Raw genomic sequence first — 72,089 nt, forward strand, 5'->3', positions numbered from 1 at the left:
ACTTTTACATTACTACGGAAATTCTTTTAATTCCTTCATGAGTTACCGCTGAATTACCACGGCTCAGCCTTTGGAATTTACGGAACTATGATATTTATTACTGTTGTTAGAAAGTTTAATTTACTTTTCAGTCGTTTTATCGAAGAATAAAATTACGTGTTTTTTACTTATATTTTTATAATTGCGGTAATTGATATTTATGCGGATTGCAGATCAAGAGTTAAGTTAATCTTAGCTCGCATAGCTGACGTAGTTTTACTTAGTTGTGTGTAAACCGTTAACTATACGAGTTCAAATACTATGAAAAACTGCATCAGTCACACAGTCTGCAAATCCTGTCATGTATCAAATATCTGTATTACTATAGAAATCTGTCTATGGTTAACTGTTATCGAAAACAGTAAAGAAGGCTGATAAACGATATGATCTATCAAAAGTTGATACCTAACACACCCCGTCTTATGTATTATGCAGGTTATTATGGTACAAGTGCACGTCAAAAGCTCCTGTCAATAGCATTGGTTCTTAGATCAACAAAGGGCCACTCAGACAGGTAACACAGGTTTATGCGCCCCATCATAATGAAGACTTGTGTGGACAGAGCAATCCCGTCTGATATTGAGGCTTTAACTCATTTTGAATTAACCGACGAAGCGTATACTCCAGCTTTTGAAATGTGGTTAAATGAAATGGCATTAAAGGGCTTTCAAAAAAGAATTCAGACAATCCAGAAGTCTAGATGTTGTGGCAGTCATAAATGCGTTTGGCCATCTCTTAGCTAATCATCAGACTTAAATGCATTGATCGCCATCGCTGCACACTAGCTGATCGCGTGTGATCGCGTTGGTTTGGCTGAACCTTTAAAGATATAAATAATGAAAACTAAGATAAAGTAAAATTATCTCCGAAAAACAATAAAATGCCTAATGTGAACGTCTTGTTTATAAAATTCTAAAATACTTAAGATTATGCCATCAGCCTCCCAGATAAAAATAATGGTGTCATTTTATACACAAGCAAATTTACCTTCGCCGAGAACGCTTCCCGAACGCAGATTTATAACATAAACAGCAATTTAATTTTCCAAAGCCCTACAAAAGGAGTTGTTCAAAGTTACTGCTACAGTTTCTTGCGGTTTAATTACGGCCATCATAAATATTGTTGCTGCTAACCAGCTCGAAGTTGCGATCGTTAATCAATTCGCATACGCCTGGTGGCTGCATACATTGCACCGTTTGATTAGGAAGGAATAAATGATCACTCTATTCTGTAGGCCGGTATTACTTTGGAAGTATGCGCTGGAATGTCTTACAGTTTTCGCGGCTTGGTTTTAAAACTCTGGAGCTAATAGATGAAATTGTACGTTTTTTTAAAATTATTTATTGCTACAAAACTACTTGTATTTAAACTAATCTAATCATCTTTAAAATAATGAACGCCGTACACTGTGCTTGCGTTGACAAAATTGCGTACATTCAGGTTTACTTTTGTCCGTGTCAAGAAATAACTGTTAGGCTGAGTTGCACCACCTAACTTTGACGGCAACTAGGTGTAACCATAACCGGTGTTTTTTTATGGAGTTTGACAGATTTTTGACGTTTGTCACAGTTAAAGTCAGATGGTGCAACCCAGCCTTTGTGTAAACTCTCCTGAGTAAAATAATTATCTTAATTCGATAATTAGTTACATAAAAAGTGTTTTATTTTCAAATGACTATACTTACTTTTTTAATTTTATATAGTAGTATTAATAATACAGCCTCACTGTAACATGACGTCACTTGCCTTGCTGCAGCTGTCTGGAGCTTAGCTCTCAATCTGAGACAGACTAATCCACCAGATTGGATGCACGTTGCGTGATGGCGACCGATAACTTTATGACCGGCTTAAGCAAATACAAATCCCCTTTCGAAATGACGTAGCATATACGTACAACACATGATACATTTTATTGCATTTAGATAATAAGGACTAAACTGTGACATAGTTGTTAAGCTTCAACCACACCAACGCGTGCAGATCGCCATGCGGCGCGATCATAGGCCAATGACAGGTCGCGCGGACTGTCATGGGTCGCGCGGACTGTCATGGGTCGCGCGGTGTCATTGACCTTTGATCGCGCCGAATGGCGATCTGCACGCGTTGGTGTGGTTGAAGCATTAGAAATGCAATGTTCTAAAAATGATGTATAGTCTTTTGTACTGATGACATTTACGTATACTTATGAGCTGTCAATGAATAAAACTCAGTGACATAAACTTGTAATAATTCACAGCAATTTAAGTTTGCTTATTTGTGTCATGATTGAAATTATCTTTCCATTGTTCCAGATAAGGCACCATCAGAAGCGACGTTTCGGGGCGCCGAGTTCCTCTCGTACGACCTCACGCAGACCGGAGGGGAGCCCATCGTCAGCACCCAAGACGCCCTGACGCTGTATTTCAAGACTCGACAGCCTAACGGCCTGCTGTTCTATACAGGTTAGTTTCCTCTTAGTACGGTCTGTTTAGTCAGAATTCTTCTTACCTCGCGCAGATCAAGGTTGAGCCAATTGTTAGCACCCAAGATGCCTTGACGCTGTATTTCAAGACTCGACAGCCTAATGGCCTGCTGTACCTCTAGCATGAACAACTTTCGTCTTCGAATCGTTTGCGTACTCGATAAAATTCGATACTCAATCTTTGAATTAAACGATAACGTGACAATTTTGATTCACAAAATAAGTTTCGTGCAACCACATCTCATACTAAGTTCACTTTACGACACGTTCACAAGGGCGCTGTTGTTTTCTTACTAAATCTTTTGATGGCGATTCGAGTACGCAAATTTGAACGCGAGATTTGAACTCGAAAGTTTTTCGTGCTAGCCGTACTGTTCTATACAGGTTAGTTTCCTCTTAGTAAGGTCTCGTAATTTGAACAGAGTTCTTCTTACGATGTCACTCAGTTCAAGGGAGAGCCAATTGTAATCACCTAAGACGCACTAACACTGTACTTTTAGGCTGAGTTGCACTACCTAACTTTGACCGTAACTATAACGATAACCGGTGTTTTTTGTATGAAGTTTGACAGATTTTTAACGTTTGTCAAAGTTAAAGTAAGATGGTGCAACCCAGCCTAACTCTCGAAATTATATCGGACTACTGTCTTTACCGCTGACCGGTAAAGTAAATTTTCTCTTAGTAAGATTTTGGTACCTAATTTGCTAAGGATGTGTTGCAGCCTACTTTGATTGGCAGCGCAGCGCACTGGCCGCTGAGAATTATTTTTTATGAATATCGATCGTTTTTTGTTTTTTCTTGTTTAATGCACAAAATTATTTAGTATTTAACTAAAATGAAGATTGTATCTTACACACATCCTTAAGCCAGTTAAGACTGAATAGTTTATTAAATCCAGAACATTATGAATCTCGAATTCAGTTTTTATAAAGCTCTACACTCACATTTGCGTTACAACATCTTGTTTATGTTTATTTTGTGTGATCAAGTTATATTACTGCTTTGGTGGAGTCATTAACTCCAGATATTCTCAATGTTCCACAACTAAATCCAAATTCATTTCCAGGTCATGAAGCCGACTACCTCAACCTGGCAGTCCGGGATGGTGGCGTTTCTCTCACCATGGGACTCGGCAATGGCAAGCAAGAAATGCACATTAAACCGGCGAAAACCAGATTCGATGACCATCAGTGGCATAAGCTGACAGTCCATAGGAGAGTGCAAGAGGTATGTTAAAATTTTTAACTCTTTAACCGGGGACTGTATTCTTTCTCAGACTGTAACCAAACGCCATTTGAGCTCAGAACTTTCTCTGCTTAAGTTCAACAAACTGTAAGCACATAATTTAGGTACAATAAAACCAAAATCTTAGAAGTGCCAAAGTAAATAAAACACTTTAACTGTCTTAGAGAAAAATACGAGTATATTTTGTTGGTTTTGAACTTTATGCTATCTCAATAAAGTTCATTCGGTGGCCACTATTAGGTAAAGGTTCGTAAGGTAAAAATCGTAAGAGCTCTTAATTTTGGATATCTTCCAATAATAATAATAAAAAGGTTGGATTTTTTAGATTCATAGGTCCCGAGATCAATTTCTAGATGAGACACATCAATGAAAACCTTTTCCCTTTTATTACAAAAAAGTTAAACACGCGATGAAAACTAGTTATTTCCATAAATGTCAATTTAAACTAGTGATCAACGCGAGTTTAATTTTTTGAAAAACAAGTCTGTTTTTGTCTAATTGTGAATTGTGTCCTTGGATACGTAAACCCTGGGGGCATGCATTTCATTCATTTCTGATTGATTTGAATACTGAAAAGACGTGGGTACCTATTTTTTTAATGAAATTGGTTCATTAGTGTTATTAGTCCATTAGGACATACCAATTCATTCTGAGAACTAGAAATTCAAGGTCACAAATGCCATTAGTTGCGTAGGTGTATGAGTTTTCCTAATGACGCCATATTTCCACGTACAGCCTAGAATAGTAAACTTACTCGATGACCTAAGGGTTCCCAGAAACGTAATCTATGGCAATAATGACTTGTAGATCGATGGAACATGAATAAAGTACAAATTGTCGCATTAAAACCTTAATTGGTTCACTTATGGTTGACCTAGTTTGTTCCTTGTTTTGTTTCAAAAGTATTTGAATTTTTAATAACAAGTCGCTAATTGTGTGGAAAATGTGAAATACTACAATACATAGGTATATTGCACGCTTTACGATACATAAATGTGATTTTTCTTTGTAATAATATGTGGTGTGGCTATTTTTGTCTTGTTTTTAATGAACAAAAATCCTTTATTTCGTAACAAAATTTCACGTCAAAGCAAATGATATGAAACACAGAAAATACGGTTAATATCGCAAACCCATTTTACGTAAATACATCATTATAGTATCCAACACAATTACCAAAAAAGCGAATTTGGGTCCCACCCGAGGGTAATTTAAAAAACAAACATGTAAATTCAATGAATCCCCAACATGGCCATTATGTTGAGAGCTCTTTGTATTCGGAATAGAATTTCAGTTGAATCAAAATTAAGCTTTTCGGGGTGACCTTGAAGTTTGGGCAAATGAGGCTTTCGTGAGTTGGCATCTTTTGGCCAAACTTGGTTCTACCCTTCGAAGTGCTTGTATCAACCAGAATATTTGGGCAGAGACAAAGCCTACGGTTCCTATACAAGAACCTTCCATGGGTCCCTAAAGACTTTGATAAGCGTGGAAACATAAAATGTTCTTGATCCCTGCCCTGCCATTTTGTTAAAAGGATGGAGTATTAAACATAAATGAGCATTAACGTCTGGTTTTGCGGTTAATTTTGCATTTATGGCTTTAGCTCGTGTTTCTTTGCTAAGAAGATTTTGTGGAGAAGTGAAAGTTTTCTTACATGATTGCGTTTCTGCGCTGCTACCAAACTTACTTATTAATATGCTTTACCGTTCGTCAGTGCAGATAATAATAATGTACCTACTGTTAAAATGTAAATTACTTTACTAATAGGTAACTTAAGGTAATACTTATGTGAACATTACTAAAAATACGTCACAGTCTATCTACGTACGTAATTTCAAAAATAAGTTAATTTCCATGTAGGCGTTCGCTCAATTAGTTATGGTGGGTGAGCGATTGCAGCATGGGTCTGTAATTGCTCAATTTCGTGTGCGATAAATTTCACTCGAACCGCTCACCGGGTAAATAATTTGCGTATTAGTTCGCACCAGGTGAATCCAATTCCAGATCTCGTCTGTCTGGATTAATACCCGGATTAGGTTTATTTTTGGAATGTCTATTAACTAGGTAGTGATCAGAAAATTGAAATTCTATCTTATATCCATTCGTTGAAAATTAAGATTGAGATACAGGTCTAGTTAGACTATGGGAGTTAAATTCGCAACGAGTGTTATCTACTCGTACTAATATTATAAAGAGGTAAAGTTTGAGTGTTTGTATATTTGTTAAATTGTAAGGGGTAATATCGGGAATTCGGGATCTACTGAACCGATTTTTAAAATTCTTTCATCATATAGAAAGCTACATTATTGCTGAGTGTCATAGGTTATATAAAAAACCGAAAAATTCCACACGGGCGAAGCCGCGGGCGGAAAGCTAGTGTTAAATAAAATAGTAATATCATTTTAATTTGAGATAAATATGAACATTTTAGATAGGTAACAGTCATAACTGTTTACAATGAAGAGTTGTAAAATTTTACTACACATGTAGTCTTCAGGATTTTCGAATAAATAATTAATTTATTAAAAAAATAAAACCGACTTCAAATGCGTGAACACAAAAAAAAACTAAAAATTGAAAATATTGCGTATAAAAAAGTTCATCCCCAATATTCCACCCTTGGGGGTGAAATATTTTCTTCAAATTCGCATGAAACCACCCTTTTGATAATACCTATTCAACAAAAAAATAATCGTTCAAATTGATTTATAATCGGCGGAGATATTGCGTATAAAAAGTTCATCCCCAATTTTCCACCCTTGGGGGTTGTTTTTTCTATTAATAAATTTAAATGGGACCACCCTTGAGGTATTACCTATACGCAGAAAAAAGATTTGTTCAAATCGGTTCATAATTGGCGGAGTTATTGCGTAACAAACATAGAAAAAAAAAAACATACGGGTCGAATTGAGAACCTCCTCCTTTTTTTGAAGTCGGTTGAAAATCACCCTCTACGTGCCGAATGATGAATGAAACCTATAATTGAATCGGCGGATCGATCTCTTAACCCTAAGAGCACGTCAGGGCACGATGACAATATGCCCGTCAACGTCGGATTTATCCCAAACGCTGTCACTCTCCCGACGGCTATTGCTCCCGCATACATAGGTCCCGGAGGACTTTTTAATAAAAACATCCGATATTTATCCATTCGGATCGTCCTTGGCCCATCAGGGATGGAAAATACGAGCCTGGAAACGTTTAACAGGATTCCGGTCGTGTCGGTTGATAATGGTGGGCGAAAAAAAGAGCTCTTTTTATTTTATAAACGGGTTTTGTCACGTGAGAGTATTGCCAGGTTTTTTGTAATGTGTTTCGTATTTGCTTATTTTTTTCAGATTATACGCTCTCCCAATACCAAGATATGAATAGTCACTGTAATTGTATCTATCTGTCATATTACTATTTAAAAAATCAAAGTATGTCCACGATTCGACAAGTCAATTTACGATAAAATATTATGTTTGCTCAATTAAAATAACCCCAAATATGCAAACTTCAATGTAACAAATTCATTACCGCCATCAGTTTATTTTCGTCACGGATAATAGTTTTGATCCAAGAGCCTATTGTATTAATTATGCATGTAGGTCTTTGCGGTTGTGTCGCGGCCGTAAAGGGTTAACGCAGAGCCGCGGGTGCTCTATGGGTTTATGCTAAATGTGGGATAGTGAATGATGGGTTTAGGAATTATATACATTTGTTTTTAGATTGAAATGTGTCTTTGTTCACGGAGACTAAGAACTGTAGAGACTCTAAATACTAATTAATCAACAGTTCTTTTTTCTCATTATTTGCCTGAGATAGGCTGTCTTAACGATTTTTACTGAGCATTGAAGTTAAGTTTGTCTAGGACCTATTTATTGCATGTATTTTTGAAAGAAGAAATAAAAATGACTATAATTTGCTTAGTTAGAGATACCTATAATTTTAATTACTAACATTGTATTTATTTTGTTACAGATTACACCACTGACCAGCTTTTGCAGGGTGAGTAAAACATCTAGGTCGTAATAGCTCTATTATTTAGAGCATAAAAAACACTTTTGTATCACGAATTGAAGGTAGCAATAAATAAGCTTGTTTTCAGTTCTTTTTATGGGAGGTACCTGGATGCAAGCGGCGCAGGACCGGTCTTTGTGGAAATCCTTGGGGGAGGCCTTTGTCCAGCAGTGGACGTCTTTCGGCTGGAACGAACGAACGAACGAAATTGATCCACCCTCACTATTCCTTAGCAATCATATTGGTAAACTTACCATGATATTGCCTCTATTTTCTAATTCACCACTCGATAACATAAATAAAGCAATGCAAATAGGATTCTCAATTAAATTTCTCCAACGCCGATCTAGTTCTTTCACCGCGGAACATTCTGGAACTGAATGGCCGACAATGCTAACAATGGCCGGCGCGTGCCAAAGAACTGAAATAAAAAGAACTGGGTTTGTGCCTATTGCCCTTTGAATTTACTTGCGGTGAATATTGTGAGGTTGTGTTTTATTTTTTGAAACACAACTATGGATACCTGAAAGATTCAGCATTGATTCATTTCAGTAAGAATAACATGTTTTTGAGCTTATGAGTCTTAAGACTAACGTCTGAATACTTAATATTGTTTTTCTTGTATTTATCTGCTGATTATCATTTGGACATTTATTATTTCATTTGTTTACGTAAGAAAATTCCATGAAAACTCTTTTTGCCTTCAATATCCCATCGTTTTGCCGTTCATATATTATTTACGAAAATTCTATGAAAACTCCCTTTTAACTTCGATATCTCGCGTATAAAATTACGCCTACGCATTTTCAATGCAGAGCAAGATAACTTCGTAAGTCAATTATGAACATGTTTCTTTGATCACCTGAAAATCAACCCTTTGTTCGTTATCGCTACGTAAATCAATATAAAATTCCTCGTACCTCTGAAATTTCCTTTAATGTTACATTTTCTTTGCATGTACGAGTAATCTTGCAGTGTAATTTCATCTTTGTATTCTAGGAGTTAGAAATGAATATTCAACGGTGGGAATTTTATATTCGTATAACAGAACGACTGTATATGCATAATTCCGAGCAATTAACTAGCTTGTTTAATTGTTGGTGCTTTTGTCTAAGAACAACGGGAGGTCGGTGGTAATTGGATGGCCTTGGCCATGAAAAACGCAAGGAAATTTTAATTAGAAGAGAATCGGACTTTTATTTCGTTCAAGAAAACTTTAATTAGGGTCTTTAATGTGTCCTGTTGGTGTAATTAGAAAGTAGTTCTAGATTGAACGAGTGTACCTACCTAAGTACAACTAATTTAGTTTTAATTACCTAACAATGCAAAACTAATTATTTTACGTGTCTCTACATAATTTTCTAAAGATATGGAACACTTATACTAAAATTATTATTATAAATGCGAAAGTATACATGTATTTATTTTTCATGTCAAGATCACCGAACCGAAAGTTAGATTGACATAATCTAGGATAATTTGTCTCGAAAATAGAACTTAAAGGGAATGTGATATAGCGAATGATCATCATCATCAACAGCCCTTTACAGTCCACTGCTGGACTATGAGCCTCCTCCACTTTAGTGGAGGGTTTTGCCATAATCTTCACGCTTGGCAGGCGGGTTGGAGATCGCAGTTTAATGGATTGATGTTTTTTCAAAGGGCGCTGCTGCCCGTTCTCTGTTTGATGTGTAGTACCTAAGTCGCCTCTTACGACACACCCGTGGGAAGAGTAGGGGGTTGGTGACAAATGTATTCTACTCTGCCGTCACCACACGGCTAGCGAATGATAATTAAATTGAAAATTGTTTCTTATATTGGTGACAGGGAAAACATTTTAAGCTGTGCTTTTAGCAACAACATAGGCAAACGTTATTTTGAAACTAGCAAAAGCTAGTAAGAAGTCTTTAGAAATAACTGACGCTTTCCCTAATTGGTAGATTTCCTATTTCTATTCTTATTCATAAACATATTTATAAGGAATTTGTGTATTCTAGAACAAACAATAGTTAACTGGGAAGCTTATTCTATTTTCTATACGTCTTTAAAGTTCATTGTTTCCTAGCAAGTGCGCGTACGTTATTCCGGTTAGGATAAATTGTTTATCCAATATATTTTATGAGCAATAACTCGAGCGGAACAGTGTGGTGGTTTCATATGAAAAAACTTTGTCTGGAGATACAACTTGAAGGCTTCCAAGTTTTCGTGTTGATGGTGTATCACAACAAAGTGTTGGAATACATATTGTATTGGATGTTGTCTTGTTTTTGGATGTTATCGGTACTTAACAATTGTTCTTATTGAGAATCGTTTCGTGACAGAGTTACAAATAAACAAAGTATAGAGTGGTTAATATTGTTCTTAGAATCGTATTCAAATCGTTTTGTTCAAATGGAGGCCCTTTTCAGACCACTTGTACACGCCCCAGTCACAATAGAAATCGTCAAATTATGTTACGTATTATTCTACCATGTCCTTGCCTATTTTAGTTTCGTTAGGCAATCTAAAATGATTTATAGGTTGAAATGATTATGATTTCCCGGAAAATATTCCGTTTACTAACTATTACAGTTCTAATTACCTATGTCTTTCACTTTTGATACGTCATCTGATAAAGCCGGTAACACACTACGACTTTTTGGATCGATGCTATGGATGAAAATCGTTAATAGTGAATAGTTACAAAAACTAGTTTTGAGTTATGATTTTTTCTTTTGATACGTTATTTACGAGTAATAAAGCCGGTTACATACACACTACGACTTTTTGAATCGATAAAAAATCGTCAATAGAGTTCTTCCAAAAACTAGTTGAAACTAAGTATATTTGTTCTTCCTCCAGGTTTCAGCGATTGTAGACGACGTGTACTCCGAGCATTCCCACGTGGCTGGATCCTTCACCATGCTGGCCAGTTCTAGAGCCCATGTGGGGGGCTCCCTGAATGCCAGGGCTCTGCCTGGGGCGAGGGTCCATACCAACTTCATTGGCTGCTTGAAGAAGGTTAGTAAAGGGACATAAAGGTCCATCGTATCATGATCTATTCTTGACACTTATGTTCGTGGGAAAGGATCTACTAAAGGCGATCAATCATTTTAACCGACTTCAACAAAAGGAGGAGGCATTCAAAACGTTAGGCCATATTCTTATGTAATGGTTGAGACCTCGTTGCTTCATATTTTTATTTTTTATTTAGTCTCCCTCTGTAGAGGCCGCAGCCTGCCGCCTCCTTGGCCGCGCGACACTGGCCGTCAAGAAAACTACAATCTTTTTCGATACCTACACTCTTTTGTTTTTTTTCTCGTTTTCGACTCGCTTTTCACGAATGCATTTTCACGACTTGTTTTGTAAAAAGAGTATTGTTTAGGTGTTTATTATTATAATCATGTTTTTATTTCCACGAGTAGATTTGTAAAAGGAGTATTGTTAAGGTGTTTATTATTATAATCATATTTTTATTCCATTGTAAGTATCTCAACATTGTTGTTTACCACGAACATTGAAGTAATATTACTACGCATAGAACAGACATCGCGAACAAAATATGTACAGTGCGGGGTGCGGGGCGGGAATTTGACGGACAGCTGTCAGTCAAATCCATGACTATCAAGTTTCATAATTTATGGCGATAAAATCTGCACCAGAAAATGTCGTACTTCATTGATAGGATTGCACGAATAGTGACGTTCTTGCGGTTGCCTCATCATAGACATTGTGAAACGATTGTGAAAATAAACATATCGGCTAAATTGTGTTAAATTTTCATGGTGCTCAATAGCAAAAAGGTTCAGCTACTTGGGTGAATATCAACAAACTCGTTTTTTGCCTAATTCCGGTGGCGAATTTTAATTTCCACTTTCCAAAACTTTTTTGTGGCAGAAATAATAGTAAATAACTTGTATTATTCAATGATATGGTAGAGATCAAAATATTATTAATACTTCTCGAGATATGTCAATTTGAAATTATCAAGAGCCACCGAAATTGTATTTGAGCCACCGGAATTAAGAACCAATCCACCGAAATTTATTTATACAGCGGACTTCGCAATGTTACGGATGATTGTCTCAAATTACTTATTTATTTGTAATCAATTAAGTATTATTATACAGTAAAGATGTTTATAATTAAAAACAATATTCAGGCCTGTGTTGTGACCCTAAAAAAGTATCAAATCTTCCCACGTGAGTCGTAATAGCCGACTAAGGAATCAAAATACTGGAGGGTGGGCTGCAGCATCTTTCCGGGTATTATACTACCATACTGGAACTACCAACCAGCCTGCTAAGCATGGTGATAACGGCAAAATCCCTCCATAGAGAACAAATCCAAAACTTTCTGGCTCTAGCCGCCAACAGCCCCGTTATTCTAGAGTCATCACAAAGACATCATACATGACCCTCAAACCCAGAAACCAACTCTAGTCCCGGGAGGGCGACCAACTGCCCCAGGTTGGTGTTAGGTTTATCTTCCATAAGTAAAAATATTGGTCCAGGCTAGCCAAGTTTTCATGATGGTATCATACCTATCCTATACTCAGAATTACGCAACTAATTATTCGCTAAAGACCATGCGAACTGGAGATTAAGTATGAAGATATTTCTAGATCTATACCAGCTACTGAACTAACACATTACATATTTGTGACAGGGTAATTTAACGGAAAACTATGCAAACCTAGCGACAATGAGCTAGATGAAAGTAGTACAATTAAGAAACGGAGGACTAAATCCAGCCAGCCTCATAGAGAGAGAAGGCCTAGCAAAAGATGCCAGAACTGTAAAAGCGTACTGAGCTGCACCCTAATAGTACTGCAAAAATCAAAATGTAGTAATCATTTTTAGACGAACAGGCAATTTAATCACATTTGCATTCTCCGATCACCACACAGCTTATGACCGCAGTCTATGAAGGAACACTATCTGCGGTTGCGATCCTCATCAGTGAGGGACCGAGGAAAAAGAAGAAGTCATCACCGAAATAGAAGAATGCCGAATAAAAGATGCTCAAAAGCTGTCGACTGATGAAGCCTAAGCCACGACCAGTGCTAATCCAGCTCCAAAGCCCCACGAATTTTCATCTCGAGTGGGAGAATAGATTGCAACCTACGAGACTAGGGAAATTTTAGCTGTTTCAGGACTATTCTCATCTGTTTTTAAGATTCTGCTTAGTATCGATGTATAAATAGCTATCCAAGTCCTCACGCTGATACAAAGTGTATTATAGAGACGATTTTTTTGTAATAAATCGAAAGTATGTATTTGCGAGGACCAAATTGAATATACCAACATGAATAACGAGGATAGCAGAACCATTTTGGTAAATGCCTAAGCTGCTAGGAGAGATTAAGAAGCACTACTAGTAATTAGGCTGAAGATCGAGATTATTCCGACACTTTAGCGAAGATATCCTAGACTTTAGCTTGAGTGAGATTAGAATGCCCTATTAAAAACAACAAGGTATGTACCAGGAGATAATGAAATCACAACTGAGCTTATGAAATCAGATGGAATGCTAGTACTAAATTTCTCTTAAATACCACCATGTTTATTGGTCGATAAACCAAAAAATAAGACATGGTGGTGGTGCTAGAGACTGGAATGGAATGGACGTTGGCGATGGTCCAGAGTCAGGTGAGGCAGCTTTTTCCTGAAACATCCAGTCTCCCAGACAACCTCATTTTCGAAAAGACGTTTGTAATACTACGTACATATTTAATACTGCGTCAAATTATGCAGAAGACTGAGGACTATAATCAGTCATTATTATTGGCCTTTTTGTACCTTCTTCGATTCGGTCAAGACCTGGGCTGTGCTACAGTCTCTTTAATGGCGTCAAATTGACTGTCGATACATGCAACTTCTGAAGTATTTGTATGAAAACTTCATCATATCAGCCCTCCCCCAAGATCAGAACTCGAAACTTATCTGATTGCTCCGAGGGTTCAGAGTTGGAGACACCATAATCTCTTAAAGTCTTCACTACCTCCCACTTAGAGGTTTTCAAGCTTCTGAGCTAGACCGAGCTCAGTATCAAGATACGGCGAGTACATCACACAACTTCGATTCACTGACGATATTGTAGTTATGACTGAGACCTTAGTAGACCTAGGTACAATGCTCCAGAGCCAATAAGACCAATTCCGGCAATAGATTCGCCACCGGAGCCACCGAAATTGCGCCACCGGAATTTAAAAACTGTTACAAAATTCAAATTATAAAGAAAACTATAATTCTGATCAATAATTTCTGTATGCAGATACAACAAAACACCAAACTTTAATCATGTTAAAGAATCGTTTAGCATCTAAGTAAGTAGCTTTCACTCATACACTTGCCAGCGAAATTGAAAAATTTTGTATTCCTGTGCCGCTGATACTAATATTTACGGGTCTGCTGGAAAAACAATACCACAAGTCGCAAGTCTTTATAGCCCGATCAGGAGGACACAGTTGAGTGATGCAGGGAAGAAGAACTCTACGTCTCTCAAAGCTTCTTTGGAGAAGTAAGAGAGTGTCGAAATTGAGCCACTGTAATTGCTTTTTTTCGTGGGACAGTTTTGAAAGGCTATTTAAAACACTTAAAATATGAAATATCACATTTCTTTCATATCATTTGGAAGTCTTATTTAATGTATTTTATGGCTATACTATTTTTAAATTACTAGAATCCCCGAGAAAGAAGGAATAACACAATTTATGAGTAGAAATAGAGTTAGGACGCGCCACCGCTATTAGATTTTGGGTCTTTGAAAATTTTTTTAGTACATAAAATAACTACCTATTGTCCTGAAGACTTTGCTATGGTGTAAAACGCTGTATAAACTATATACAGAAAAAAAATCATCGCTCTAGTTACATTTCTCCCATCGATTCTCAGCTCCGCCGCGTAAAAAACGTGTTTGGGATATTCACCCACTTACATTATTTTCTTTAATTATATTGTGCGTTTCCTGTAATGTAATCTAAGCTCCCCTCCCTTAGACTAAAATTAGCCCTCCTAGACAAGTGACAAAACGTAGCAGTTGAAACATTCGAAATCACTTCGCTCTGCCGTTTTTTGGTGTTAGTTACTTCACTCTGTGATGCGATTTTAAAATTACAACTGGTGATTCCGAATTCACAACTGAGGGGACTGAGGTTAATCGTGTTACTTGTGCTACAAGTGCGTATGGGCTTCATACCGATGCTTAAAAGCCATTAATTATTTTTCTTCCCGATTAAAATCTAATGTAATCGATAATCGCCTTGAGAATCGTTAACTGGTATTTTCTAATTCGATAAAAAAATTACCCATCTCTAGTTTAAAACTGTTATCCAACAGCGCACGAAATATTATGAGTTATAGATAATGATACCATTACAGAGGCGACACTTCGTTTACGTTTAGTTTCTGCCTATTGAATTGGATACTGTAAGGAAACATCGTCATCATCATTTTAGCTACTGGACGTCCACTGCTGAACAAAGGCCTCCTCTAATGATTTCCACATCGCCCAGTTGATAGTGGCCTGCACCCAGCGTCTTCCTGCTATCTTCAGTCAGTCCATCTTGAGATTTTAGAAAAAATCCCACTCGTCACGGTAGGAACAAAGCTAGGGATGACCCACGCCTTCACTCCAGAACCAATAAATGAGGTAGAAGTTACGGGACTATTCCCACCTCTCCTTTTCACCGCTGCATCTCCTGTGTAGCTAGCACCTAGACTAGTTGATTTAAAGCCAAGGTATATCAGTTTTTAGGTAATGACTTAGTGCATCTAAAAATGTAAAACTTTCTAGTTTTTTGTAACATTGAAAAATCTAAAAAGAAGCATCATTTTTTTACCAAGTGTTTCTAAGAAATTTAAATGGAAGCTTTTGATGACAACGTATTGCTTACTTTTTCAGCTGTCGAACGAATCACTTTTATACTCATAGGTCCTGTACATTGGTAGATTTGGTAAATAAATGAATCCATCCGGACTCAAAAACTAAAAAAATTAAAATAGCTGTAATTTTTTAATACTGGATTTGTTGATTAAATTGATCATTATTACTGCGCCCTAACGGGTCGGACACTGGTGACCAGACACACTGTACAATTATTATAATTTTAGCCTATCTCGTGAGCTAGGTGTCAATAATTAGGGTGATTTACTAACTAACCAGTCGCATACGAACAACAGCAGTGAGATTCAAACAAGTTTGATCCATTATGCCGCACGACTATTGTGTGAGCCCACCCGTAACCAAAGCTTATTTAGCTTAACACAAGGGGCTGGACGGGACTATTAGTAATTTGTGCAATACAAAGTGCTTATAATCTTTAAAAAAATCTTTTTATTGCTGTATTTAACCTTCCTTTCGTATACTAATTTATGCGTCAGTGTCAAGTCTGCGATTTTTATTCTTTGAAATTTTCGTAAAATGGCTGCCGCCGCGGTGACGCCTTGTAATTAACAAATTAAAATTAAATTAGTGTTTTAAAGTGCATAAATGTACAACTTAATGGTAAAAAGTCATTCCTTGATTTTTACTTAATATGTATCTGGAGTTATTTGAACAGTATTTTCGTCTATAGGATGGCATATTTCAAAAAACAAAACTGCACTCAAGCGAGTTGTCACAGCAACCGCTGAGCACATACTAATTGAATTTCGGTCCGTGGACCTATTTACGTGCCAGAAACAGTCTAGTTGACATGTCTTCTCTAGTACGTAGTACATTATAACTCAATGACCACGAAGCACATATTATTTAGGTGCATCGAGCCTCTTCGCCCCCAAAGTATTGTTTTAATTTACTGTTGGTGAACCAAATAAAATAAGTAAAGCTTTTTTCACTTTCTTGAGGTCGTCATCCTACGTTCAGCAGTGAACCACCACAGACTGAAGTAATACTGACGTCACAACTGTCGTAAACAGGTGGAGTTCTCAGCGGACACTCTTCGGCTGAACCTCATTGACCTGGCCAGGACCGGCAGCAAGCTGATCACGGTCACCGGCCGCCTGGAGTACGCCTGCACCGCCTCGGATACGGCTGACCCTGTGACCTTCACTACCAGAGACGCACATTTGGTGAGTGATTTCTTAATAATTTTTTTTAATCAGAAAACCACAATAATGTGAAAATTTGTGCATTCTGCAGTTCGTGCAGAAGGAGTAATTTCCAATAACAATAATAATTATACACTTCTGTCACACTAATTCTTCACAAAGGAAACCACAGATTACATAATTTTATAAATTACATACCTATTTTTCCCAAGGCCCAAAAAATCATCCAACTTCGCCTTGCTCCTTGATAAGCTTATAAACTGTTGAAATTTTCAAGTACGAGTATTTACCTATGTATACGATGTGAACTCTAATATTATTCATATGATATTGAAGCTGGAAGATTATAATCAAGCTCATCGTATTAATTCTTGGTTAGGTAATTAACATTCCAATAAGATAAGAAAGTTTAACAAATATTGTACATTTTTCGCCTTACATTCTTTAAAATGGAAGTGCTTCGCTATTTTTAAATAAAACTTCAAGCTTCCTGGAGTTATTATTAAGATCTTCAATATAAGACGACTCTATTTTAAGACTTCAAGTTATTAAGTCGACTTAAACTTCGAGCGTTGGGAGTCAAACCTTCAAACTTTCGCCCGTTGTCTCAGCGAGGAGAACCAACAAAAGGTGACGGTTTTATAAAACTAAATGCCGAAGGACTGTTGCTTCTAACGCGGTTACTAAAAAACTTTATGGAACACAAAGGGACATGGATTTTCCTGAAAGTTGTCAGGAATATTAAAAGCAATTGTTTTGACCCACAAGTTTTGCTCAACCATTTTTTGCTACTGCTTTACAACTCTGAGTTTTTTGGAAACCACAATATTTCGCTTTAGGCATTTTATCCTAAAGGTGGGGTTTAGACTAAACAAACAGAGAGCTAGAATCAGAGTAGAGCATTCACTTGATCTTTTACTGCAAACTAAAGTTCGCTATCAGCGTTTACACCACGCGAATACCAACAAACCAAAGAACTAGGATTCTATAACATTAAGCTCTAGCCTCTAACACTCGTACGCCGCTCCCGTATTCACAAACATTACTATGAGGTCTCACAGTGCGCGTGGACGCACAGGATGACACACGAACCAATCACAGAGCTCTATTTAACGCTGTGCGTTCGATTTACTGCTTCACTTTAACTGTAATTAGAATCTTCGCAAAAAAAGGCAGAACAACGAAATAATGCTCTGTCTATGTTTACACACAACAAAGCTAAAGTGGGGATAGAATGATCATTCGCTGGTTTGATCTAAACCTACCTTTACACTTCATGTATCCCCAGCCTTATCCTCATTTGTGCGATGACAACTATCTGTAACGTTAATCGACCTCTAGAAAATGGTTCGCGTAAAGATTTAAATCAAGTAGTTTCTCTTTCAAAGGGAATCTCGGCGAATCGTTCGATTTCCGAGTCGAACCATCAATTGGAGACACTTTTCTTGAAGGACCCCGCTCCTTATTTTATTCGAGTCCGAGTGGTGCTTGATTACACTAGTTGGTTGGGATCTCATTGAAGTGATTGATTTGTGAGCACTGAGTTAGAGGTTTTTAAGATTCATTATGGGTGTGAACAGCAGTGGTAAGAGCTTATTGTCGTCTGACTGAACATAATACTGTTTGATTGTCTTCTACAATTGCATAGGTGGGTGCTTTAGAAAGAGCTTTTTAACTACCATTTCGACAAATAATTTTAGGTGGTGGATGAACTTAGGTGACATTAATTGAAATTGGAAAATAACTGAAAAATAAATTGTTTAAATTCTATTATTATTGTGTTTAGAGTCTGGAAATCGAGTTGCTAAAACAGCCTTTTGCACTGTGAAATTAAAGACACGCTCAAACGCTCAATAGCAGTCCAAAAGTAAAAAAAAAAGTTCTTACTTTTTCCAGTTCCACGGTCTTGGATAAGGAAAACCTTGTCACCGATTTGCAAATGCAACCCTTTTATAAAATCATTCAAATAAAAACTAAAAGCGGTCCGTCTACTATCCCGAGTCCAACAATAAAGTTCTCACACACTTCATTACCCCGCAATGGTGGTCGCGGGGCGTCGCAAAAACTAAGCACCAATTAAAAACAATGGAGCCGGTGAAAAATCGCCGTTGGTGATCTCACAGGCCCAGTTTATAGGCCGGGCTTAGGCGGAATGGGGCTTAGATGTTTTGGAAGACTTAAGGTTAAATACTGGGACACCTTACATAATTATTAGGTGTCTAGTTTGTTAGGAAACTGATGTAAAAGTTCTGGCGGCTGTGAATCAGCAGCGGATAACTTTTTAAGAGGTTATCAGTAGATAATTAAATTACACATCTAAAACCATTAAAAGTAGGTAGGTCCATCGTCCGCCTCTGCCAATGTACCAAACGAAAAACTAAACATGAAAAGACGCTCAAAACAGGGTTTAAACTGAAGCATAATATTTAAGCCTGTGGTTAATTGAATTTCAATAGATCTAGGTATACCTAATACATAATGACATTGTCTGCGAGCCGAAAATGTCCTTCTAACCTTAGTGTTTTCCTAAGGGAACATACTGAAGTATAAAGCTGCCCTGGTACTTTTATTAGTATGAGTATCTATCCTACTTATGTTTACTATGTCTATCCGTTAATCGCCATATTATTACGAGAACAAACTATTCAGTTTGGAACTATTGTATCGTGGATATTTGTACGGTTGAAGCAATTAATTTAATGCCTTTCGAAACAATATTTGTGTTTCAAAATCCACACCAATCTAACACTTAGTAAACCCCCTGCATCTCCTGAAAGCTCTTGAACCGGACACTCCAGACTCTCCGGACGAGTGTCCGAGCCGGACGTTGATTAAATTGGAACAGTGGTTATTCGATTCGAGTTGAGTGATTCGGTCTTTGAGACCACTTGAACCTGGAAGGTTTGCGAACGACTTTTGTAAAAAAGGATTTGGAGGATCATGTTATGTTTTAACAAGGATTCAATTATGTAGGTTTTCTATTTTTTCTTACAATAATTGCGTCGTGCACATAATAGGTAGCCCGTTTCAAGTAAATAATATAGTAGTACACAAAGAAGATTACATTAATTATAAAATGATAAAATTAATGATAGATATAATTTACTGAAACCTCACACGAACTTCTTGAGATAACTTGAAGAAGTGATGTTGAACTGCCTGAACTTATGAATGTTTATAAATTCTTAGTGATAAAAAATTACACATTACTATTGATCACACATTTTTTTTTAAAAATAAAACATAACTTCTAGCCATGATGCTTCACATTTAAGTCAAGAAGTTCATAATTTCATGATCAAAGCATTTTGAGGTTTTAAGGTAGAAATTGCTTGAATTCGTTTTGGTGAATTTAAAGGTTTCTCTTAATTGTAGAGTATTGAACCAAAAATTAAATTTTACTGAAAATAACCCTTTACATTCATTGTGAAAATTCATTATCGCTTTGACCAATTTCACTAACAAAATCTCCGTTTGTTACCCTAAATGCGACGCCATTTGTACATAATTCGTTCAACGGGCGTTGCTAGGGATGTGGTCGAAGTTTAGACTCAGACTTGGATGTTATTTATTTAGTAGTTCGTAGATAATATACCAAGTTCTATATACCTGAACAAAAAAGCGTGAGATCATGCTCCTTAGTGCTCCTTGAAGAGGCTTACGTCCAGTAAAGTACAATGTTATATTTAGGTTACTCATTAGACAACGTTTTGAAAAACACAAAATAACCAATGTAATAGCTGTATTTTAAGTATGAACAAATTATGTGGTCCACCCGCAGGGTAGACCGACGACCTCATAAAGGTAGCAGGAAGGCGCTGGATGTAGGCCGCTGCCAACCGACCATTGTGAAAATCATTGGGGGAGGCTTAGTTCAGCAGTGGACGTCTTATGGCTGAAATGATGACGATGAAATGCTGTGGTAATTAAACAATCATAATTTGTGTAGACTGCAAATGATAAATTGTTTAATAACCACTGGACGAAAGCCGTTTTACAGCTACTGCCAGCTATCTTGTTTGTAATTTCAGTCAGTTTTATAATTGGCAGAATGAGACTATATTATTGCAAAGTTTTAGTCGCGACAAGTTTTCAAACAGCCCTAGTTGTGTCCAAACAAGCCGGGAGAGACTACATCGCTCCACACAAGTGCAGTAATGTGTGGTCGCTTCAACTACTGAATTAAATCGCTTACAGCGCTTGTGTGAAGTACTGAATGCGGGCTTAGATAAAATTGGTAAAGCTTTACAGGTTTATTGTGTTACTTGTTATAATGTAAGGTTTATACATTACATTATGACAACAAGCGTGTCGTACGCGTTTGTGAAGTAAGTACCTGCTCACACTAAAATCTACACTATAGACCACTCACTGATTAATAATGAAATCTCAGAAACTATATAACCTACAAACTTGAGGCAGGTAGGTTCCTTATAGGGTGTAGAGGTCCGCTAAAAACGGATTTTACGAAACTCTACCTTTAAGGGGGTAAAACGGGGTCTACGCGTACGAAGTCGCGGGCGCCCGCTAGATAAAGAAGAAAGATTTGATTGTTTGTATTGAATAAGCTCCGAAACTACTCGACACTTTTACCTTTAGAATCTTACATTATTTGTGATGAACATAGGCAGTACGATGTTCGCTGGGGCATCTAGTATTTGCAATAGGTGCTCAGCACAAATAAAGTAAAAAATATTCGATGACTTGCGCGAATAAAATAAGCAGAATACGTTTAAAATTGAAACGATGACCACTGTAATCAGGTCAAGGTTTCGGTGCAGCAGCCTGGCACATGTTTGTTCTGTCGTTTCATACGTCAATCTGGAATTTATTTGTATTTTTATATTGGTAAGTTTAAATAGTGTTTTATTTTTGTATTTGATTTTAAAATGGTGACCGTGCGTGACACATTTCGATGTGCAGAAATTTTTTTTGTTAGCTTAACTAACCACAGTAAAATGTACTTCTGAATTATGTATTAAAATTGGCTCAAAAACCGAACTCCGACAAATGTTACTTCGACATTACGTTAAGGCGAATATCCTTTGTCTGAGTTGTGTCGAAGTAAAGTCATGTCGATATTCAGTAGTGTCGGAGTAACGTAACGTCGAAGTAACGTTTGACCGAGTTGACTTAGGTAGCCGCTACAAAAACATATCCCTCCTCGCAGGCGTAGTCGGGTAAAAAGGGTAAAAATTGTGTTTATGAACTTTATTGATATCGTTTATTTGGCGAAACCTTCAGATGCGTCCATACACCATACCACATCACACCATACCATACGCTACGCTAAATCACTTATCACTCCTTTTTATTCGCAATTTTTCTTCCTAAAAATCAGAACCCATTCCAAATGCATTCAGATTCGGAATAGCGTATTTTCCAGACCTTTATTGAGAGTAAACAACCATACCGGAAATTTGATGCTATTACTTTCGAGCGAGAAAATTACCCTTCCGAAATACCCCCTTTTACAGAAGCAGAAGTAGAAAAATGGCGCCCTCTCAAGTAGTGTTGCCAGGTGTAGAGGATTGCGCGGGATGTCCCGAAGTTTAGATTTAATTTATTTTGTACCAATTAACTGTTCAATCGTAAATTGTTATTTGATGTAGCCTTCTACAGTGTAATCAAAAACATATATTGAAGTTTTGGTTTAAATAAATTCTAAAAAACTTGTGCATTTGCACGTAAAATGTATCTCTGAAATATTTTTGTCCCAAAACATGACACAGTACCTGTCAGTATCTATTAAACCATATTCGTAACAAAATATGTTTACTTCTTTCTTATTTACTTGTTATCTATCTAAAGTAATATAGATTTCAGTACTGTTCTTAATGAGTTCTTCTACTGTAAAAAGTACCTAACTTAGTCCCGAATTCTAGAACTTAGGTCTGGCAACACTAGTCTCAAGGCGTTCGATGTTGCCATTAAGGTAAATTATTATAACTGGCTCTGATACGCACTAGCCGCGGGCGTAATGGAAATAACTGATTTTAATGCGAGATAAGGGAGCGGGCGGGAATGGAGGGTAGTTGGACAGGAATGAGTCGAATAAAGTGCGCGATTTTATCTGGGACTCTTTGTAGTTACGAATTGTTTTACTGCGGACATCTGTGCTGTTAGTGATGGTATAGAGCATATCACTTTTGCTTGAGCACGGTTTGAATTTTAATTGCGGTAATTTCTAAACAAAAATAACTTTACGTGAGAACTGACGCAACCTTTTAAAAGATTTGACGTATTTATTGTGATGTGTGTAGTTTAACAAAGCATACTTTTTATATCTTTTATATGTTGAGTGGTTTGTTACAACTGAGCTCACAATGCTTTCAGACTTTAGGAGACAACATTGGCTTCTGACTAACGTTTAACGTGCCTTTCAACATGGGACATAAATGTGTACCTACCTACATAATATTGAGATAATAATATCTTAGCAAAGGTAGAATTAAAACCTACATGTGTGTGTATATTCTGAAAGTCGAATCTAGCAAAAGAAAGTAAATTGCTGTGGATTTCATGATTTTTATTTAAACGTTATATTATCCCTCTTTCCCTTCCTTCACCGTGCTAACCCACATTAAATCAGCAATGAAAATAATTCAATATTCCTACACAATTTATGCAGCGCCAAATCTCAGACTAAATATTCCATAAACGTTATTATGTACCTATTTAGAAGCCCCATTCAAACGAGCATGAAATTTGAGACAGAAACTAACTGATTTAGCTGCAGTTTCACACTTAGATACTCAACTAGTTTCTAGTTCTAGTTAAGAACTAGTTCAAACTCACTAGAGAGGTCGCCACTATTGGAAGACTAGCGACGAACTTCGCAGTTTCGTATGCACTCATTATGCGTCTAACAAAATGCATAGAACTTTTCTTAAGTGTAACTTAACGCCAGGACAGGGTCCTCTTAAAACCTTTTAAGTTTTAAGACTTCGCTTTAGTTCAAATGAATATTCTTCCCAGTTTAATAATATCGACGGCAGAAAGCGGAAATGTCGTATCTCAAAAATTGGCTAAAATGACTTTTAATTGTATTGTATTAAGAAAAAAAAAGCCGCGTCGAATGGTGTATGTATCGTCTTTCTACGATGAAAAAAAATATAGATACGACATAGAATTTTTTCCAGTTTTTTTACAATTTACTTGACCAATTGCTGTAACTGGTCAAAAAAACGCAACTTTCGAAAATAAAATAGATACGACCACACTACTAGTATGTTAAACAGTTACAGCACTCTTTTTCTGAGTCAAACATTGATTTTTAAGGAGATACAGCATTTCAGCCGCCCTAAAATCTTACGATGTCGAACATACAGCAAATGAGCCGAACTGACGTGAGTACTTATAAAATAGTTACTGCATTTCAAACGTATCATCTAATAGCGAAAATCTTACTAACATCATTAGAATAGAGTCTTGTTTTGTGTACAGCAAGTAATACGTCACTCTAGCAAAACAAACCCCCTCCACCCGCTGCGTCATACGCCATTCTGATCGCGCGGCAGTTGTGCGTTAGCGCCGATAGTGAGAACGCAGAATTGTAAATTCTTAAAATAAATATTATTTTACATTTTTATTTGTTGTTTCGTTTCAGCCGAAAGACGTCCACTGCTGGACAAAGGCCTCCCCCAAGGATTTCCACAAAGACCGGTCCTGCGCCGCTCGCATCCAGGCCACGCATTTTGTCTTGTCCATGTTCATTTTAAGACCCACTTGTTGAGAGGCTCTACTGAGGCCATCGAGCATTGTGTTTAGGTCCTCCACGGTCTCAGCCATGACTACGATATCGTCCGCGAAACGAAGGTGGGTGATATACTCGCCGTTGATATTTATGCCGAATCCGCTCCAGTCCAGAAGCTTGAAAACATCTTCCAGGGCGGTGGTGAACAGTTTCGGAGATATGACATCTCCCTGTCTCACTCCTCGCTGCAACTGGATAAGTTTCGAGTTCTGATCCTGGAGGCGGACCGACATTGTAGCGTTTTCGTACAAGCCCTTCAGCACTTCGATGTATCTATAGTCAATTTGGCACCGTTGGAGAGACTGTAGCACTGCCCAGGTCAGTCGAAGGCTTTTTCATAGTCCACAAACGCCTAAGTGGCTGATTATAATCTGCCGTAGCGTATGTATGTGGTATATGGTACTAAAGCCTTTTCGGAAACCGGCTTGTTCGGGAGGCTGGAAGTCGTCGAGCCTGCGTGCGAGACGATTCGTGATGACTCTCGAAAACAGCTTGTAGACATGGCTCAGAAGTGAGATAGGTCTATAAATTTTTCAACAAGGTTTTGTCGCCTTTTTTGAAGAAAAGTTTCACCACACTTCTGTGCCATGCCGTAGGCGTTTTTCCCTCAAGTATGACGGAATCGAACAGCCTCTGAAGAGCCTTTAGTACCGGCGTTCCACCTGCTTTCAGAAGCTCAGCCGTGATTACATCATCACCCGGTGCCTTGTTGTTTTTCAGCAGTTTGAGAGCCATTCTAATCTCGTACAGACTGACGTCCGGGATATCTTCGGTGTAGTGTCGGGTGAATCTAGCTTTTGGGTCTTCAGCTAGATTTGGGAAGTACACTCGTGTATAATTGTCCATAGAACTTCTCAACTTCTTCCAATAACTCAGGCCCCGACGAGATGTCTCTGCCATCCTCGGTCTTCAGCTTGGTCAGTTGACTTTGGCCAACAGACAGATCCCTTGCGAACACTTTAGAGCCTTTGTTACGCTCAATCGCCTCCTTAATACGATCTGTATTAAATTGGCGTTGGTCGCGAGTCAAAGACTTGAAGATCTGTCTGTTAAGACGCCGATACTGAGCAGCATCTTTAGAGGACTGCAGAACCAAGTTTCGTCTCTCTTCTATAAGTTTATTGGTGAGGTCAGAGATCTTTTTGGTTTCTTTTGAACGACGGGTTTTAAAGAACTTAGACCCAGTCGTTTGGACAATTTCCACGAACCTGTCATTGTATTCGTCCACAATTTCGCAGTCTCCCAAGAATCCCAGGCATTCGAAACGATTTTGCAACTCGAGCTGAAAGCTTTCGGGGTTTTGGAGTTGGATGGGCGCTGGGCGGAGCGTAGACTTCATCAGTCGACGCCTCTCGAGCTTCACAACGGTAAAATGGGACCGGGAGCTATGTATGTATGGCTCTGGAAATATCCTCATATACATATAGTCTCCACTTCGTCGTCGGGGTGTTCCGTGGTCGGTGCGTATACCTGTATGACCTTCAGCGAATACCGTTTGGTGATTCTGAGTATAAGGTATGCTACCCTCGCCGAAATACTCTCGATCTGGACCACGTTGTTGACAAGGGACTTGTGGACGATAAACCCGACACCACCCTGGGACTGTTGGTCGCCCTCCCGGAAATAGAGCAGGTTTCCGGATTTCAGGATTATGGTGTCCTCCCCCTCTCTTCGGACTTCGCATAATCCTACGATATCCCACCGCAACCTGCTCAGTTCTTCCTCGAATTCGGCGAGCCTCACGTCAGGCCGCAGCGTGCGAGTGTTAATTGTTGCCAGGGCCAGAGGTCGTCGGGGTTGGTAGCCTGTCGGTACCCGGTGATTCTTAGCACCTCTCGCCCCAACGTTACCGTGACCGCTACCGTGGCCCGGGATAGTAGGGCCGCCGGGGACTAGGGGCCGTGTTTTTTTGTGTCTCTTCATGAGGGGATTTTGCCTTAATCGCCACGCTTGGCAGGCGGGTTAGCGATCGCAGTTTTTTTTTGTGAGGTTTCGCACGCAGACGCTGCTGCCCGTCCGGTGCTGCAGGGATTTTGTCGCCTATTACGACACGCCTCCTGTTGGCGGTGGGGAAGAGTATTCTTTATGGCCGTCCCCCCCACACGGCACTTGTTGTTTACGTATTTAAAAATAATAAATGGCAAACCTCAGGACAAAGTATAAGTAAGTGATTGTTGCAAGCAATAAAGAGAAAGTATAGCAGACTGATTTATGTAACTAATGAACAAAGAAGGAAAAGTAACATGATGATTATTTTTATTTAGTTTAAAAACTAATACTGAATTTAGCAGATTGATTGTTGAAACTAATGAAGAAGAAAAACTATGGCAGGCTGATTGTTAAACTTTTAAAGAGAAAGTGTATGCTTCTTAAAATTAATGAAGAAGAGAGATAAACTAATAAAGAAGAATATTTTTGTCGGACTGATTATTATAATTAAAAAACAGACTAATTTTTTTGTGCCATTACATTCTTAAAATTTAAATAAAACAGTTAAGAAAAAGATACAGTATTTTATTGTTTTCACATCTCTGACTCTTATTGTAGATAAAACATTTCAAATGTAGAAAGTTATTTCATTATAAGGTCCATACAGCTAAATAGCCCTGTACAGTTTATCGTTTCTTTGAGATACAGCAGATCCGCTGCCTGGGAATTGAAGTCAACTTAAATAAGCCATACATTTTACCTTCCTGATACAACATTTCTGCAGCACGACATTAAAAAATCAATTGCTGTAACTAGTCAAAAGTCAATGAAGTAGTAACTCTAGATTATTCCAATCACCTTTATTAAATAAAGTTTAATTAGTAGACAAAACATGTAAAATTTCAGCTTTCTAACTTTCTTAATTTAAGATTTATGAATTTTTGAAATAGTTTTTTTGCTCTGGTGTAAAATCGGACTTTTTGAGATACGACAAAATCGCTTTCTGCCGTCGATATGGTAAAATGAATATTTAAATACTCCTGAAAATAGGGTTACAAGGTGAAGCTAAAAGTTTCTTTCCTTTACAGCATTTTTTTTATTTATAATTAACCATTTTGTTAATTGACTACAAGTGTTACAGTTTGGCTCTACATATGATTACGTTTAATTTCTAATTGCATTTTACTGTTTTGACTTTATTTAATGTTTACAACCTTATTGAAAGTTCAAAGTTTGATTTCAACGAAAGGCAATTAAATAAGCGACAGACTACTACACGTATAAATAAGACTGTTGTTTTGTCTGTTGCTACGACACTGTACTACCGGTGTACTTTTTTAAACACTAACCCCCTTATTAATAAATTAAATTTTCATTTAGTATAGAAATGTCATTTTAATCCAGTGTTCATCCCGGGTGTAACTTCAATATCACTACATACATAGTATAAAACAAAGCCGCTTTCCGCTGTCTGTCCCTACGTATGTTTAGATCTTTAAAACTACGCTATGGATTTTGATGCGGTTTTTTTAATTGATAGAGTGATTCAAGCGGAAGTTTTATATGTATACTTAGCACCCGTGCGAAGCCGCGGCGGGTCACTAGTTTTATTAATAAGAGGGTAAAGTTACTATGTATAAACAAGATTGATTTCGCTTCGGCAATTAATTCCCATCTCCATCACAAAGGATCGTTGTATGCATAATTCCATGGTGATCGATTTGATAGTTCAGCCGTGAAAAGGGATATTTAAGTTAAATATAGATAGTATATTGGGAACTGCGTGGGCCGTGTTGTTGCGTATGTTATTAAGTATTATCAACACACAATACATTCGGAAAGCAAATATTATGAAATGGTAATGGTGTTTTGAGGCTATTTAGTTTCCCTAATATCTTTGTAATTATTGGTTTGTGTACGTGGTTCCTATTTACTACAACTACGGAAGAAATTACTAAAGATTCAAACATTGTTTTTATAGCTGATAAATTATATTTTGTATTAATTTTTAAATAAGCAGCCTTAACCAAATGCCTTTTTAGCCATTCTTGGTAGAGTATTAAATCTTAAAATGATTTATCAATTGTTATGTAAAAGTACAGAGTTTTGTCTACTTTGGTAAAATGTATATCAAAATAAGAACTTATACCTATTATGAACTAAAGAATCTGTATGATATTTTATATTATTATTAGATTATGTCTTAGCTTTTAATAAATTATTTTCACGTGCTATTAAAATTGGTTTTCATTACAAAGTAACAAAATTAAGTTTACGGAGCCCTGTGTTTGCTTTATCTACATTAAAATGCTCTTTCCCCCATTCTTTCATCGCTCGTCACATTCTTTAAAATATCCCATGGTTTAAAAACACCCGCAAATTCCCCTACATTCCAAAATCCCGTGGGATCAGGTTAGCAAAGCCTGCTTTCAAAGGATTTGCTGCGTGCTCTATTATTTAGGCTACAATTTTGCAGCGAGTGCAGTGTGAATGGGAATTTCAATTTTTGAGGCCTTCGTTATTTTATTCTATTTATTTTCTATGATTAATGGGTTTGCAGTGTTTTTGTTTTGTTATAATGGAATAAAAACTGATTGATTGTTTTGTTTTGTTAGAATTGCTGTGGATGGAATACAAAAATGAACCACAATATAGAGAAAGTTCAGAGTACTATTTAAAATGTAGTTACACCTACTGTAGCTCACCTAATCTTCAAACATCTGTTATTTTCTTCAAATTAATTTACGTAAACAGTTATATTTTCCCTCTAGAGTTGACCTTTACTAGTAGAATTTTAATCGGCGGTCAAGCTACAAATCTTGTCTACACAGGGAATTACAGCAGTGGGAATGAGATTGAGAGTAGTCCTGTTTTACTTCCCGGTTTGGGTCACCGTATTTATGTATCGATGCGGCGTATCTATTTATGCTTAAATACCATAATTATCGGCAGCGCAAGATCGCTCATTATGGAAAACCTTGGGGGAGGCCTTTGTCCAGCAGTAGACGTCATTTGGCTGAAACGAACGAACCATAGTTATCATCATCTTGTAGCTGGACACAGGCCTCTTTTAATAAGTAGCTTAAACTTTCTTATGACTCAAAAGAAGGTAGGTAGAATGACTTTATACTATCTGTAGGATATACTTTATATGAATGCACGATTCGCGAAAACATTAAGGCTGGGTTGCACCATCTTACTTTGACTTTAACAAACGTCAAAAATCTGCTAAACTCCATACAAAATACACCGGTTATCGTCATAGTCACGGTTAAAGTTAGGTAGTGCAACTCAGCCTAAAAAATGGAAAAGTAATCATCTCATTTTGTATTAACAAATCAGTCTAGGAAATTCAGAGAGAATTCTTAAATAATTCAAGGCAACCCTACAATTGTAATTGAGAAAGAAATAAAGCTCACATCACATGTTGCGTGTATTTTTAACCCACACTCTGCAGACGTGGGCAAAACTAACCCTACCCTCAAGGCCGCTACCGAGGTCGTGTCGACCTACATGTAAGTTTCTGAACGATTCCAATTGTGGCAATCTTTAGCGTTGACATTCGAATGAAGGACGGGCTCTAATTGAAAAAAAAATGAAAGTTTTTTAAGGTTTGTAATACATAGTTCACGTAAGTGCACTGACGTGGGGTTGACATTTCAATGGAAGGTCGATGGGTTTAAAAATAAAATATGTAAATTAAAGTACAAATTCTACGAAATTTAAGTATTTTTGGGTTCAACTTGAACAATTCGAGGCATTTGCAATCTGTAAAGGACGTAAAATGAAAAACAATTTAATATCTAGTCACACATTTGTAAAACACTCTTTTGATATTATTTAAAATTGAACATAATATTTAGCTCTTAATTTTACTCAAACAGGGTGAAATTTAACTCATATATTTTGGGGAATTAGGAACTATGTATCATGAGTATAGAGTCGTAGTTTTATACCTATGTACGATTGGGTATCAACGATTTAAATTTCGGTGTTTCCGAACTTCATAAAGCTTTATAGGGGGTGTTTTTATTGTTTAACCATATACCTAAGCTTGTAGGATTGCTAGAAAACTAGAATTTCCAATAAAATTAGAAAGCACCTGCGATCGCGGGCCAATAATATCGATTAGACCGTTTCGTCGGCGGCCATTGCCATTAATAATTCATAAATGATTCAAGCGCGTCGTTTTGTACTGTTCTAATTAGATTTGGACCGCAATTATGGTTTGATTTTGGTGAATATCAAGTTATATTTGTTTGTAACGATTGAATGCTATTACTAAATGGAATATTGATGTTTCATTTGCAGATATTAATGAAGTAGGAATTATTAATACTTAGCTACGATCTCCCTTACCATTAGTTTACGTTATAGTCTTTTTCACCTAAGATGATCCGTATGACGTTTCGAGTTTGAAAGATTTAGAGATGTCACATAACTAAACCATAGCGATTTATCTATCGATTTTATTCGAAGAGTTAGTAAAACCTACTTTTAGAGAAATATTTTGTATAGGTGTTAGGTATTTAACAAAAAAACATGTTTTTTTTAATTACAAATATTATTGTAATTTTTTTTTATTGATAATATTCAAATTTCATGGTTCGTGTTCAAAAAAACGATTCCTAAAAAGTACTGGTTCTGTTTCTTTAAATTAAAAACTATTAATTTATTTTCAATGCGTTCATTAAAGTCAATAATCGAAAAATGTAGTTGATTTTTGTGACGTTTTTAATAACTAAGTATTCACTGCAATCGATTAATGAACCGCGGAAATAATCGATTTTATTATACAAGAAATACCCCAGCACTAAATCTATTCCGTTTCACACATTGCGTACATTAAATAAAAAATATTTTTACAACGTATTTAATTAAAATATAATCAATAGACTCAGATTTTACTATATATTTCATGACAAGTAGTTAACTTTTTTTTATTACATTGCTAATAAAATACAAATATTTTTTCAAAAATATTCTGCATATGTAGTATGCGTAATATGGATAACCTTGAAGTGTCATACGGATCATCTTACGTGAAAAAGACTATAGGTGTGCTCGCTAGCGACTGCGTAAAAAAATGACATTACATGTATGACATATTGTGCAGCGCCCCTAGCGGCTACTTTCAAAAAATAAAATCTTCATAGACTTTTTTGACGTACTCGCTAGCGAGCACACCTAACGTAAACTCATGGTAAGCACACTCTGTACTAACCTTACTCTAGTAAAGTGAAAGCTTATAAAAGTTATTAGTTTTTAAAGTCATTTATCGTTGGTCATTTATCGATAATTTCATTTGCCTTCCATCAATTTAGTTAATTGTGTTTATTTTTGTGAGAATTCTAAACTAGCTTTTGCTTGCGGCTTCGCCCGCGCGAAATTTTATCTATCGCGCGCGTCCCTGTTTCAAAAACCGGGTAAAACTATCCTATGTCCTTTCCCGGGATTCAAACTATCTCTTTTCCAAATTTCATCATAATCCGTTCGGTGGCTTAAACGTGAAAGTCACATTGGTGACTCAAGTGCTTAGCGAAGTTACAAACATTTTTATGTACTAAACTAAAATAAACATTTTATCCTCCACAGATCCTACCAAAATGGGAAGCAGTGAAGACTGGGACCATATCGTTCAAGTTCAGAACGAACGAACCGAACGGTCTCATACTCTTCAATATGGGCGCTAAACCACCAAGGGTAGGTTGCACGGTAAGGGGTGGAGCTTTTGGGGTTGATAGATCACCTTCCGAACTACCATGATCATCGCCATCAACTCCATCGTCATCCAGACCATCATCTATGGGGATTACATCAAATTTCAAGTCTGCTTCTATTTTTTTCTTAGTAGTAGGTAATGCTTTAAAATACTTTAGCCTTTCAATGACTCTTCTAGATCAATAAACATTGTTTGCAATTAGTCGTCCAATTTACTAATTAATCGATACGAAGTTCTGTTTCACTGGAAGTAGTAATAAAATATTTCGATCGCCTGAAGACGATACATTTATTAGAAAATATTAATATTCACGAGTTCCATTAAAGTGATTACTGGCATTTGTGTTGCCTTTGGAGTTTTCTGAGAAAACTATATCGATTCATAAATAAATCGTTGCGGAAATCGCATAGATATCCTTGAGTTGAAAGCAACAACTTGTTCAATTTCATAAAACAAATTAAATTCACGCAGTATGGCATCAAGCAAATTATTATTAATACCGCGTCGTGATACAATGTAATCCCCATAAAATCTCAATGGATAAGCGAGACCACAGATTTAATTATTTAAAATGAATTTCGTAACAGCGACTTAATAAATTCCTTTTCCTCTTGGAATGAAACAACCGTTTAATAAAATTTCGGTTAACCCTGAGCGAAATTTAATTTTGCCCAACTTGATGTAGTATCCATTGAGCTGCATGGTAGGTCGAAGTAAATTACGAAGTATTTTTTATCAGAACTGGAGACACGAATAGGAGAATTTGTGTACGGTACCTTATAAAGTTTCACCCACTTGGAGTCGTCGACTGTTTTATTGTTTGTCTTTTGGTGTGCACCTAGATGTCGAAGCACAGTGTATTGTGGCTGTCGGTCTATATCACAGATGTACTGTCTAAACCACTATGCACCTCATTTATTATGGAACGTTGATCAGCGCACTAATCAAATTAATCATGATTTGGGTCAATTAGTATTGATATGGACGTATGTTTAACTGTTGTTACGAGTAAATATGATTATTTGATATCAAATTTAACGAATTTGATCACTGTTCCATGATATAGGGGAATGATGTTGTCACTGACAGACATTTTGCATGCACGTCTTTAACTACACTATGCGTGGAATTACACCCTAAAACTGTCAGTGACAAACATTGGGATTTCTTTAGTATTGCATTGACTGTGACCCTATGGACTTTGCACTTGCCCTATAGATTAGGCTAAGCAAAATTAAAGATATAATAATACCTACACAAATTCGCACCATTAAAATACACCAGCTATTTATTGATTTGATTCTACATTTTCACTGATACCTTTAGTATTACCTAACCAATACTAGACATAGCTTCAATTTTCACTTTAATTTTGGATACAGATGATAAAATAAATATTGATGAACATCTTTGGAAATCTTTCCTCAATTTTAAGAATAAAGTTAAAGATTTTACTGTAGCGATTTAAATCAATAGCTTCAGTACCTACGTAATTGTTAGTCCGTTTTATTTCTTTCATTTGGTCGTATATTGCGACTACAAGCAAGGTGTTTATTGTTTAAATACACGTTGTTGTTTACTTTATTTCAATGCCTCAAGTTATTTGTGTTAGAATCATCGTCAGGTCATATAGTTTCCACAACATAAGGAATCTAATTTACCAGAGGCACAAAGAGGAATTATCCTGCACTCCCCACGCTAGTCGCGTTGAAGAGGCCTGATGTTAGCATATTAATGACATCCATTGGAAGAATGGGAGTGGTTCTTACCTATAATACTGACTATTCTATTTGAGCTATCATCTGTATCCAATGAGGGCTATCGTTTTTATACTTAACAGTTGGCACCCCTGGCGATTGACAGGACCTTACTCTACAGTGGCGCCATCTTGATGAGTGCAAATGCGATAGTCCTCCTACCACTTTCGCGCTCACCAGTTGGTGCCACTGTCTTCGCTACTAGCAAGTGACAGGACCTTACTCTACAGTGGCGCTAACTGGTGAGCGCTAAAACGATAGCCCTCATTGCATTCCCTATAAACAATATCTGGGCTTATTCGTAAACCCGATTCCCCGATTCGGAGTTTGGCATTTTCAATGGTCGTGCCACAGGCCATTTGCATGTCTAAATCTAACGGTTACTATTCCGCCGGTTTCGCGAATAGTTTGCATGCATTACGTTCAGTCTGACTAGTTTTTATTTTGCCGTTTTTGCCAGTCGCTATTGATTTCTGTGTTCGTTGCCGGAATATTTATTTTATTGCCTGAACTCGTTTAGTGTTCGGCAGAATACGATTGGGTTTAATGGAATTAAGATTACGAACGTCTTGGGAATGAATTTAATGTGCCTGTATGTACTTAGGAGCAGTAATATTCGAAATATGTGATAGTATACTCATTATTATGCCATTGAAATTTAAGTTAAGTTTCTTAGGGCCCTCACCCACGGCGACTTTTCGTTGTGCGTTTCGTCACTACTACCGCGCGTTGTCGTATTTGCAACTACAGAAGTGATGCCAACGCGCTACTAACGTGCTACAGCTGCGCGACTGCATCGCTACAAAAAGTTGCCGTGGACGAGGGCCCTTATATCTTATCTCAATGGCCTAATAATGATACGATATTATTAAGTAACCGACATAGCTCGCAGAATTGCTAAAATCAAGTGGCAGTGGGCGGGGCACATAGCTCGTAGAGACGATGGCCGTTGGGGCAGGAAAGTTCTCGAGTGGCGACCACGGGCTGGAAGACGTAGCGTGGGCAGGCCTCCTACTAGGTGGACCGACGATCTGGTAAAGGTCGCGGGAAGAGCCTGGATGCGGGCAGCGCAGGACCGTTCATTGTGGAAAACCTTGGGGGAGGCCTTTGTCCAGCAGTGGACGTCATTTGGCTGAAAAGAAAGAAGAAAGAAAGATTATTAAGTTACAGATTCAAAATTAAGATAGTGAACTTACATTTAAAAGTTCATAGTTTTAGTTGGCACATAATTTCCAAAATATTATTGTATAATGTGGGAGAGCTAAGAAAAACAAAGGATTCTTCAAAAGGAGAGCGAAGTTTACTTTGTTAATACAATTCTCTGCTGTTGCTCAACGAACTGTTGCTGCCTTGTTTTATTAATTAATGAAAATCGCACTGCTCTCTTGTTATTGCTGAGGTTTATTTGCTTTAGTTCTTGTATGCATGCACCAAGTTATTTTACTATTTTATAAAAGTTGCATGCACTTATTCACTTTAAACTATAGAAAACTTCACAGAATATTTTTATTATATTTAAATTAAGTACTGTATTGTGGATATAAATGTATAAATTTTTCAGTTTTCTTGCTGATTCTACTCTGTAAATACCTATGTGATGTAACAACAATTTATTACTGAAACGCTTTTATTTGGTTTTCAATGAATATTTATAGTTAAAAATGTAAAACAGTGAAATTGAAAACCTCCTCCGACTTTTTGAAGTCGATTATTTGAACCAAAAAAGCATCAAAATCAACATAACCCGTCAATGCCTACCATTTGATTCCAGGCCGACCTCTTTGCTGTGGAGATGCTAAACGGTTACATCTACGTCCACGTGGACTTGGGATCTGGAGGAGTGAGGGTCAGAGCCTCCCGGAGGAGAGTGGACGACTCCCATTGGCACGAGTTTCTGTTGAGGCGCAGCGGGAGAGACGGGAGAGTGACTGTCGATGGGGCTAATGCGGAATTCAAAACTCCTGGTGAGTTGGTTGACAAAATAAACATTTTGAGACTTGGAATCCGGAGGGGTGAGGGTCAGGGCCTCCCGGAGGAGGGTAGACGACTCCCATTGGCACGAGTTTCTGTTGAGGCGCAGCGGGAGAGACGGGAGAGTGACTGTGGGTGGAGTTAATGCGGAATTTAAGACTCCTGGTAAGTTTTACACAAATAGGTAGTTGAACATTTTTGAAATATTTGGGATCTAGGAGTGAGTGTCAGGGTCTCGAGGAAGGAGGATAGTGGACGACTCCCATTGGTACGAGTTTCTGTTGAGGCGCAGCGGGAGAGACGGGAGAGTGACTGTCGATGGGGCCAATGCGGAATTCAAGACTCCTGGTGAGTTGGTTGACAAAATAAACATTTTGAGACTTGGGATCCGGAGGAATGAGGGTCAGGGCATCCAGGAGGAGAGCGGACGACTCCCATTGGCACGAGTTTCTGTTGAGGCGCAGCGGGAGAGACGGGAGGGTGACTGTGGATGGAGCTAATACGGAATTCAAAACTCCTGGTGAGTTATTGACAAATTAATAAAAATTTTGAGACTTTAGATCCGGACGAGTGAGGGTCAGGGCCTCACGGAGGAGAGTGGACGACTCACACTGGCACGAGTTTCTGCTGAGGCGGAGCGGGAGAGACGGGAGAGTGACTGTGGATGGGGCTAATGCGGAATTCAAGACTCCTGGTAAGTTTGTTTAAAAAGTTTTCTTTTAAAGACTTGGGATCCGGAGGAGTGAGTGCCAGGGCCTCCAGGAGGAGGGTAGACGTCTCACACTGGCACGAGTTTCTGTTGAGGCGCAGCGGGAGAGACGGAAGGGTGACTGTGGATGGGGCTAATGCGGAATTCAAAACTCCTGGTGAGTTGGTTGACAAAATAAACATTTTGAGACTTGGGATCCGGAGGGGTGAGGGTCAGGGCCTCACGGAGGAGAGTGGACGACTCCCATTGGTACGAGTTTCTGTTGAGGCGGAGTGTGAGAGACGGGAGAGTGTCTGTGGATGGGGCTAATGCGGAATTTAAAACTCCTGGTGAGTTGGTTGACAAAATAAACATTTTGAGGCTTGGGATCCGGAGGGGTGAGGGTCAGGGCCTCACGGAGGAGGGTAGACGACTCGCACTGGCACGAGTTTCTGTTGAGGCGCAGCGGGAGAGACGGGAGAGTGACTGTCGATGGAGCCAATGCGGAATTCAAGACTCCCGGTGAGTTGGTTGACAAATTAATAAACATTTTGAGACTTGGGATCTGGAGGAGTGAGGGTCAGGGCCTCCAGGAGGAGAGTGGATGACTCCCATTCGCACGAGTTTCTGTTGAGGCGGAGCGGGAGAGACGGGAGAGTGACTGTCGATGGGGCTAACGCGGAATTTAAGACCCCTGGTAAGTTTTTTTGAAAAGTTTTCTTTTAAAGACTTGGGATCCGGAGGGATGAGGGTCAGGGCCTCCCGGAGGAGAGTGGACGACTCACACTGGCACGAGTTTCTGTTGAGGCGCAGTGGAAAAGACGGGAGAGTGACTGTGGATGGGGCTAACGCGGAATTTAAGACCCCTGGTAAGTTTTACACAAATAGTTGAAAATTTTCGATAGACGAGTGTAAAAGGCAGGGTCCTTCAGAAGGAGAGTGGACGACTCCCACTGGCTAGAGTTACTGTTTCTGTTGAGACGGAGTGGGAAAGACCCGACAGTGACTAGATTAATGTAACAAAAACTCAACCTTTTTCACATCTGTTAGATTCTGTTCAGCACGTTTTTTATTCTTTCCAAAGTTAAACTTGCAGAGACCTTCTTCTCATCAGTGTTCTTTTGGTATACACTGCAGGAGCACGACCTTATCTAATTTACCAGAGCCAAATGGAGTATTTAGTCTCAAAATCAAAATCAAAATCAAAAATTATTTATTCAGTTTAGACCACAAGACAGTGGCACTTATGAACGTCAATAGAAAATAATAAAAAAAGAAAAGGTAGCCCTTATGGGGCACTTTACATGTCTCCTTATCTTTTGGGCCCTACCAGCGCTTCGAGACAAACATATGGCAAGTGCTGAGAAGAAACGCCGGAACAAACTCAGTCACCACTTATTGCCAGGAATTATCTAACGGTAAGAATAGTCAAATTTAAGTACATCAAATATGTGCAGACTGAACTGACCACGCATCCTTGTCATCAATATAGTCTCGAACCTTGTAGTACCCTTTGGACATAAGGGTATTTTTTATATGTATCTTAAATTTGTTTATTGGCAATTCGACAAGGTTGTGTGGTATTTTGTTAAATATGGTAATACATTTCCCCAAGAATGAATTACCTATCTTATGCAACCTAAATGATGGAACAGCAAGTTTATTCTTATGTCTCGTGTTAAATGAGTGGACGTCACTTTTCTTAGTAAATAAATGTATATGTTTACGGACATACATAATGTTATCAAATATGTATTGTGATGCCACAGTCAATATATTGATTTCTTTAAAAACTTCTCTAAGCGAGTCACGTGGTTTAAGACCGTATATTGCCCGAACAGCTCTTTTCTGTAAAATGAAAATTGATTCTATGTCTGCTGCTGAGCCCCACAGTAAAAGACCATAAGACATAATACTATGAAAATAACTAAAATATACAAGCCTTGCTGTTTCAACATCAGTCAAGTTTCTGATCTTTCTCACCGCAAAGGCAGCTGAACTAAGTCTTCCCGCCAAGGCAGCAATATGGGGGCCCCATTGTAATTTACAGTCTAGGGTAATACCTAGAAAGACAGTAGAGTTTATCAGTTCAATGCGTTCATTATTTACTGTAATATTAGTATTAACTTGTTTGACATTAGGCATAGTGAATTTTAAACATTTAGTTTTTTTTGCGTTTAATAGCAAACTACAGTCTCCACGCTGGCTAGACGGGTTGGGCCCTCCCCAACCCATGGGGCTAATGCCTCAATACTAAGGCAAACTTAATAGTTTGCCTCATGTACCAATTTGTATGTACCACGGGCTGGAAGACGTAGCGTGGGCAGGCCTCTTACTAGGTGGACCGACGATCTGGTAAAGGTCGTGGGAAGAGCCTGGATGCGGGCAGCGCAGGGCCGTTCATTATGGAAAACCTTGGGGGAGACCTTTGTCCAGCAGTGGACGTCATTTGGCTGAAACGAACGAAGGAACCAATTTGTACGTAGTACTTATTATTATTCTGTGATAATACCAATATTTTTTGCCAATAATCAAAAATGCCCATTTCCAATTTCCAGGGGAGTCAAACCAGCTCGAACTCGACGGGCCTCTCTACGTCGGAGGTCTGGGCTCGGAATACTCGGCCTCCAGGACTCCTGCGGCACTCTGGACGGCCGCTCTGAGGCAGGGCTTCGTGGGCTGCATACGAGACCTGGTGCTGAACGGGAAGCCGCAAGACTTGACGGCTTATGCGAGGCAGCAGGATTCCGGTGAGTGTGAATTATGCTCATTTTTTTGTTTCGAGTACAATGCTGGTTACTGATTTTAAATTACAACAATGATATAAGGTCCTTCGGTTTGAGGAATGTATGTACCTGACTTTTAAACAATGCACCGGTAGCACACCGCTGCTGTGAAACCATGACAGCAAAACGATTTCAGTGTATTGAAAGAATGCGCTACGTTGCTAATGTGGAAAAGGGCGATGGAGGCGTTGGTCTCTTAGAGTAGAAGACTCTAACCAATGTATGTCATATTGGCCTTAATGGTCTCTATGTATTTATTAGAAGTTTCATTTTCCAATAAAATGTAGGTACCTAAGTAGTCTTACATGCCGGTGACTTTGAATCAAACTTAACAATAGAGTAACATCCTAAAAGCTCTGTCTAAATGTTTCCAGCGTCAGTCCGTCCAGCGTGTCACGTGCTGATGAAGCAGTGCGTGAGCTCCCCGTGCCAGCACGGCGGCGTGTGTTCGGAGGGCTGGAACCGACCGCTGTGCGACTGCTCTGCTACCAACTACGGGGGACCCACTTGTGGGCGAGGTGGGTGGAAGATACTGTTTGTGGTTATACTCGTATTTATCAATTAATTGTATTGTACGAGTAGCTTTTTATCAAAGTGAATGATCTTGATAGTTTGTAGAAAAAATTCTGTTAAAACTGGAGCAGATGGTATAAAATGGTACCTTGAAAATATATTCGGTTTAGAAAGTCTTGGACTTGGGGGATTCTAGAAAATGGGGATATTGCCATTGATACCGAACTAAGGCTGGGTTGCTTGCTTGCAACATCTTACTTTAACTTTGCCAAAGTCAAAAATCTGTAAAATTCCATACAAAAAACACCAGTTATCGTTACGGTCAAAGTTAGGTGGTGCAACACAGCCTAAGGGCCGAGTTCACCGAGTTTTAAAACGGCTGTTTAACACTTAAACTACTGATCAAGTCATTTTTAATGTTCACCACACGTTAACCAGTGTTTATAGCCCTTAAACAGCCGATCATTATAACCGAGGTCCAAAGCATCGTTTAACCGTCGTTTAGTACCATTTGTTGGACACATGGCATTTTTCTATGAGTTTGGCTGCAACAGATGCATCATTGTTTCGAATTTCGCTGGTTTTGAGAATAGATAAACAAACATGCAGTAAATGTTCAATGCATTAATTGATAACTATCAAGATCACTACAAGCCTTCTTGAAAATCTTGAAATTCTTAAAGATAAGAGTCCAGACCAAGGCGACCTAGAGGCTAGATGACAAAATTTCAATTATTTGTTCGCCAGACAGATAATTAGAAAATATTGAACTCAAAAATATTACCTTATCTCTTTTTTTTTCACAGTGCTACATCGAGTTGAAATGGCGCGTTACGTCACGCCTATGTAGATTTTTTACTCAACAATGACGTCACGCGACATTTCATCTCAATATAATACTGTAATTATTCAATTATGAAAAAAATACGCGTCCAATTTTTTTTTATTATCTGTCTGACGGACTAAATAGAATTTCGATTTCATTACCCAGTTCACAACCCAGTTATCATCCCAATTCACAGCAAACAAACATAACATCAACACCCTCTATGATCAACACGGTAAATAAAATTAGCACGAGTGACATTTGACAGTAACAGCGCCGTGACTGCTATGCTACTAAATGTAAATGTCACCAAAACTCGTGTTGACTAAATATAACGACGTGACTTCGCTATTGAGTAAACTTATAGCATTCATTCATTCACTCCTGAACGGATGGTGATTCCCCGATTTACTAATCACGGTTAAAATATTCGTGGTGAACAGCGAATAGTTAACCGGCTGCGTAACCAACGTTTAAAAATTAATCGGCCGATTACTCAAACATTGGTTAAATGATAGTTGGTGAACTCGGCCCTTAGAAAGTCAAACAAAAGAAGAGATCCATGTATTCTATGAAATAAGGGACATAGAAGAATATCTTTTTGACATTAACCATTGTGATACAGTGCGCCTACATGCTACATGTTTTAATTGTAATCATATTCCTTTCAGAAACCGCAACAATCCACCTGAACGGCAGCCAGCACCTCACAGCGTCTTTAGGCCCTGAACACGTGACGCAGACCGAAGAGCTGATGCTGCGCTTCAGGACCACCCGAGCTGGTCTGCTCCTGAGGACAGCTTCGGAACACTCCGCCGATAGGATCGAGCTGGCTGTGGCGGCGGGGAGGGTCAGAGCCAGTGTGCGGTTAGGGGATCGGGAAAAGGTGAGGTGTTATCCAACCAACTAGTCAGCGTGGGGACTGTAGGCAAAATACACCACAAAATTTTTATCACCGAAAAAAAAATCTGGGTAATGAGTTATTGATACTGATCCTATTTATGGAAAAAAAAAGTCAAATAAAGTTACTCAAAATTTCCTCCCAAAATCGGTAATTTATGGACACACGCGTCGCTACGCTAGCACTATTTACGTAAGATAATGTAATACTTATTAGAACTTAACATGGTCTAAGTTAGCTACGTATGTAATAATAACACTGGAAGCGTGGTCGAGGCGTGAGCGAGACAGATAGATCGGGGCAAAATGCGAGCGCATACGACTATTCTAGCGAGCAGCGGAGTGACCCAGCTGTGACGCGTAAAATACAGACTAAAGAAAATTTAATAACAAAATTAACTTTATGAAAAACATTTCTTTTTCTTTTGCTTTAAATTTTTCACACGTTTCTACATAACCTGTTAAAAAAATTTCGGTGATAAAAATGTAGTGGTGTATAAGCTCAAATTGCCTTTGGTAAATTAGAGAGGGTAGATCTATGCAGTGAAGACTTAATGAGTTGATGAAGATACATTTTTGAAAGGTAAAAAAAATAACCAGAGATAATTTTGATCACTTCAAAGTTAAGATCCTTTTCTACAAATTACGGCAGGGTCTGAAACGCTGTATTTACGTAGTTTCGGGTTTACTTAGTCTTGTCACCGTCGTATACTTATTTACTATCTCGCTTTGAGTGAGAAGGATGGCAACATTCGAAACTACTTTAATTTTGTCAGAGTAACCGCTCAGTAAAGGGAGCAATTTGAAATTATGTAGGTTGGCAAAGTAATATAAAAGAGGGGCATGGAAATTAGGGAAATAGTAGTATGTAAAGGAAAAGAAAGAGTACAACGTCTCCAATGCGCTATTTAAATTTGATACCTAGAACGATGTTTGTTTGAATTTTCTATTAAGTTTTTCCTAATTCCTTTTAGAATCTCCTAGCTGGCTCCAACGTGGCGGACGACAACTGGCATACGGTTAGGTTTTCCCGTCGGGCCTCGAACTTGAAACTTCAGGTGGACGGGGCGCAGCCAGTCCGCGGTATGTTATGTACGTATGCACGGGACAGCACCCGCACAGTTTTATTTTTACCCTAAAGTAGTGGATTATAAGGTTGGTTTTGGTTTAGCTCCACAGTTTTTTGAGGATTTAAGGAGTTTAGGATTTTGATGCTTTATGAATTCGGAGCTAAATCAAATGTAGAATAAGTCCCAGGAAGAATTCACTTTGATTGTCCAACCTTTTTTGTCAAAATTCTGGAAAATAAAGTGGATTCTTATCAAAACCCTTTCAACAATGATGTTGAGAAGTTTTTAGCTTGGTGTTAGATGTCCTCTTAGTGTAGTAGTATAGTCGCTTAGTTTACGTTCGATTTAATAGCTGGCACTTTGGCTCCACCTTTTAGTTGAATGCCCTTATTTCTTACTTCGTTTATTGGTTTCTTTCTCCTGTAGTCTCCTGTGTGTATGTGCTAATGAACTTTATGGTGCTTATTTTTGAAATTGCCAAAATTTTTTAATGATAATTATTTCAATCATTTAATTGTTCGAAACAAAAAGGCGATTTCATTGATAAACCACCAACTATTTAACTACTAACTTATTCTGTTCATAATCAACTTACGAACAGCGTGAGTCAATGCAGGTAACAATGTTGGATTACTGAGTGTAGTTGGTTGAAATAGGCGTAGGTGTAAAAGCAATAGTCAATCTCACTGCTAAGGGAGACTTTCGAACACAACTTCTTCTTGTTAGAAAGCTAGGCTGTATGAGCCTTTACACTAGCATCTGTCAAGCTTAAGTCTACCAATGTAATGAAAGCGCTATAACTGTTTCTTGAGATGAGAATTTCTGTGTAAATAACTTAACGAATGGCTGCTAAAATAATCTATGAATGAGTTTACTTTGCTAATTATTCTTTTTATTTAAAGTCAATGTTGTGGATAGGTGTGATGCGTCTTAATTTACCCGATACTTAATGAAATGGATTTGTTTTTCAGCTGAAACGATTTTAGGAAAAGCATCTACTTTAGAGATATCCACGTTGCATTTAGGAGGATTATTTCACCCGGAGGAAGAAATTCAGATGACCTCCACATTGCCCAACTTCGTGGGATATCTGCAAAAGTTTGTTTTCAACGGAATAAAATACATTGATATGGCAAAGACGCTTGGAATTGGTAGTGGAGATGAGAACAACAACATCTATGACACATCCAACATAATTTTCACTGGAACATTCATGAAGCCAGACTCTTTGAACGTTTATAAATCTGTGACCTTCAAATCGAAACATACGTATGTAGGCCTTCCTTTACTGAAGGCTTATGGGAACACGTATTTAGACTTTTACTTCCGAACCACTGAAATGGACGGACTATTGTTCTACAATGGAGGGAAAAAGCAAGATTTTATAGCCATAGAGCTGGTCAACGGACACATTCACTGTGTGTTTAACCTTGGAGATGGCGTTGTAACTATGAAGGATAAACTGAAGAATTTCTTGAACGACAACAGATGGCACACGGTATCTGTAAGAAGACCTACGCCAAAAATACACACGTTACAAGTTGATGATGACTTGGAAATGCACACTACAAGTAAGTTTTATGTTATTGGGTAACGTTTTTGTCCAAGCAGTGAAGTGTGGCTAAAATTTTAATATCTTTTTCAGGTTCAAATTTAATGCTTGAGTTGGATAGCGTTCTGTTTGTTGGTGGTGTGCCTAAGGATATGTATTCATCACTGCCAGTTGGGGTTCTGTCCAGACAAGGTTTTGAAGGGTGCATGTCTAGTTTAGATCTACCAGGAGAGTCTCCTTCTTTGATGGACGATGCTGTTGTTCCGAGTTCTTCATTAGGTTCGGGGTGTGAAGGTATAAAAATCAACCTTATGTCAATGGAAATGAGTAGAATTTCAAGTAGCAGATTTTTGATTTAAAATTGTTTTAGGTCCCACAAAATGTACACATAATGCTTGTGCTAACAAAGGAGTCTGCGTTCAGCAGTGGAATACATACGTTTGTGACTGTGATCTGACGTCATTTACTGGACCTACCTGTTATGATGGTAAGCCCACAATATACACATACGAAAACAATACACAGAATATCTTCAAGAACTAAGTTAATTTAATACTTTTTGCTTTCAGAATCGATTGCCTATGAATTTGGCCCAGGTCGAGGTATCATTACATACTCGTTCCCGTCATCTTCTGTAGCTGATACGGAAACTGATAAGGTGGCTCTTGGTTTCGTCACAAGCAAGGCTGATGCTGTGCTTCTGAGGATCGAGTCGTCAAACACTCAGGACTACATGCAAATGGAGATCGTGAGTGTACTCGTGTTTCGTTTACCTTGACGATGTGCGATTAAATTCAATGCTGTCGATGAACAGTACTACTACTCGTATATTATCATAACAACTTTTGCTTTTGATTGTATTCAAGTTCTTCATTTAGTTACTTAGGGTCACCATGGAACCATTTATCTTACGTTTTTGTTGTATAAGCATTTCAAACATTTCAGGAGTTTTTTTCTCTGGATATTTTTAATCTTAGAGATATTTTCTATGTTCTCAGATCCGAGGAAACCTTTTCATGGTATACAACGTGGGCGGTGGTGACCACCCGCTTGGTGATGAGGCGGCCAGGGTTGACGATGGAGCGTATCACGTCGCTCGCTTCACGAGGAACGGCAGCCGATCTGCTTTGCAGCTGGATAACTACGCCGTCAATATTCGACATCCACAAGGTTGGTTTACCTTTATTCGTTTTAGAACAGTTACTAGCCATAGTTAATTGACACGTCAGTTCAGGATCAGGTGTTTCGTAAATCTTTAGGAAAGGCCTTTGTCCAGCTGTGGACGTCTTTTAAAGTAGAGATGGTAGAGATGATATTTGCGTTACTTTTTGCTTTGGTTAACAAATACGTGTCTTTTTGGTTAACAAACATCCGTATGGATCACGATTGAGGCCAGGCTTTATGCTTTAGGTAAGCAGCGGTATAAACTGTCTGAGAAGTTAATATCTCGATCATTTTCTATTACAGGAGGTCAACAATCCACAATCTTCAACAGCATGTCTACCATCACGGTGGGCGGTGGCGCAGGCGGGTCTCGCACCTTTAGTGGCGTCATAGCTGGGCTGGTGGTGGATGGAGTCAGGGTGTTAGAATTGGCTGCCGCAGGGGACCCTTCGGTGTCTGTAAGAGGAGATGCTAGAAGAGCGCATACGCCGCTGGACAGGGACATCAATAGGATGCAACAGGTGATTATGCTGATTCTTCATAGTAGTCTGCTGGTCAGGGATAGTGGCGTCATAGCTGGGCTGGTGGTGGATGGAGTCAGGGTGTTAGAATTGGCTGCCGCAGGGGACCCTTCGGTGTCTGTGAGAGGAGACGCGAGAAGAGCACACACGCCACTTGACAGAGACATCAATAGGATGCAACAGGTGATTATGCTGATTCTTCATAGTAGTCTGCTGGTCAGAGTTAGTGGCGTCATAGCTGGGCTGGTGGTGGATGGAGTTAGGGTGTTAGAACTGGCGGCTGCAGGGGACCCTTCGGTGTCTGTTAGAGGAGACGCGAGAAGAGCACACACTCCGTTGGACAGAGACATCAATAGGATGCAACAGGTGATTATGCTGATTCTTCATAGTAGTCTGCTGGTCAGAAATAGCGGCGTTATAGCTGGGCTGGTGGTGGATGGAGTCAGGGTGTTAGAATTGGCTGCCGCAGGGGACCCTTCGGTGTCTGTGAGAGGAGACGCTAGAAGAGCTCACACGCCGCTGGACAGAGACATCAATAGGATGCAACAGGTGATTATGCTGATTCTTCATAGTAGTCTACTGGTCAGAGATAGTGGCGTCATAGCTGGGCTGGTGGTGGATGGAGTCATAGTGTTAGAATTGGCTGCTGCAGGGGACCCTTCAGTGTCTGTGAGAGGGGACGCGAGAAGAGCATATACACCACTTGACAGAGACATCAATAGGATGCAACAGGTGATTATGCTGATTCTTCATAGTAGTCTGCTGGTCAGAAATAGCGGCGTCATAGCTGGGCTGGTGGTGGATGGAGTCAGGGTGTTAGAACTGGCTGCCGCAGGGGACCCTTCGGTGTCTGTGAGAGGGGACGCGAGAAGAGCGCACACGCCGCTGGACAGAGACATCAATAGGATGCAACAGGTGATTATGCTGATTCTTCATAGTAGTCTGCTGGTCAGAGATAGTGGCGTCATAGCAGGGCTGGTGGTGGATGGAGTCAGGGTGTTAGAATTGGATGCCGCAGGGGACCCTTCGGTGTCTGTGAGAGGAGATGCTAGGAGAGCGCATACGCCGCTGGACAGGGACATCAATAGGATGCAACAGGTGATTATGCTGATTCTTCATAGTAGTCTGCTGGTCAGAGATAGTGGCGTCATAGCTGGGCTGGTGGTGGATGGAGTCAGGGTGTTAGAATTTTCTGCCGCAGGGGACCCTTCAGTGTCTGTGAGAGGGGACGCGAGAAGAGCACACACGCCGCTTGGACAGAGACATCAATAGGATGCAACAGGTGATTATGCTGATTCTTCATCGTTCTCACAATAAGCTAGCCATAGACATTGGTGGTGGATAGTGTTAGGGTGCTGGAACTAGCTGCTACGGGGGATCCATAAGTATCGATGGAAGGAGAGCACACGCCGCTTGACAGAGACATCAATAGGATGGAACAGGTGATAAATCATCACCTGTTCCAATCTATCTGGTGCTCAGTTGGTCTCTAAATACGACCCTGGTGATTATAAGACTAGCTGAATAAGTACCCTGAGCTGCTGAATGGTGTGAAGATGCAGTGTTGATATTTGGGACCATGATTGTGCGCATGAAGTACATAATGATACTGTTAGATAAATATAATAATACGACGCAAAATAAAATTTATGTCCTGTTGTGTATCGTTGCAGTTTTGAGCTAATGATCCAAACATTTTTACATGACCAAAACTTTTATGTCCAGCAGTAGACTGACGAGTTCTAACTAATAATTTTTCCGTTCTAGACGCCCCCATCAGGCTACGGTGGCCCTGGTGTGATGGACGAGCTGGTCTACTCCGGGGCAGGGTCGGGGTGCCGCGACGACGACGAGGACGCGTGCGTGCTGCCCGACGCCGGCTCCGGGGACGACCTCATCACGCCGGTGTACGTGCCGTCCACCAGGCGGCCGCCGGCCAGGGTCTACAAGGCCAAGGTGAGTGGCCGGCCAGTGATAACTTATGGCTCGGAAACGTGGCCTCTCACTATAGGCCTCAAAGTTGCACAGCGTGCTATGGAGAGGGCTCTGTTTGGTGTTTCTTTGCGAGATCGAATCAGAAATGAGGAGATCCGTAAACGAACCATAGTCGCTGACATAGCCCGACGGATTAACAAGCTAAAGTGGTCTATAAGGCCAAGGTAAGTGGCTGAGTCACGAGGCCAACGCCACTACACAGACGCCACCATCAAGCTACGGTGGCCCTGTTTTTTTTTGACGGGACGCGCTCTGGTAGCTTGAGGAGCTTTTCCAGCTTCACCGGGCAGAGTGGCGAGTACAGAAGGTACTCTAGCCGTTTGGTGATCGTCGGTGCGCGTGCCGACGAGGCCGAGTGTGGCATAAGGCGCCCGATCAGTGGCGAACCCAACTAGAGGGTTGCCCACCGCGGTGTTGGACCAAAGTCCAGCCTACGGCGGGCTCACTCTAGTGGGCCCGATCGAGGGGTCTACGGACCACAGTAGGCTCGGACCTCGGCTCAGGCCGTGTCCGGGGGACGGATTGAAGGTGGCCCCGGTGTGATAGACGAGCTGGTGTACTCCGGGGCAGGGTCGGGGTGCCGCGACGACGACGAGGACGCGTGCGTGCTGCCCGACGCCGGCTCCGGGGACGACCTCATCACGCCGGTGTACGTGCCGTCCACCAGGCGGCCGCCGGCCAGGGTCTATAAGGCCAAGGTAAGTGACTGAGTGGCCAGTGATAACTTATGACTCGGAAACGTGGCCTCTCACTATAGACCTTATACAGAGGCTCAAAGTTGCACAGCGTGCTATGGAGAGGGCTATGCTTGGTGTTTCTTTGCGAGATCGAATCAGAAATGAGGAGATCCGTAAACGAACTAAAGTCGCTGACATAGCCCGACGGATTAGCAAGCTGAAGTGGCAATGGGTAGGGCACATAGTACGCAGAACTGACGGCCGATGGGGCAGCAAGGTTCTGGAATGGAGGCAGCGTACTGGAAAACGCAGCGTGAGACGTCCACCTACGAGGTGGACCGACGACGTCGTAAAGGTAGCAGGGAAGCGCTGGACGCAGGCCGCTACCAATCGATCAACGTGGAAAGCATTAGGGGAGGCATATGTTCAGCAGTAGTCGTCCTGTGGCTGAGCTTGCGAAGTGACTAAGCCACGAGGCCAACGCCACTACACATTCTCACAGACTGCGGACCTTTGATGTGCAAGCAGAGCTTACACCTGAGCAAACACATCCTCAGCCCACAAAATGTAAAACATATCGCCCCCCAAAAGATACTGCACTACCTAATGAACTGAATGCACGAACTGTTAGGAAAATAGCCGCGATCACAATAGAACTGTACCAGTCGCAGTGATACTAGGACTTATTGAACTAGAATAGCCGCTTAAAACAAATAGAAAAGTGACTGAGGGAAAAATTGTAATCTTGACAAATTTAATTATGTGAAAGTAGACAGCACACCAGGTTATTTATTGTTTGTTTCCAAATTACATCTGTTTAGATTATAAAACATCCAAAAAAGAAGCATCTGCATAATAAGAATGAGCTCCAAAAGAATTTATAACTAGAATAATAAAGAAGTTATGTTAAGAAGAGATTAACAAGCGATGACAATAACTTTCAAAAATACTCTTAAAATGTCTTGAAATGAGTTCTGTTTTCGCTACAGGGTGATACAAGCGGTAAACTGATGAAGCCTTGTGATGACGAAGATTGTGCGGAGGGTTCTGGGGCGAGCGTGGACGAAGTGACAGAACCTGAACATCCAGCTACCACGTAAGTCGCAACGCAACTACGTTAATTTGATCTCTACAACTTTTCAGTTGCCCTTCAGGCAGGTGGGAATTCCATGATTCGCAATATATTGCCTGATAATATTTCAAAAGGCTCCTAGTTAGTATGTCCTACTGACTAAACTTAAGGCATTGGAACTTAATCAGTAGCCTATTCTGTTGAAATTAACTATCTAACTACCTTAGATAGTGCATTTTCAAGTGCAACAGGTGCTTCAAGGATAGCGTGATAATGAGTATGTTACAAGTGATGAAAGTGGCAGAGTTAGAACAAGAATAAAAATAAGATGTCCAGCCGTTGATAAATTCACATTTTTGTTTAGAGCTCACTCTGTAGATGTCTCAACTAGAATTGTCTCTAAAGTTAATTAAAATTCCAATATTCCAGATCCGGAGCCAGCAGTACCCACAGCATGACGTCACCGACGGCTTCAATATCCTCAACCGAACACGTGGACAAGTCTCTCGAGGGCTCCACCGACGGGTCGACCGATTCTGGTCCCAGTACTAAGGCCGATATCCAGACAACGCTACCTGACCATGACAATATGCATGCGGGTACTGTGGATACTGCCACCACGCCTGAGAGGAAGACCACGCCTACTGATGGTGAGGATTGTTCTCGAGTCAAATATTTATCTTAGTTCATTGCATTCTAAAGCCCGGTCTCTGAGCACGTAGAATTTCGTCCAATGACCCCAAGCTATCCATCTTCATCATTCTAGCTTGGAGTCAATGGACAAAATTCTACGTGCTCAACGACCAGACTAATCTAGTGGGTGGAATTGTAATAACAGTCAATTTATGACGTTGTAAAAGTTCACTTCTAATGGCAGAGGCATATCATTTGTTTCGTCTATGGAAAGGAGAAAACTTAGTAGACTTAATTTGACTTATGAATGTGACAAGCAAAGAGAATGCACGTTGCATTGCATGTCTACCCTCATGCCTGCCCTCATTTTAATGTTTTTAAAAGACTGAAAAAATCGATGCAATAATTGACACTGAAATATACTCTGAAAGTTCTTTATTGCTATTATAACTAACTTTTCAATAATCCTTAATCCAACATTTCAGAACACACACACTCCAGCGGTCATTACACCCCCACAATGATCGGCAAACACACCCCTGACGAGACAACGCACACGACTGAAGAAGACAACCACATACCAGACTACGAGGACCGGCGAGGGAACGAGATAGAAACACGGACACCGCCTTACGAGATAGGGATAGGAATGGGAGAGCAGGAGAGGCTCCCAGGCAGGGGCCATCAGGATTATAATGGATATGATAAGACCACGAAGTGGTACCAGCCGAAGTCGACGGACAATAGGGTCGTCCCGCCCGAGTCGGAGTTCTTCGCGACTATTGTCGGTGAGTTGTTTTGATTGAAGATGCTTAATATTCAGATACTGATTATTTAAAGATACCCTATTAATATTCTAAGAATAGATCTTGCTGTGACTAAATGTGCAATGACATAATAGTGACTGAGTTTCTTGCGCTGCTTCTTCTCAGCACTGGCCCATTTATTGTCCTGAAGCAGTGGGAGGGTTAATACTTGGACGTGTAAAAGTGCTTTTTTAAGTCTATTAATTTACAGAAATAAATTAGTTTTATGAGTTTTATTACCATTAGGGCTCTTTCCATGAAGACATCATGTTTTTGCAGGATCCTGTTTGGTAGGATACGTGATACTATTAACATTCACATGAACCTCTCGTATGCAGTGTGTCACAAAAAACCGATCTGAGGGCTGAGTGTGAGTTTACATCAAACGTTAGTAACAAATTTTAGTTCTTGATAATTTCCGCTAGGGGCGCTGTACAATCCGTCATACATTTAACCTTTAACCGACGACGTGCGGTCTGTGGGACCGCTATACTGTTTACTCAAAAAGTAATATTTTTTTGTATAAAAGTATATTGGTTTTATATTTTTTGAGAACATTATAGTATTACAAATAAACATACGTATAATTTGCGAGGAATCAATGTATATTTTTTATTTTAATATGGCTTAAACTTTTTTGACCCTTAATTTCATTGAAATTACACTAGAGCTCAATAATACCTATATAACTTGTAAATTTTAATCAAAGCAAGTAAAACTATCATCATCATCATCATCATCATTTCAGCCACAGGACGTCCACTGCTGAACATAGGCCTCCCCCAATGCTTTCCATGTTGATCGATTGGTAGCGGCCTGCGTCCAGCGCTTCCCTGCTACCTTTACGATGTCGTCGGTCCACCTTGTAGGTGGACGTCCCACGCTGCGTTTTCCGGTACGCGGCCTCCATTCCAGAACCTTTCTGCCCCATCGGCCGTCAGTTCTGCGTACTATGTGCCCTGCCCATTGCCACTTCAGTTTGCTAATCCGTCGGGCTATGTCAGCGACTTTGGTTCGTTTACGGATCTCCTCATCGAGGTGCTGAAGTGCTTGTACAAAAACGCCACCATGTCGGTCCGAGTACAGGAGCAGAGCACGAGGGCGATTCCACTGCAGCGAGGCGTTAGGCAGGGAGATGGTATATCTCCGAAACTGTTCACCGCTGCATTGGAAGTAAAACTATACTCCTTCCTAAATATAGTGAACATAATGAATAAAATAAAAATAAATGACACGTAAATTACATGCACAAAAAAAAATTGACGTAGGGTAAACATCAGGCAAAATCAGGACATTTTTTTTACCGCATGACAAGCATTTTCGGAATGCATAGGTAACACCTGTAAGATAATTTCGTTTTCAATTTAGGTGGACTAAAATGTACGTCTTTTTTGCAGCTGGTGCAATGATATCAGCCTGATTTGGCATGTCAGAGCCTAGAATACATGTCACTGTTTGCTTTACCACCCGTTTCGCGGTATTTATTTACAGACTACCATCTTTTACATAATATTATGTTCAAATATCAATATATCATTAGGAAATGTCTTTTCCTAGGTTGTGGTGGCCCAGGATCCATCATTTTTACGAAAAATTTGTCGTCTAAAATAAAAACGCCAATTTCAGTATGGTACAAAAATGTCACGTAGTCTGCGACGTGCGGTCCCACAGACCGCTGTTGAACTTTAAATCGAATTATCTTATTAAAACTGCCCTCGTCGATGTAACCACTACCTGTAATGGCGTTTGGGCAACTAAACTCGAAGGTACTGAGACGCTTGGGACACGGGAGTAAGTAGAACATTGCAATCCAGAAATTTCAAAAACCGGAGCGGTCTGTGAGACCGCACCTCGTCGGTTAAAGGTTAATGTCATTTTTTAGGCGCTCACTAGTGACGACGTTTGATGTAAACTCACACAAAGCCCTCTGTTCGAATTTGAAACACACACTTCTATGTTCACACGACTGTGTATTTTTATGGAATCCTGCTTTACTGGACCCGTAAAACCGGATTGTCGTGGGAAAGGGGTACGGCAAAGAACAAAAACTAAATCGAAGTATTTTTCTTCCAGGCATAGTAGCATCAGTGCTGATAGCAATAATACTGATAGTGATCATCGTGCTCAAGTACATAGTGTTCAAGCTGGACCCCTCGTACAAGGTCACCGAGGACAAGAGCTACCAGCAGGGTGCCAGCGCCGCGCTGCTGGGGAACCAGGTAACAACGAATTGGTGTATGATCTTCAAGTGATTGGAATTCAGAGTTCATGCCACTGCTTGTTGAAAAGTTAATAAGACCAAATCGGGACCAGTTTGAGACCAATGACCAGTCAGTGAAGTAAATACATGTTTTCTTTGTATTTACCTAGTCTATATTTAATTTTGGAGAAAACGGACTTCTGTTTTCGTCAATGCCTTCTTTGGCAGAATTATCAGGTCGATTTAAGGCCTTTTTTCTTGTTTACTATGCCTTTCCCGACCTCTTTCTTCTTCTTTTTCTGTGCCTTTTCCCATTTCATTTGGGGTCGGCCTTCCTCGTTCTAAGGCGCCTCTTGAACGATATAGGATTAAGAACTTCGTTCGTTCGTTCGTTTCAGCCGAAAGACGTCCACTGCTGCACAAAGGCCTCTCCCAAGGATTTCCACAAAGACCAGTCCTGCGCCGCTCGTATCCAGGCACCTTCCGCGACCTTCACTAGATCGTCAGTCCACCTAGTGGGAGGCCTGCCCACGCTACGTCTTCCGGCTCGTGGTCTTTAAGATTAAGAACTTAAACTATTTTTACTTCTCAGGCTCACTCAAGTTACCAAAGCGGCGCATCGAGCGCGCCCACCGGCGGCGCCGTCCGCAACCTTCAACCGCTCCCGCTTAACAGAAACGGGGCGCCGCCGCTGCCCGTGCCCACGCAGCCCGTCAAGCGCGACGGCATCAAGGAGTGGTACGTGTAAGTCGACAGGTGCTGTGACGCGATCCGGGACGTCATAGGACGTGTGCTGTGACGCGATCCGGGACTTCATAGGACGTGTGCTGTGACGCGATCCGGGACTTCATAGGACGTGTGCTGTGACGCGATCCGGGACTTCATAGGACGTGTGCTGTGACGCGATCCGGGACGTCATAGGACGTGTGCTGTGACGCGATCCGGGACGTCATAGGACGTGTGCTGTGACGCGATCCGGGACTTCATAGGACGTGTGCTGTGACGCGATCCGGGACGTCATAGGACGTGTGCTGTGACGCGATCCGGGACTTCATAGGAAGTGTGCTGTGAGACGCGATCCGGGACGTCATAGGACGTGTGCTGTGATGCGATCCGGGACGTCATAGGACGTGTGCTGTGACGCGATCCGGGACGTCATAGGACGTGTGCTGTGACGCGATCCGGGACTTTATAGGACGTGTGCTGTGACGCGATCCGGGACGTCATAGGACGTGTGCTGTGACGCGATCCGGGACGTCATAGGAAGTGTGCTGTGACGCGATCCCGGACGTCATAGGACGTGTGCTGTGACGCGGTCCGGGACGTCATAGAACGTGTGCTGTGACGCGATCCGGGACTTCATAGGACGTGTGCTGTGACGCGATCTGGGACGTCATAGGACGTGTGCTGTGACGCGATCCGGGACGTCATAGGACGTGGGCTGTGACGCGATCCGGGACGTCATAGGACGTGTGCTGTGACGCGATCCGGGACGGCATTGATGTGACGTTGAAACATCGCTGTGACAGTGATGAGTGTGGCACTTGTAAATCGACGTGATGTGATCGAACGTGACGGCATCAGTGACAGCAACGTGTAAAGTGACGTGACGCTATAACATCGTGTTAGTGGTGCGTGGGGCGTGGTCAAATCTGAATCTACGAAACGACTTTCGAATTTGTAAGAGTGAACACAACTTATTGAGAATTTCTGAGTGTTGTAATTTGTGATGAGCTAGCCAAGGATGCGCGCCACGATGTAATCTTATTGAGGCATTTTATCAATTTAAAACGTACATTAGTCGACGATAATGATTTATTGTGGCGAGTGTGGGAAATATAGACCAAATCCTCCATCCGCCTCTGGAAAGAGTTCTGTTTGATGCAGAGAAACTGATATGCAAAATAAGTAACCAGATGATGATGATGAGTGGTTCTGTAAACGGATATGTTTTCATCGTTGTATGAACTTTGATGTAATTTCTGCGTTACATAATTAAAACTGAGCAAATAGCGATGAGATCATATTTTAGCAAATCTAGCTCATCTAGAATGAAAGAAACCTTTTTAAACGAATAAGATTCAGACTTGATCACGCCAAACAGAAATGACGTTCATGTGGAAAATGGGACAAAAGTTTGGTAGCAACGCGCCGGTCGCTCCATCCGCCATATCACGTGCTAGCACAAGTGGGCGCAGGACATATCAGTAGTGAGGTGACATCCAGCCCCGTAGACGCTTAACATTTAACCGACCTCGCAGAACATCCAACACCACCACACCGACAACCGCAACTCATAATCATAAGTCGCTTAATGATAAACATAATGTAAGTAACCAAATACTGACTGATTCGCAAGTGTTTAGTGTTGTAAATATTAATTAATGTAATGTTATAGATCACTTGTGCGGTCAGATGTGCAATTTTAATCCGTAATGCGAAACTATCTCTATCTGGAATTGCATTAACACTAACTTGTATTATACCGTTACGTTTGTGTTTCGTTATGTTAGTATATCAATAATTTTAAACTGTACATTGCTATCGTAAAGTAATTACGCGAATAAATTTTTCTATCTGCATTGCCTTTCATAGTTTAAATTTAAGACTATCGATAGTCAAGTTTTAGGTGTTTTACAAATATCAAAATTGAACGAGAATCTTTAAAATCGAATCACTTTTTCTAATTATATACAAGTTCTAGTCACGTCTTGAAATCATCAAGAAAAACATCTCGAGTTATACCGTTTCAATTCTATCATAGTTATAAGTAGGAAAAGCGATTTTTTGTTGCTGAAATGAAAAGGTATACCAAGTTTTGTAGAACGAAATCTATACGAGTGTTCTTCAATTTTGATCTTTGGACTTGTTATTGAAATATCGCAATAAATAAAATAATTATAATGCTAAATTGGGGCTGCCATCACGAAAATGAAGCATATCGTTCAATTAAAGACTACCGTACTTTTACAATTTCAATAATCTTTCCTATATTTATTAGATCTTATACACTATTTTTATTGGTAGGTGGGACGCGGGCTGTAGCGGATTAGGAGATGATATCATAATTATGAGACTTGAGATTCGCTTGAAGGTAGATTGAAGCGTGTATATTACCGTAGAAAAGCGTAACAACCAGAGCTTGTAGATTTGGTATGGGAAAATAGAATTTCAATTTGGTTTGCAACTTTCTGGGGATATCCCTGCTCAATACTCTGTTCCAATTTTGTAAGAAAAAAGTCAAACGTCAAACCAAATATCATAATACTTGAGTGATTGTTAAGTCCCAATAACCAAAGAAATCTGGAAGCAACGAAGCAATTGATAAACTCAAATTCAGTGACAAAATGTTGTTTGTTTTCAATCTAAACTCTCCCTTACTTACACTGATGAGTAACATTCCTTAGTATTATATTGTCAACATATTATTTTGCAAAAACTATTTAAACGTGTTCACGACAAACTTTTCAAGGTGTACATCAAGGTACAACACTTGTTCCATTCTTGTTATTCGTGTAAATGTATGCAGCGACATTTGTCATCCATATTGTAAATCTCACGCTCATATTGTTTATGAATTTCGCTGCTCTTAAACCTTCCCCATTCTTCTTAACTCCTTGATCCTACATAGAATTTGCATGCAGTTTCAATTAATTGTTTGTAAGTAAATAAACTGCTTCTATATTTTTACAACTAGAATGTATTGTACATCCACCGTCCCGTTTTCCTCTTTCCGATTAAAAATTAAATTAGCTTTAAATTAAGACGAAAAAATAACATATTTATATAGATTGTTATGAAGCACAGGTTTTAGGTATTTGAAGTTGCATTTATTGTAAATAGTTAACAATTATGATATTGTAATTTAAGCGGTATGGTACGGTGTACTTCACACTCGTTTTACGGCACAAAATGTTATTATCAAGTATCAACAATTTGTTTATCTGTCAATTTTAGAGGTAAAGTTGATGTGGTTGGCGAGTTTTACCGTGTAATGATTTAGTTTATGTCAAAATTATTGTACTTTCTATTCTATCCCTGTACACTGTGTTATGGAAGTTATTTGTGTCTGGAATAATTAATTACATATCCAAATAGTTTATCGACAAGAAATACAGTTTAGTTTTTTTGTTCTTCAACATAACATGTTTTAATTAATGTTATTCAGCGTTATGTAAATAGAAAATATAGTACCTACATATTACTTATATTGATTGGTTCATAGAGATATAGAACAATGTTGTGTGTAAGTAATCCGTAATAACTTATTGTTGAAAATTATCTACCTACACAAAATTGTTCTTGAATTTATTTAGCTGTCATAGCAATTTTGTTGTTAGAAATATTATTAAACGTTGTAGGTATTGCCTTCTTGTATAAATATGTTTTTATGTTTGTCTTTGTAACACAGTGGCAGATGTACATTTAGCTCAACATGGATATGAATACTTTAATTTGTTACACCATTTACCAAAAGTTGTTAAAACCTCGACTACGGTCGGACCAAGTTTAATTTTATGTAAAGCGACAGTTTTTTGGAAATAATAATATATTGTGTAAATTATACGAGCAGTTGTTTTGATTTCCCCATACAATTCTCATATCAATATGTAATCAATACAGGGTGACAGGAAATGTAATACATTCCTTGATAGGGGCTAAAGTAGAGCTTATTTGGAGTCATATAAGTCAATGACACTATGTTCGAAACTTGTTCAGTTCCAAGTTATTCAAGATTTAAGTATTTATTAAATATTCGGAATACTGATTCCGAAAATATGATGTCCAACATGTTAAACTAAGGTATTTAGAAAAAGGCTTGGAAAAAAAGCTCTAGCTTATGTTCATATTGTTGGCACACGAACGAAGAACATTCGCTTTTTCTTAGCTTTAAAAAATACAGTGACAAGACAAAGAAATTAGCCATAAGAACCAGAAAACTGTGGATTAAATACCTAAATCCAATCAAATCAAAAAATATTAATTCAGTTCAGACCACAACTGGCACTTATGAACGTCAAAATATAGTAAATAGGCTTTAAAGTAGAGCACTTCTAGGCAAACGTATGGTAGGGTGGTGTTGTAAATCTTGACTGATTTTTACAGGATTCAGGAATAAAATTAAAACTCGTAGACCAGTTACAATCAATACTTTCTGTCACATTATTACACACGTACTGATTGTAATTGGACTTCTCACTAAAATTAGTACCAGTAGCAGGTGGCTAGATGAAGAAGACGGGAGATCGTATTTGGCGGCGCTCCTTAAGAGATGTTTATATCGTAGTGCAGTGCCATAGGTAGTTTTGATACTGAACATGAAATTGTGTCATAAACATTACTAAAAATGGTTTAGGAATGTTGGTGAAGTAAAGAGCTTCAGAGATCCTACTAATATTATAAATGCGAAAGTTTTGATGTCTGGATGTATGTTACTCTTTCACGCAAAAACTACTAAAATAATTTTGATGAAACTTTACAGTATTATTGTTTATAACCCAGAATTACATATAGGTACGTAGGCTAATATTATATGCTATATAGGCATTTATGACGATCTGTGACAAACTAAATTTCATGCGGGTGAAGCCGTGGGCAAAAGCTAGTTGTCATATAAATGTAGTAGGTCCTGCACATACACAATACAGCTTAAATCTTTTTCTGTTGATCTTCTCAGTAGATAGGTATTCTAGTAGACAGCTTACAGCTTTTGTATGTTGCTCCAACCAAGTACTGAATTATTTATGATTCTTATTATAATTATGTAGAATTCAATTTGCAAACGCAATGGGATGCTTTCAAGTATTAACATTATTAATTATACTTTCTTACATGAAGGCACGCAGTAATGACATTCGCTAGACTTTTAGGTAAGAAATCAGTGAATATGAAAATTCAAATCACTTGAACAATCCTTCAAGGGCGGTTATTATTTTAAGTGGATTATGAACGTTGATAGCCGCTATTTTGTTTCGAAATGTCAAATCTAATTAAATATCATAGGTTAAAACGAAAGGAGTGAATAACAGTTTACAAGGAATTGATTTTTATGTACCACATGAAAAAACGCGAGTCTCCACTAATAAAGCACAGTCAAAACTACAAAGTTTAGAAAGTTAAAATATTGACTACATTATAGGCTTATTTTGTACGAATCCGTTATGGAAGTATTTGAAGGTAAGCAAAAAATACAGGGTGGAATATTGTAATACCACCTGAAGGGAAAGTATCCTTAATACTGTAAATAGAAAATTTTACTCAAAGAAAACATTCCTTCATTTTTGAAAAGAAAAAAAACTACATTCAAAGATTTTCGAATTTTTTTTCGAAAGTTTACCACCATAGAATAACATTTTCTGTAAATAAATTAAATTAAATAATTTAAGATTTCATGGTTTTCCTTTCATTTCATTTATTTAGTTTGTCAGAAAGATTTCATCCTTATACTTAACCCTAACGATCGATGAAATAAAAATACAGGGTGTAATTTTTAACAGATTTTAGTTGGTTCGATTCCCGGGTGTAGCAAGCAATTTTTTGGAAATCTTTGATTGCAGTTCTATTTCTTTTCAAAAATAAAGGAATGTTTTGTTTGAGTAAATCTATCTACAATAATAAGAGAACTTTCCCTCCAGGTGGCATTTAAAAATTCCACCCTGTATAGGACATATTATTAACATCGTATTACGACAAAATAATATGCAAATGTTTTGTCTGTCTACTCGTATTCATAAATTATGCTAATGAATAATCCATTATTTATTTTAGTGGCTGAAATATTCAATTTGTGCTAGCTAATTTGCGTGAATAATTTTATTAAAAAATTCGAATAAGAAACCAAGTTAAATGTTAAAATGCTTAAGCAAAAAGAATCAAAAGACTAGTGCCCGTCTCTTTTTCTACAGAAAGTTAATACATTTTCAAAGTATAAGGAAAATATTCATGAACTAAGTCTCGAATCTAATAAGAATGCCACTAGTTATGAACCCCTGGAAACTTTGCTAACTAAAACTTCTCTGCTATCGATTCCGTCTCGATTCGCTTTGGAGCTGGCGAAGACATAATGTGCACTATAATATTTCTACCTTTATTTTTTGCTCTTCACGTTTCTGCTACGATAAACGAGAATTCACTTCTGACGACAACTGGAAATTCTGAGCAAACAGCAAAAACCGCAGAATGCGTTTTAAAACTCTCCGCTAAATATTTCGTGGAAAAGAAAGCTTTAAGCGGCAGCATCGTGATAATCAACATCAACTCCTATGCTTCCACGACACAAGTGCTATTGTTGCAAACCATCCACGGAGGCATTAAGTACTCCGTGATGGTAAAGGATTCTTTTTATCCACACGCGAACGCATCCCATTTTCCTGAGAAAGCCAAAAATTATATGCTGATTTTAGAAGAGAAATCCGAACTAACGAGAAACATACTGCAGCTAAACAAATTGCCCACTTGGAATCCATTAGCCAAAGCCATTGTATTTTATCAGCTGAATAAAACTGAGGACGCCGAGCAGACAGCCATTGAATTTATAAACGAATTGCGTCATTACAAACTTTTCAAAAGCATTATATTCATATATTCTCCCGAGGAGAAAGAAGTTATTTCTTACACTTGGACTCCTTATAGTGACACAAATTGCGGAGGAAAATGTGATTCGGTATACATTTTAGATACATGTAAGGATAATGTCATCCACGAATTAGCAACACAGAAGGAAATGTTTCCTTTAGACATGAAAGGTTGTCCATTAGTGACTTATGCTATTGTTTCGGAGCCGTATGTATTGCCACCGGCAATGAAACTATCTAACACAAGTTATAACGATGCTTATGTTTTTCAAAAAGGTGGAGAAATAAACTTGGTCAAGATAATAACTCAATTTACAAACATGAGCCTTGTTATGAGAACCTCAGATGTACCTGAAAATTGGGGGAACGTTTATTGGAATGGTACCGCCACTGGAGCGTATGGCGTGTTGCGCAATGATGAGGTAGACATGGTGATAGGCAATATAGAAGTGACCAGAACAATTAGAAGGTGGTTTCATCCTACTGTGAGCTACACGCAAGATGAAATGACTTGGTGTGTACCAAAAGCAGGGCAAGCGTCTACATGGAATAATTTGGTGATTATTTTTCAATGGTCGACATGGGTAGCCACCTTTGGCAGTTTGTTCGTAATGGGATTATTGTTCCACTACATGTATTATAGAGAAAATAATCAAAAAGTCACTAAATGGCCGACGAATTCCCTGTTAATGACCTTTAGCATGTTATTAGGGTGGGGCGCATCGTTCGAGCCGAAGAGCGCCACGTTCCGGATTCTGATCTTCGGTTGGCTCTGCTTCAGTGTAAACATGGGGATTTCCTACGAATCATTCCTGCGGAGTTTCCTAATGCACCCGCGCTTCGAAAAGCAGATAAGCACCGAGACTGATCTGATACAGTCAAGAATTCCTTTGGGAGGCAGAGAGATTTACCGATCCTATTTTGAGACTAATAACGCGAGTTCGTTTTATTTGTATCGCAAATATAACTCGACAACATTCGCCGAGGGGATAAAACGAGCGGCTAAGGATAGGAATTTTGCAGTTGTTTCGTCGAGGAGACAAGCCGCTTACGCCGACCAGAGATTGGGGAAGGGGAAACCGTTGATCTATTGCTTTTCTGAGAGCGATAACCTGTACAAATACGGGGTTGTTCTGCTGGCTCGGAAATGGTTTCCGATGTTGGAGAGATTCAACACTATAATAAGGAGCGTCTCGGAAAACGGTTTGATTGATAAATGGAACCAGGAGTTGTTGATCCACACCGCGAATGCTGAAGGGGCTAGCGAGATAGAACCATTGAGCATCCAGCATCTCTTGGGAGCATTTATGTTTATAGGGTTTATGTATGCTGCAAGCATCGTAGTGTTTATTGCCGAGATATGTATTGGGGTATTTCAGAAGTGGAAAGCTAGGAAGAACTGGCAGTGGCTCTATAAGCATATACGATTTCGTAACGCAAAATAAGAATTACTTACAGCTAATTATAATGATATTACGAGTACACACTCGTACTACACCAAAATCTCCCGCACTTGGTCTCGTAGCAACCCTTACTTGGTTTTTATGAGTTCATAATCGTTTTTACGTGTAGGAGTTTTGCTTAGCTGATACACGCGTTCTCCCTATAAATTAATTATGTAATCTAAAATTGTACTTTAATTATAATTATGCATTGTAAAATCTTCCTCTAATGAGCGTATAAAGAAACTGTGAAATGCGTAGGTATTATTTGAGGCCTTTTCTGTTGATTATTATTGACAAGGAAGAGAAGACGGTTATCTTTTTTCAGTAAACCTTTGTTCAGTTATCCATTACAGTAGTTACCTAAATATATAATATGTAAGTATTCTGATCCTATACATCATGTAGTTACCTACATACACGTTCAAGAGCGGAAAAATACTGTGAGTAGCAGGTATTATTAGCCCTTACTCGTAAAGTCTAACGCTGTATTAATTAAAACACTGTTTTCACCCTTTCCATTGAGCCACATTTCAAAGAAAGTGACAAAGCATTCAGCTTAAACGGTGTTACAGCCTTGTTTTAATTTTTACGCTCTCATAAATTATTCCAGTGGAAAGTGAGCCTTATGAACATTTCAATGGCAGTTGCTTTAGTATTGTAATAATGCTTGTCCATAAAGCTCCCCCGAAATCTCAATTCCATTACCAATTTGATGTAAGCTTTGTTTGGCTCACTTTATAGGCAATTTGAATAGATATGCATAATTTAGCGGGTGCTTCCGTAATTCGTAGTGTTATATCGTTGCCGTCAACGCGTTAAAGGCTATGGTATACTAAAAGGAAACAGTAAATCATCTCCATACGTAAAACGCCTTGGTTCTGTAGTGATACACTGATACTGTGTACAAAAACCCGCCCGTAGATGCCATCTCAGGTTCAAAATTACCGAAACTCTCTTAGGTTGCATCGTGATATTCCTCCGATCCATTGTAGCCCTTTAGATAAAGATCTAAAGTGGTTCATCATCAGTGTAAAGTTCAAGTGCCTCAAGTCGTATTCGTCACTTAATTAGGCGCCTTTATTAGGAATATCGGTTACATACTGATGTGATATGCCTGAAAAAGAGCGCGTTTCAAGACCGCACACCAACTGTTGGTAATTTATAGACATTTTTATTACAACGCAGTTTATCGAGCTAACTGCGTACCTCGCTGGAATGCGACTCTCTCTTCCACTAAACCGCCAATCTCCCCGCATTCGCCTCAGCCTACCAAAGTTTCGATGTGACGTCATGGCTACGCGGCTGCCAGGTGAGCAGTTAACTCGACCGGATTGTGCAACGAATTGATGTTACGTTTTTATTTTACTGTGGTAAAGTATCGCAGCGTCAACGCGTTAAAGGCTATGGCTCACGCCTAAAGTGTGTAATATTCACTTGATGCGTGGGAAATGGGCTTAATATGAGATTGAAGGAGCAAGTTGTATAATAATATGAAATTATGCGCAATACAATGTTGGCTGTTAATACACGGTGTTCATTTCAATGTTGTGTTTGCACGGGCGAATATACTCGCCTAGATAAATAGTATAAAATAGCATAAATGCCATAAGTCCCTAGTTTTATTTTAGAAACCTTTAGAAATGATCAATTTGACGTCTCATCAATAGTTTTCCCCAATGCCTTTCGTTCAATTAATTAATGAATAAATAGATATTTTTACTTCGTTTGATTGATAGGAAAATTTATTTTTTTAATATGCAGTTTAACCCAATGTTAATCAACAATTAGGACTCTTACCATAACAATAAAATTGAATCAACGCCGTTCAACTATTTTAGGATACGAAAAATTTTCACATTTTTCACTCATCAAAAAATTATGAGCATTTTGTTTCACGCGGTTTATGATAAGTGTAATCTTAATCCTATAACTGGCATCATCATCACTATCAATACATTATTATAAAACAAAGTATCTTTCCTGTCTGTATGTCCCTAGTATGCTTAGATCTTTAAAACTACGCAACGGATTTTGATGCGGTTTTTTTAATACATGGAGTGATTCAAGAGAAAGGTTTTTAATAAGTATAAAACATCGTACCTGTGCAAAGCAGGGGCGGGGCACCTGTAACAAACAAAACAAAATAAAATTAATAAATGTTTGTCTAAAAATTAAAGTCTAGCAAGTCCAAACATGGTATTTCTACACACATAGTGGAACATAAACCAGTCATAAGAGGGTATCCTTATGACCCATAACAAGTTAATGCTTCGTCCCCATCAACTGTCCGATACATACGGGTTACCTCCACCATATCGAATTACAAATGATCGAAAATCAATATATATAACACGTTTCATCGAACGATCAAAATATCGAACGATCAAAATATCGAATGATCAAAATAACGAACGTTCAGAATATCGAATTTACAAATGATCGAACGATCAAAATATCGAAGGATTAAAATAAATATCGAAAGTCGATCTTACGTTGCATAGTATAATAGAAAGATGGAGGTAAGAGTTCCTTGTTGACTATGGTCCCTAAAGTGGGAAATAAAAAAAATGTATATGAGTATGTTTTATTTACATTAATCATATTAGATATGACATAATTAGAACCTCTATATTGATTTTTCGGCTTAGTCATCAAAATGACAACTTCTCAAAATTACAACCGGGACGCAAAATAAGATATTTTAATCATTCGATATTTTGATCGTTCGATATTTTGATCATTCGATATGTGTTCGATATTTTGATCGTTCGATCATTTGTAATTCGATATGGTGGAGGTAACCCGATACCGGGTTACACATAGCTGATGGCAGCACTAGCCCCATCGGATTAAACATCGTAATGTCTGATTAACACTTGATAACGTACATCAGGGCGCACCATTACCTCCATATATTTCCCTACAGCCACCACTACTTTGGAAAGCATTTGCTAAGCTATTTAAGACTCTAGCACTTGGAGATACGGGACGGAGAAGGAGTTTGCGTGAAGTAATAATTTGGCAAGCAAGAGTAATGTTCGGAATTAGCGTGGATGACACTGTCACATGCTCCACACACTTAAGTTTGCGTAAGAGTATTGTGGACATCGATTCAGAAGGCCCGAAGGGCACGAGGATGTGGTATATTGAGTGTTAGGCATAGAGACGTTGTTTTTACGGTGGCCATTAAATATGATATATCAAAATTTGATGACTGTATAGATACAGGCTGTTTGGTGGAAGGTTAGACAAACTTCGTGGGTGTATAGGTAAGGTCATTTTAAGAATTCAAGTTCGCCTATTTGACCCTAAGTGAGCTACTTTTTATTTTATTTTTTTAAATTAGCGGTAAATTGGACGTATTGTGGGGGACAATAGAGCCACAAAGCCTAGATAGTAAATTATATATTATAATACGGTTCACAACAACCTAACCTAACTTTAACGGTAACTATAACGATAACCGATGCTTTTGACAGATTTTTGACGTTTGTCAAAGTTAAAGTAAGATGGTGCAACCCAGCCTTAGATTTGCAAGTTTCAACATCGTGACTAATCAAATTTTAGAACAGATTGAGCCATCTGCACAAATTTACATTGTGCCATGGATAAGACAGACAAAATGAGATGAAAACGGCAATAAAGGTGGCTTGATGGCTGCCATGTGACTGCCACTACTTATGCGTATTGAGGCCTCCGCATAATATGTCACTGCCTCCCAAATTACATGTATGATATCTACATTTCCATATCGTAGTGCTCTGAATAGTAATTTGTAAAGCCATGTTGGGGCTGGGATATCTATTTTCTTTGTGTAAGTCGAACTCTGTTTTGTTAATGCAATTGGCAGATAAAGAATGCCCTAAGCATATAAACTCAACAAATAGACGTCGAATGCTTTTTTATTTAAAAAAATCAGCACAAAGGGACAGCAAGGTTTCAGCACAAAGAGTTCAGCCGCAGCGGAGTTCCTCAGATCTTGAATAGTCCAGTCTTATACTTACAATGTTTGGCTATTGTCCCTTCTACTGCTGCTAATCATCTATAGTATATTCTGTAGATTTACGAAGGTTTTCGTCACAAGAAAATAGAGAATTTAAGTACCACTTTAGAAAAAACCCTTCACAAAGGAATCCGCGAACCTTTCAATTAGCAGAAGCGACACTGTTCTTAAAACGCGGGCTGTAATTGTTACCGTTACAAAATGGTCGCAGCTAAATAAACCTAAACACCTTAATAAGGCAGTGAAGACTAAGAAGATCTGATTCTATCCTATGGATACAGAGATTTTTGTCATCGTCCCAAAATGATCCCTACTAATATTATAAACGCAAAAGTAACTCTGTCTGTCTTTGTCGTTTTCACGCCTAAACAAATCGTTGAACAGATTTTAATGGCATAGAGATAGTTTGAGTCCCGGGAAAGGTTATAGGATTTTGAAACAGGGACGCGCGCGATATTTTTTTCTGTGACAAACAAAATTTCACGGAAAGCTAGTAGAGAATATAAGTACCACTTTAGACTAGAAAAACCCTCCAAAAACGCTCCTACAAAGAATCCGCGAACCTTTCAATTAGCAGAAGCGACACTGTTCTTAAAACGCGGGCTGTAATTGTTCCCGTTACAAATGGTCGCGGCTGAGCCACGCGTCACGCTCAAGCGCCGCGAGATAAATTGTCGCTGCAGAGCCAGTCGCACCACGCCTTAACTACAGCTTAAACTTCAGTTAATGAACGGGCAGTGAACTTTACATGGTTAAAGTGTAACTCGGGATTAAACACTGTAGTGTTGACTACATTTATGTGTCGATTATACATAATAAACAGGCACTTGTTCAGTCATTACGTCTGAATTAAAACACTATTAAAAATAATATTACATCTTTTGATATTTCACAAAGCTTTCAGCTTAGAACGCTTAGAAATAAATGGTCTCTGTAACTAAATTCAATTAAAATGCTTGCCTGCTCTAAGTAGACTAGTAGGCGCGAAAACTGAAAAACGATTCATTAGGATCACTGCATTATTGATTAACGTCGCAACTAATGCTGCTGGCAACGTGTAATCTATCACTCAATTGTTAATAATAATATGATTAATGTAAACGATAGGTACGGCATGTAATTTCTCGTAGATTATTTTAGTAAAATATTTAATTAGCCAATAATATCAACCTAAACTTCTGTTTAACGCCGCGTTAAGTTACCCGCAGTCTAGTGCAACCGGCCCCCAAATTCACTTGTCAACTAAGCCGTGGTGTGTGGCCGGCCCATCATTAGCAGTCACTTATCTTCATTATCATGTGGCACCTACTGTGTATGAGTTCCATACGTCGCGCTAACTGATGGAAACTAACCGAGGGTAGTGAAATGAATGGTGCTCTGTGACGGTATGAAATGTAGAGTTCATGACGTTATAGTTATGGAAAAATGATGCATGCTATTGTGTAAATACATAATTTATGATGATAAGTACGATGTCTCCCAACTCATGTGGCTAGAATGAGAGTGTAATGCCCATTTTCACCATCAATCCCTAATTTTTAAGTGACCCCTATGGTAACATATAACAGCAATTTTTTTTAATAGGGGTCACTTATAAATTAGGGATCCCTGATTGGGAATCAGGGATATCCCTGTTTCAAAAACCGGGATAAAAACTATCCTATGTCCTTTCCCGGGACTCAAACTATCTCTATGCCAAATTTCATCAAAATCGGTTCAGTGGTTTAGGCGTGAAAGCAAGACTGACAGACAGACAGATAGACAGACAGAGTTACTTTCGCATTTATAATATTAAGTATTTATTTTACAGTAGGGCATGAATATCGGAATCTCGGAATCTCGTAATATCGGAATCTCGGACTGCGAGATCCGATATTTCAATTCCGATATTGAGCGACCAAATATCGTAATATCGGAATCAGATAAAAGTTTTAATTGACATTTTAAACAAAGCGTTTAAACTCGCCACAACCTGCCACAAAGCCCAAAGTACATGATTGGCAAAGACCAATGATTTTCTCATGTCTTTAACCATCACTTTTTGTTCCACTGCAAATATTTTAATATCTTTACTATTTATGGTTAATTTAACTTGTTCTAAATCAATTTTAGCAATTGCCATAGGTACTTGGTCAACAAAGAACGACATCTCAACTCCCTTTCAAACATTAATTTTACTGGACTATGGACCGTCAGTTCTGCGTACTATATGCCCTGCCCATTGCCACTTCAGCTTGCTAATCCGTCGGGCTATGTCAGCGACCTTAGTTAGTTTACGGAGCTCCTCATTTCTGATTAGATCTCGTAAAGAAATACCAAGCTTATCCCTCTCCATAGCACCTTGTGCCCTATATTCAAAGGCCACGTTTTCGAGCCGTATATCATCACTGGTAACACACACTAATTGAAGACTTTCGTCTTCGTATTCGACGATTTACCTCTTTCTCGAAATTGCATCTAACTACCTAGCTGATCGTTTGTCCGAGATAGACATACTTACTTGTCAACAATCTCGAGAATCGAGCTCCTAACCGAAACTGGGTAAGGAGCAACATGGACATTCGACATAAGCTTAGTTTTTTCCATATTCATCCGAAGGCCTACCTGTTGGGAAACTCGATTAAGGTCTTCGAGCATTGTGATAAGGTCTTCCAACGGTTCTGCCTTAGTACACAAAACAGACGGACGATGAGGCAGCAAGGTTCTGAAGTGGAGGCCACGTACCGGAAAGCGCAGCGTAGGACTCATAACCACAAGGTGGACCGACGACCTCATAAAGGTAGCAGGAAGGCGCTGGATACAGGTCGCCACCAACCGGCCATTGTGAAAATCAGCATCGGAGCCTGTGTTCAGCAGTGGACGTCCTATGGCTGACATGATGATGATGATGATGGCTCGTGGTTTTGTGAGTTGTACATCGATAATCAAAAAGGAACAAATTACAAGCATATTCAAGTTTTTTACCACTCTCTACAATTTTTGTAACACGTGATTTGAATGACTCTAAAATTCGTTCCGCCAACATAAAACAGGGATAAAATATAATGAAGGAGTAAAAGTTTGTTTGATACCTGTGATTTTACAAAAACACTTTAATTATTTGCTAGTCCATTATAGGCTCATTATCAGTAACCATTCATTATCAGGTGATCCGTCTGCTCGTTTGCCTCTTGTCACATAAAAAACCAAATGCAATGGATACCCGTAACGTAAAAATGGTTTTAAAATACTTCAATTTTATGAAGTGCTGTTTTGTACCAAATTTAAGATTTTGATTAAAATCGTTATTTTATTGTAAACAATCCAGAATTCTTACGAATATAACCAAATATTAATTTTGTAGCACTGAACTCAATTCCGATATTAATATCGGAATTCCGATATTGAGATCTAATATCGGAATCCAATATCGGAATTGAAAACCTTCCGATATTACATGCCCTATTTTACAGTATTGTTCGAAAAAAACTTATACATAAAACGACACGACGACGAAATTTTGTTGAAAATTCCCCCCTATTACAATTACACAAGATACCAGTGTTTAAGCTTGACGTCATCGTCTGTTCATGCTATGAGAACGGGGATGCAAAGAAAAAGAGATACATAATGCTTTGTTCCCAGAATATATGTAGCAGTTTTCCCAGGGGGTCAGTTAAGTGGAATGGAACGCCGTATTTTGATTCTAACGGTAACTTATTATCTTTGGTAATATTCTATGGGAAGAAAAAATATAGTCAAGTGTGTGAAAATTGGAAATGTACATTTTAAGAGTAAAGTTTATTTTCTTTAAGTTAATTACAACTTGCCATACCTACTTGTTCCTTGCAAATATTATATCAAATTTAATAAAATAATGTCACTTATCTTGATGCAATTTGCAGATACATGTGTACGAACTTTATTTTAATCGAGACAAAATCGATGCAAAATCTCATAAGAAGTTCACCCTAAATCAAATGCTACTAAAACCAAAGTACACTCACAAATTATTGCAGTGCTAAACATGTGTTATTAAGTGCAATAATAATTTATCATTTATGTTACGAAGATATAAATCATGTTGCATTTTTAAGGCACAAAAATTGGTTGAATTAATTAATTGTCTCATAACAGTTAGAGGTAAGATAGCCAGTTCCTCCGTGGTTGAGGATTCCGGGTGAAGCTCGCTTCCACCTTCGGCCTGATCATCACTTACCATCAGGTGAGATACAGGCCAAGAGCTTCCTCGTTGTGGATAAAAAAAAAACTGCAATGCGTCAGATTACGGACGTATAAAGTACTAAAAATAACGACTGAAGACTGAAAATATGTAATGAACAAAACTAACTCTACCATAATAGGAAGTGTAGGCACTAGTGCAGCATTAAAAGAACTTCTCTGAATTAACATAAAGCCCGAGCCCACCTTTACAGAATACCGTGTGTACTAAGAAGATCGCATTAAATTACCGCTTTTGATAAACAAATTTCCACCGCACGTAAATAGTGAAATTAAAAATGGCGCCCACGAAATTCTATGTACGGCGTAAAAGGAGCAGCTGTCTGTCAAAGACCACCTACTACGAAACAGACAGCGCCATTCATCTTTATTCACACAAAACCACCTTAACTGTGCACCTACCCTCACTTTTGTAACCTTCGAAATAAAGTCTAACTTGATTTACTCCAGTATTGGGATATGTTTGCAAAGTCGAGTCCCCGTGTAATTTATGGAAGGAGGCAGTCCCTATCACAACAGAATAGAGACGATATTCGAGGAGAAAGATGAAAAATAGCACTGAATAATGCATCTGGTTTTTGCTACACACTGTATGGGGAGTCCTGCGGTGGGAATGAGCTATATTAATAGGTCACTTTTGTTTGCCGGTGTGAGAGTAACGCGAGTTTGGTTTGTTTTCGTATGACCTTTCTTTGGTTTGAATTGTCCGAATTTAGAATTCTTTCGAGTTTTGAGAATCCCAATTTGGGTCATTCGCGAATTTTCACGATGTAATGGAGACGATTATGGAATTTGGGATTTGATCTTAGATATTAAAGAGTCACGTGACAAAGACATTCTGTGGCAGACTAAACAACACGAAGGCAAAGGCAGATTTTTATTTTATTCTAAACAATTTTGAATTAAATAAACTTTAGCTACTTAAATAAATCAGTCATCAAAGCCCAAAAGTTTAGTTATCTTCCCAACACATTTGTTTTTATGCACTCCCTACATAGCATTCATCCGTTATTTATTCTTCTAATATTTGAAGTGCTGAATTTAGGAAGTTCATAAATTGAGGAGCACCTGCTCCCGGCCTACCCAACATCGGAACTAAATTATGACAACGTTTTTCTGGAATGCCCTAGAAATGTTCCCGTCTTTATTAATCGAGGTTTTTGTTGATTTAGGCTCAAATTTATTCAGACAAGGGCCTTGAATTTGAAATTAATCTTCTTCAGTCCAGGTAATGAAAATTGATATCACCGTAAGTAAAGAATTTGAGGTAGGTACCTATATTGGGGAAATTAAAGTGGAAGGTATTGAAAATAAAAAGAAAGTTGCTATAGATGAAGATTTCTTGAAATAGCAATACTTCAAAACCAGACTTGGGTATTTAGAATAGGAAGTTTTGCAACGAATATTTTCATGAAGAATATTTTAATGTCAATACTTAACAGAATACAAAATGTAAATGTTGATGTTACACATATTGATACTATCCAAAACTTAAAAGTAAGTCTTCATGAACCTAACGATGTCTTATCA

General features: G+C 38.9%; 3 protein-coding genes across 3 annotated transcripts; all 3 read left to right on the forward strand.

The window, feature by feature from the left end:
• Nucleotides 1–2,601: 2,601 nt before the first annotated feature.
• On the forward strand, nucleotides 2,602–41,418 carry LOC135080906 (neurexin 1-like). The gene is made up of 10 exons (XM_063975635.1): nucleotides 2,602–2,611; nucleotides 3,566–3,726; nucleotides 7,708–7,734; nucleotides 10,588–10,746; nucleotides 16,647–16,799; nucleotides 32,059–32,178; nucleotides 35,714–35,906; nucleotides 39,160–39,351; nucleotides 39,762–39,928; nucleotides 41,398–41,418. The coding sequence occupies exons 1-10, from the start codon at nucleotides 2,602–2,604 to the stop codon at nucleotides 41,416–41,418; spliced, it is 1,203 nt and encodes a 400-aa protein (XP_063831705.1).
• Nucleotides 41,416–54,064, forward strand: LOC135080907 (neurexin 1-like). The gene is made up of 15 exons (XM_063975636.1): nucleotides 41,416–41,612; nucleotides 42,601–42,718; nucleotides 43,668–44,267; nucleotides 44,342–44,542; nucleotides 44,619–44,735; nucleotides 44,818–44,996; nucleotides 45,247–45,418; nucleotides 45,716–47,151; nucleotides 47,701–47,889; nucleotides 48,432–48,626; nucleotides 49,595–49,701; nucleotides 50,107–50,327; nucleotides 50,796–51,098; nucleotides 53,190–53,335; nucleotides 53,909–54,064. The coding sequence occupies exons 1-15, from the start codon at nucleotides 41,481–41,483 to the stop codon at nucleotides 54,062–54,064; spliced, it is 4,272 nt and encodes a 1,423-aa protein (XP_063831706.1). The 5' UTR covers nucleotides 41,416–41,480.
• A 6,576-nt stretch (nucleotides 54,065–60,640) lies between these two features.
• On the forward strand, nucleotides 60,641–62,335 carry LOC135080908 (uncharacterized). Its single transcript, XM_063975638.1, has 2 exons — nucleotides 60,641–61,183; nucleotides 61,877–62,335. Exons 1-2 carry the CDS (start codon nucleotides 60,641–60,643, stop codon nucleotides 62,333–62,335), a joined length of 1,002 nt encoding a protein of 333 aa, XP_063831708.1.
• Nucleotides 62,336–72,089: the final 9,754 nt, after the last annotated feature.

The sequence above is a fragment of the Ostrinia nubilalis genome, chromosome 18, assembly GCF_963855985.1.
Source record: "Ostrinia nubilalis chromosome 18, ilOstNubi1.1, whole genome shotgun sequence".
Classification (NCBI taxonomy): domain Eukaryota; kingdom Metazoa; phylum Arthropoda; class Insecta; order Lepidoptera; family Crambidae; genus Ostrinia; species Ostrinia nubilalis.

Bases quoted from the DNA above. Each gene is read 5' to 3' on its own strand.
- LOC135080906 (XM_063975635.1), top strand. The intron at 32,179-35,713 runs GTAAGGGGTGGA...ATTTGATTCCAG, and splicing joins CACCAAGGGTAGGTTGCACG to GCCGACCTCTTTGCTGTGGA. The intron at 39,929-41,397 runs GTTATACTCGTA...TATTCCTTTCAG, and splicing joins GGTGGAAGATACTGTTTGTG to AAACCGCAACAATCCACCTG.
- LOC135080907 (XM_063975636.1), top strand. From the start codon at position 41,481: ATGCTGCGCTTCAGGACCACCCGAGCTGGTCTGCTCCTGAGGACAGCT. The intron at 41,613-42,600 runs GTGAGGTGTTAT...AATTCCTTTTAG, and splicing joins GGTTAGGGGATCGGGAAAAG to AATCTCCTAGCTGGCTCCAA. The intron at 47,890-48,431 runs GTGAGTGGCCGG...ACCTCGGCTCAG, and splicing joins CCAGGGTCTACAAGGCCAAG to GCCGTGTCCGGGGGACGGAT.
- LOC135080908 (XM_063975638.1), top strand. From the start codon at position 60,641: ATGGTAAAGGATTCTTTTTATCCACACGCGAACGCATCCCATTTTCCT. The intron at 61,184-61,876 runs GTCAAGATAATA...ACATTCGCCGAG, and splicing joins AAGGTGGAGAAATAAACTTG to GGGATAAAACGAGCGGCTAA.